The sequence below is a fragment of the Schistocerca nitens genome, chromosome 8 (genome assembly GCF_023898315.1).
Source record: "Schistocerca nitens isolate TAMUIC-IGC-003100 chromosome 8, iqSchNite1.1, whole genome shotgun sequence".
In the NCBI taxonomy this organism is placed as follows: domain Eukaryota; kingdom Metazoa; phylum Arthropoda; class Insecta; order Orthoptera; family Acrididae; genus Schistocerca; species Schistocerca nitens.
Genome location: NC_064621.1, coordinates 326,402,679 through 326,474,767, shown reverse-complemented (window position 1 = coordinate 326,474,767; position 72,089 = coordinate 326,402,679).

The window sequence follows — 72,089 nt, the reverse complement described above, 5'->3', positions numbered from 1 at the left end:
AGAGGAATACAGAGATGGAATATGTCCAGCAAATAATTGACTAAGCAGGTAGCAACTGCTACTCTGGGAAGGGGAAAAAAGGTTGTACGACACGTATGTCAACTGGGCGCGGTTTGCCCGTCTGCGGCCAGAACAACGGTGTTTTTCTTCTTACACTATATGATCAAAAGTATCCCGAGACCTGGCGCCCTTCATCGGTAATACTGGAATTCAATATGGCGTTGGACCACCCTTAGCCTTGATGACAGCTTCCGCTCTCGCAGGCATACGTTCAAGTTTTCCTGGGGAATGGCAGCCCATTCTTCACGGAAGTCGGCGTTCCAAAAGATCTCAGAGGAGTTCTACACGATTCAGGCCAGGACTCTGTGCAGGCCAGTTCACTACAGGGACGTTATTGTCGTGTAACCACTCCGCCACAGGCCATGCATAATGACCTGGTGCTCGATTGTGTTGAAAGATGTAACAGCGAACCCCGAATTGCTTTTTAACAGGTGGAAGCTAGAAGTTTCTTAAAATATCAATGTAGGCCTATGCTGTGATAGTGCTAAGCAAAACAACAAGCCCCCTATATAAAAAACACGAGCACACCATATCACCATCGCTTCCGACCTTAATTGTTGGCACTACACACAGTAGCAGACGACTTTCACCGGTCATTCGACATACCCACACACTGCCATCGGATCGCCACATTCTGTACCGTGATTCGTCACTCCACACAAGTTTTTCCACTTTTCAATCGTCCAATGTTTACGCTCCTTGCACCAAACGAGGCGTCGTTTAGTATCTACCCGCGTGATGTGTGGCTTATGAGCAGCCGCTCGACCATGAACACCAAGTTTTCTTACCTACCGCCTAACTGTCATTGTACTTGCAGTGGATCCTGATGAATTTTGGATTTCCTGTGTGATGGTCTGGATAGATATTTGCCTATTAAACATTACGACCCTCATCAACTGCCTGCCGTCTCTGTAAGTAAAAGGACAAGGTCGGCCTGTACGCTTTTGTGCTGTACGTGTCCACGTTTCAACTTCACTACCAGATCGTAAACAATGGACCTAGGGATGTTTAGGAGTGAGTAAATCTAGCTTACAGACGTATGACACAAGTTACACCCGTCCCCTGACCACGTTCGAAGTCGGAGTTCCACGGTGCACCCCATTCTGCTCTCTCACTAGATCTAATGACTACTGAGGTCGCTGATATGGAGTAGCTGGCAGTAGGTGACAGCACAATGCACTAATATGAAAAAATGATGTTTTTGGGGGTGTCCGGGTACTTTTGATCAAATAGTGTATTTCAGAAACATTAAAAGTTTTCATTAGACTTCACACTATCTTATTCTACATCAGGCGTATTCGCCGATCTGTTTGTGTGAGCTGGCTTGCGTTCTCATCTTGCATTCAGTACTCGAGCTGCGCCGGCGAGTAACGATGGGCTAAGGAGAGGAAGGGAGGAGAGGGGGATATGAACAAGACGAGTTGGCACGAGAAACTGTTCTCAGAGAGTCTGCCATATGGCAGCTAATGTTAGTTGTATGAAGATTTCATTGATGAGGCGTAGAACTTGCGGCAAATATATAACATGATATTTCTTACGACTGATGCAGCCTTAACTTGAATGTGATTTTCGGGCGCTGTTTAAATCGACGTTAACATATATTTCGTAACTACTTTATTCACCAGATAAATACAGAACAGTGCACGACGATAAACACTACTTATTTTGCAATTCAGTAAAACATCAGTGTTTGGTACCACTTTCTGAGTGCTAGTAATTCGAAGACAAGCTTTTTAATTGAAGTCTTTCGTGAGCTTCTCTGAACGGATTTCTTTCCCATCATTGCAGATGTGAAATTAGTACGCCTGGAAAGTCGTCGTTGATTTAATCCAATGACACTAAATGACACCTGCGGGATAGTGGATGTACTGATAATATTTCCGACGTCGTGTGCAATCTACGTAGTGGAATAGCTGCCAGAGAGCTATATACGTCTATCCTTTAATAGGGAATACTCCAGCCACAATACTCAGAGTTCTACAAACGTATGAAACCAGCAGGCAACCATGCCACGGAAACACAATCACCTTTCGTACAGTCAAATTACTGAGTTTGAAAGGGGTCAAATTGTGGCCCGCCGAGAGGCGGGAAATTGCTTTCGTATAACTGCCTCAAAAGTTGTATGTGCTGCGTCAGTTGTGCACTGATGCTGGTATCAGTTGTCCCGTGAACATTTTCACACCCATAGACGACGTTCTGGACGTCCATGCAGCACAGCCGCCCGTGAGGATCGTCGTACTGTAAGGGCATCAGTCGCAGATCATACAGCTACCATAGCACAGATAAGAGGGCTCGTGAGGCCAGGCGTGTCAACACGAACTGCTGCAAACCTGTTACTAGCAGTCGGACTATGGGCACGCCCGTCTTTCACTCACGCCACATCTCCGACGTGCACGGCTCGACTGCTGTCATAAGAGTATCACGAGGAAGGTGGAATGGTGCGCCATGGTCTTTAGCCATGAAACCGGATTCTGCATACACGGAAGCGATGGTCGTCTTTGCGTACGGCATACGCCTGGTGAGCGCAGTGTCGTAGAATGCGTTCGTCCAAGACACATTCACCTCACTGACCTTACTGTCTGGGGAGCAATATGCTATAACTCTCGTTCACATTTGCTGTTTCTGGAGGGGACGCTAACCAAAGCTCTGTACGTTTCAGCTACAATAATATAGCCTTCTACAGAAGTCCTAAAAATGATCGAAATAACATCTAGACCAGTGATACAATCTACAAATAAACTTCAAAATTACGTAAGTGATATCATATTACTTAATACACGCTAATAAATAAAAAATGTCTTAGCCCAGCGACTGCGCCAAGACCAATAAAATAACTTCAAGAGACATAAGCCTGTTTGGAACATAAGTAAAATTACATATGGCACCGTATGTCCTCCGCCACTTGTTGAGAGACCCGTTCTTTTGCAGTTCTTGCAACAGTAAGGTGATGTGTTGATCCAAGAGGATATTGCTCGACCACACACTGCCACACTGCCAATGAAACTCAGTGGGTGTGCAAGACGGGCAGCAATTTCCATTAGACCTCGTGTGAAATACGGTGGGACGGGAAGTGACTCGTGCCACTCGGCAGCCAACACAGTATTCATTCGATTGGATACCACAGTGAGCACCTGCATTGCCGTCCATGGAGGCTACACCATGTGCTAATTCGAGTGATTCACCGTGGGTCGATTCCTGGAATATCAGAATCTCTGGTGCTATTGAACTGTAAATGTAATAATATCAGTACTCCACATGAAATCTTAATACGAGGGTTGGAACTTTATTAGTGGCAACTATTTATTTACAGCTCCTACAAAATAGATACACGTTTGAAAGTTTTACTGACCTTCAAAGTAGTCACCAGCATTGTGTATAACCCGTTGCCATTGATGTTGAAGTCGTAGATACTCTTAGCAGTGCCATTGGCGTTGACAGTTCGAGCGGCGCGGTCTATTGCAGTTCTGAAGCGAGTGCTGTTAAGTTTTTCCTTCAGTTTAGAAATCGAGCTGAACTCACGAGGACTTAAGTCAGGGGTGTGCAGTGGGTGGTATAGCACTTAGTGGCCCCATCAGTCAAACAAATCAGTAACAGCTTGCACTGTACGTGCTTGAGCATTGTCCTGCAAAATGGTGGTCAGGTCCTGCAGAAAGTGTCATCACTTCTCTCCCTATGCTGTTCATTTATGGAACACAGCCTACGACCAGCTTACCTTACACGCTCTTATTGCTTATAGGGCTAATTCTACCAGTCGTTGTACATAGCTTCACTACCAATGATTGACATTAGCTCTACGACTAGCACCCTAGTGCATGAGTGCGGTAACATGGTACAAGATAACAAAGCGCACATTAACATATCTGGCTTAACACAAACCACTGTTCACATAAAAGAAGTTCATGAGTCTTTATGACAAATTCAACGGCTACTGTGTCCGAGCGGTTGTTAGCGCTTTAGTCCTGGACAGCACGACAGCTACGGTCGCAGATTCGAATCCTGCCTCGGGCATGGATGTGTGTGATATCATTGGGTTAACTACTTTTAAGTAGTTCTAAGTTCTAGGGAACTGATGACATCAGATGTTAAGTCCCGTAGTGCCCAGAGCCATTTGAACCATTTTTTTATGACGAATTCCTACCGAAGCATTGTCGCAAAACATTATTTTATCTCAAAAGGTAATCATACAATCATATGGCACTAACTACTAGTGCCTATCTGCTACGCCAATACGGGCTGAAAACTTTCAAGCAAGCAGGAAATTTTCAAATAACACTGATCATTCAGTAAATTCCTATTGTCAAACTATTTGTGCTTGTACACTCCTGGAAATGGAAAAAAGAACACATTGACACCGGTGTGTCAGACCCACCATACTTGCTCCGGACACTGCGAGAGGGCTGTACAAGCAATGATCACACGCACGGCACAGCGGACACACCAGGAACCGCGGTGTTGGCCGTCGAATGGCGCTAGCTGCGCAGCATTTGTGCACCGCCGCCGCCAGTTTGCCGTGGCATACGGAGCTCCATCGCAGTTTTTAACACTGGTAGCATGCCGCGACAGCGTGGACGTGAACCGTATGTGCAGTTGACGGACTTTGAGCGAGGGCGTATAGTGGGCATGCGGGAGGCCGGGTGGACGTACCGCCGAATTGCTCAACACGTGGGGCGTGAGGTCTCCACAGTACATCGATGTTGTCGCCAGCGGTCGGCGGAAGGTGCACGTGCCCGTCGACCTGGGACCGGACCGCAGCGACGCACGGATGCACGCCAAGACCGTAGGATCCTACGCAGTGCCGTAGGGGACCGCACCGCCACTTCCCAGCAAATTAGGGACACTGTTGCTCCTGGGGTATCGGCGAGGACCATTCGCAACCGTCTCCATGAAGCTGGGCTACGGTCCCGCACACCGTTAGGCCGTCTTCCGCTCACGCCCCAACATCGTGCAGCCCGCCTCCAGTGGTGTCGCGACAGGCGTGAATGGAGGGACGAAGGAGACGTGTCGTCTTCAGCGATGAGAGTCGCTTCTGCCTTGGTGCCAATGATGGTCGTATGCGTGTTTGGCGCCGTGCAGGTGAGCGCCACAATCAGGACTGCATACGACCGAGGCACACAGGGCCAACACCCGGCATCATGGTGTGGGGAGCGATCTCCTACACTGGCCGTACACCACTGGTGATCGTCGAGGGGACACTGAATAGTGCACGGTACATCCAAACCGTCATCGAACCCATCGTTCTACCATTCCTAGACCGGCAAGGGAACTTGCTGTTCCAACAGGACAATGCACGTCCGCATGTATCCCGTGCCACCCAACGTGCTCTAGAAGGTGTAAGTCAACTACCATGGCCAGCAAGATCTCCGGATCTGTCCCCCATTGAGCATGTTTGGGACTGGATGAAGCGTCGTCTTACGCGGTCTGCACGTCCAGCAGGAACGCTGGTCCAACTGAGGCGCCAGGTGGAAATGGCATGGCAAGCCGTTCCACAGGACTACATCCAGCATCTCTACGATCGTCTCCATGGGAGAATAGCAGCCTGCATTGCTGCGAAAGGTGGATATACACTGTACTAGTGCCGACATTGTGCATGCTCTGTTGCCTGTGTCTATGTGCCTGTGGTTCTGTCAGTGTGATCATGTGATGTATCTGACCCCAGGAATGTGTCAATAAAGTTTCCCCTTCCTGGGAAAATGAATTCACGGTGTTCTTATTTCAATTTCCAGGAGTGTATATCTGCACCTCCTCCAATAAATAAAATTTCATACCCTTTTGCTTCTTTAAACAATAGTTATGTGTCGTTAACATGTTTTACGACAATGCTTCAGTATGAATTCGTCATAAAGAGTCATGAGCTATTTTTATGTTAACATTGGTTTGTGATGAGACAGATATGTCAATGTGCCCTTTGTTATTGTGTACCATGTTACCGCACTCACGCACTAGTGTGCCACTCGTAGAACTAATGTCAATCATTGGTAGTGTGGCTATGTACAATGACTACGGTCGGCTGGTAGAATTACCCGTATAAGCTATTAGAGCGTATAGTGTAATCTTGAGTTATATTTGCATATGATAGTCTCGTTTCTGAATCATGCATCAAATATTGATACGACAAACTTTGTTATATGAAATTGTTACTGTTCTACTACTATAATGATCGTATGCAATAGTATTTCATCTGTTGGACATTCGTATTAATAAGTTTATGGTCCTTCATTTGCACATGTAGGCTTGTTAGTAATGTATTGTCGTATATATTGACTAGTTGCCTAACAAACGATGCGATGCAGCTCACTGCGCTGCACGGGATGCAGCACGTTTGACGACCTTGCGCCCATTATAACAGAGGTAGTGGCGGAGGACATACGGTGCCATATGTAATTTTACTTATGTTCCAAACAGGCTTATGTCTCTTGAAGTTATTTTATTGCTCTTGACGCAGTCGGTGGGCTAAGACATTTTTCATTTATTATTATGCATTAAGTAATATGTTATCACTTACGTAATTTTGAAGTTTATCTGTAGGTTGTATCGCTGGTCTAGATGTTATTTTGATCAGTTTTTAGGACTTCTGAAGAAAGCTATATTATTGTAGCTGAAACCATGGTCAAGGTTCAAAATAAATATAATTTAGTGAAACTGTGGGCTGTTGTTTATTCTAGATAATTCCTCTCTAGCTCTGTCTGGATGAATATTGTTCTTTGACGGTTGTCATAGTTTGGGGTAATCGATCGACAATTGCGTAATTGGTAAACAAAGGTCTCTCTACTTACTTATTATTAACATATTTGTTTAGGTTCAGGTTTCATTACTATTCCTTTCCCCAAGCTGTTCTTCTCTGTATACGCTCGTGCATTTCAGTTCTGTTTTCTGAGGTTGCGACTACTGCATCATCAACTCCATATAATGTCCATCAAGACACTTGCACATGTCTTGAACAATAACGGCCCTTCTGGTAAATCTTGCATCGAAACAGATAACTGAACGTGTAGTATCATTGCCACAGATACAACTACAACGCCGCCGCGCCAACACAAGATTGGCAGCCCGTCGCCTGCCGAGCACAGCGCACTCTAGCGGGCTGTGCAGCTCGACGGAACTGGAGTGTGCCTCGTTCACTTCTTAGCTAGATTTCAACCTAGCCAGACGCACTTTCATAATCGGCCCTCAGCCAGTTCTGTAATGTTTGCATTGATTCTCTGAGGAGGGCCCATCAGAATTAGTCCCTGAGAATATGTTGTATTAGTTCATGGTATTCCGTTTCGAGATTTAGTTGATAGCCGCAGCTGCAGTTCTACAAACTACTGAAGATAACTAATTTCATTGTAGTGTGTGTTTCTCGAATAATAATCCTTCTCTCTAACACTGTGCCGTACCGCATATGTTGCAACCTGGACTCCTTCAGCTCCTATCAACTCGGCCTCCTACTTATTTGCATTTAGTAACGAGCTGAAAACACCCACGCGTTTTGTGCCTCTAAACAGGGAGACACAATAGAACCGATATTCGGTATCCCCACTTTTCTTCCACCACGGGACAGTAAAGAGCTGTACGAAATCCTTCAGGAAGTGCAGGGAGTTGGGCATCGAACTGAGAGACGTTTCCTACAATTCTCTACATTGAACACATGAAATGAGCGACCTAAATTTCCCAATAACACTGTTTGTCGAATGTTTTTTCATCCTTTCATAAATTTTGACTCTTCTACACGGATAACTCGAACTTTGTGTAAAAATGTCGTTGGCCGTTTAGCGATATATTCTCAGTATTCTGGTATAAGAGGCCTGACGTGTCTGGTGGGCCGTTACCCAGGAATTGCTTTTCGTATGATACGTTACACATATATTTGTCTTAGTGTTTTGAGATTAACTACACAGTACTGCAAATGCAACCCTGTTCCATCCTCTCACGGTATTTGCTATTAATAACAATAATGCCTAAAAAAAGGCCCTTAACAGTGATACACAGTACACAGCCATATGGATAGATTTGCTGAAGAAGAGTCAGCCGATATGTACTTCATGTATAGTTTCACTGAATGCAATATAAGGAACGACAATGATACTATTATAACCTGTTTCCACAGCGACGGCAAAACGCACAGTACTTTTACAATACTCAAAAGAATCTGTGGAGAATTTTAAAAATTTTGTCGATGATCTCCGGCGCACCATGTATATTAAGTAAGGATAAAACATGTTCCACAATTCTACGACAGACTGGCGTCAGCTGAATGACAACCGTTGTTGAAAAAGACATCCAGCTGCCTCTTTTACCAATCACTTTGTGATCCTAGCGATCCTCAGTTAACAGGAAGATAGTTCTTTTACGAAGTCTACGTCAAACAGCACCGGTAATCTATCAGCATCTGCCATGTTTTCCCCAAATTTGCCGAGTTAGTTGATATATTCCGCATCCCTTTTCTGGGTATCTTTGCTACTGGAATTCGTCCTCTAGCTGAAGTTTTAACCGTATTATGATTTCTGTCACTGAAACTAATACGGAACACCGATATCAGTATTTATACAGTTCCTGTATCGTCCACTATTTCAGTACGAATATGATGACTTAGCGATTGGTTTGATGACTTAGCCATTGTTTTGATGACTTTGATCAGTTCACAGACGCTATTTACATTCATTGGTTGAAGTAATGGCGTTTCTAATTACAGAGAGCGACAAAGAAATCTAGCTAGTGACGACCCTCGTAATAATAGCAGTACAACAGGAAAGGAAGGAAAGGTGCGGTAGTAGAACCAAACGTCCTGTCCACGTGGATAGAGCGCCGGCTCTGATAACGTTACGCAAAGTGGTGGACCTTTTTTGAATCAAATGTCCTACTGATGCTAAATAGTAAAACCTAAAATTTAATCGGTATGAAAAGATTATATTTGATAGTCTGTGTTGTCTGAGAAGTCTTAGAATATTTCATAAGATTGCCGATAGTAGTTTCATATTTGTGTTATAATAGCAAATTTACTGAAATGTTATTTGGGAAATGTAATTCCTACCAGTGTCCTCAGTTTAATCTATGTGACTATCTGCCTTTGTAGTTCTACTTTTACCACCTAAATCAATTCTTTCCATTATAACTAGTACTGCTTTCTACTATTTATGTAGTAGTTACTTCGAGGTATTGAATCACAAACGAAATTTAAGTCTTATCGTTGAGTGAACATAAAATATATGATTTTTGAGGGCTAACGGTCCAGTAGCACCTTACTTTTCAGCGTAAATAAGTATTATTACGCCTCCGGAACTTCATCCATTTAGTATCACTATTAATTGTGATACCTATATTTCTTCGCATTTGCCTATTCTGCCTCCGTATTGGAGATTTCTTGAGCATTAACGCATCTGATACTATCTCAGTTTCATTTGACATTAAAAGAGTGGAAAGAATGCATGTGAAGGCGATGTGAAATATTCAGTCACTCTCTCTTTAGCTAGAGGTGAAACGCCTGCGTATGAATTCGTGTAAAGGTTATCGTAGAATTTCGAAGATACAAGTAAGATGCGAGTTAAGTTAGCTCTTCAGACATTGTCTGTTATCTAAAATGAAACATTTAAAACTTTAGCCTGTTTCACGGGGTCCAGATTTGCAGCACAGCAACACGGCTCTAGTAGGTGTGCCTCAAGAAACCTGCGAAGTCATAAGAAAAGGTAAAATTCATTTAATCAGCGACTTGGTCACCCACGAGAGTAATGGAGTATTTACCACTTGAAGTGAATTCTTACTAACACATCGCAACAATTTTAGATTATTCTCTAGCAGTTTGCAGTTGGTTTAGTCTTACGAGTACTGTTTATGTATTCAGAGATATCAGCCAGTCTTAAGACTGCTTGGCTTATGCATTTTTGAAGAAGATATGCTGCTAATCGTCGGGATTATCAAAAACGTTTTATGAATGTCTATTTAGATCTAAAACAAGTATTTTAAGGAAATATTATGCCTTAAATGATACTTGTTTATTTCATTTTAGAACTGCAATACGATTTAGCAGGAAACTTACGAGATAATGGAACCTAGAATGAGAATTTCCCGAAGGGAGACACCGATTGAAACTTCAGCCCTGAGGACAGAATGAAGGACGTTCATTATTATTCAACTGTGCCCACGCCTCTTTACAGTCCTTTCCAATACTTAATAATAGCTATGATTGATAATAGTCTCTTCATTTGTATACAGGTTCCCTACAAGCGTTCTACCGACCTCGCTACAGCTGTTTGCAGATTAGATGCCAAGTTTCCCATGCATAGCGCGGTTTTTATAGTCCTTATTACGCTGCTTAAATCCATTTACATTTTTGTTTATGCCTTACGACTACTGTAGTTGATTTGTTTTATTATTTTATCGTAGCTTGCTGTATGCATTGTTTGCGGGTGTCAGTAATAAGATGCATACAGCAAGTTATAGAACACGTCAATGAAATGATGTTGAGATGTAAATAGGTGAAAGCAGGAAATATGCCCCCCCAAACAGCGTGCGAGATGCATCGAGGGGCGAGAAGCAATAACTGGAGTAAATGAAGAAACAATTCCTAGTCATTAAAACGAAGACTCAAAATTACAACAGCAGAAAGGAAACGGAGGCATCGTTCTATACTCTTGAGACAGCGGCGTAACTTGTTCAGAAATGTACACAAATACCTAAATACCGTCCGCGAAATCAAAACAACTGGCGACATTCAAATAAGATTTATGAAAACTGCAATAGGTTTGACTACGTGACCGTGAATGGATAAAATTGCTTTATAGACATAAACATTACTCGTGACTGTGGAGTAAAGCATCTGTAACTTTAAGAATAGATTGTCTGTAGTTCATAGTTGACATAGAGCTAACCAACGGCCGCTGAATGAATCGCCATCTGTACTTTGTAGACGGTTTAGTATCTGCAATAATAAATAGTTAACCACCTGGAAATGTGCCGTAAGTGGCTAACCACGTAGGACTGCAAATGCTTCACTACTTACAACTATATATGCCTAATAACCTGTAGTTATAGATGAGTAAAACGACTAACTACATTCAGTGTAAAAAAGTTGATAAAATAACTAAATGTAACAAATGTACTAATCGCAAAAATTTCGACTAATTTTAGCTGTGACCAGCTGCATAAATGTGACAGAATATTGCTGACAAACGCATCTAAATACAACAGTGTTAGGACAAGCTGTAGTGTGTAAAAGACTTAAAAATGTACTAGTTATACAGGGTGTTACAAAAGGGTACGGCAAAGCTTTAGGGAAACATTCCTCACACACAAAGAAAGAAAATATGTTATGTGGACATGTGTCCGGAAACGAATACTTTCCATGTTAGAGCTCATTTTATTACTTCTCTTCAAATCACATAAATCATGGAATGGAAACACACAGCAACAGAACGTACCAGCTTGACTTCAAACACTTTATTACAGGAAGTGTTCAAAATGTCCTCCGTTAGCGAGGATACATGCGTCCACCCTCCGTCGCATGGAATCCCTGATGCGCTGATGCAGCTCTGGAGAATGGCGTATTGTATCCACCATGCATGAACCACACGTTGTGTCGTACTTGTAAAGGCACATGTTCTAGCAGCACAGGTAGAGTATCCCATATGTAATCATGATAACGTGCTCCATTGAGCGTATGTGGAAGAACATGGTGCCCAATCAAGACATCACCAACAATGCCTGCCCAAAAGTTCACAGAAAATCTGTGTTGATGACGTGATTGCACAATTGCGTGCGGATTCTCGTCAGCCCACACATGTTGATTGTGAAAATTTACAATTTGATCACGTTGGAATGAAGCCTCATCCGTAAAGAGAACATTTGTACTGAAATGAGGATTGACACATTGTTGGATGAACCATTCGCAGAAGTGTACCCGTGGAGGCCAATCAGCTGCTGATAGTGCCTGCACACGCTGTACATGGTACGGAAACAACTGGTCCTCCCGCAGCATTCTCCATGCAGTGACGTGGTCAACGTTACCTTGTACAGCAGCAACTTCTCTGACGCTGACGTTAGGGTTATCGTCAACTGCACGAAGAATTGCCTCGTCCATTGCAGGTGTCCTCGTCGTTCTAGGTCTTCCCCAGTCGCGAGTCATAGGCTGGAATGTTCCGTGCTCCCTAAGACGTCGATCAATTGCTTCGAACGTCTTCCTGTCGGGACACCTTCGTTCTGTAAATCTGTCTCGATACAAACGTACCGCACCACGGCTATTGCCCCGTGCTAATTCATACATCAAATGGGCATCTGACAACTCCGCATTTGTAAACATTGCACTGGCTGCAAAACCACGTTCGTGATAAACACTAACCTGTTGATGCTACGTACTAGTGTGCTTGATGCTAGTACTGTAGAGCAGTGAGTCGCATGTCAACACAAGCACCGAAGTCAGTATTACCTTCCTTCAATTGGGCCAATTGGCGGTGAATCGAGGAAGTACAGTACATACTGACGAAACTAAAATGAGCTCTAACATGCAAATTAAGCGTTTCCGGACACATGTCCACATAACATCTTTTCTTTATTTGTGTGTGAGGAATGTTGCCTGAAGGTCTGGCCGTAGCTTTTTGTAACAACCTGTATATAGAAAATTAGTGAGCTGTTCCATATAGTCGCTGCTACAAATTATCATACTAGCATACTGATAGCAACCTACTGACTACAACTTGGTGAACATAATTACAAACAAGTAGTTGTGGTAGCGACTGCTGTTTACCTAACGACAAAATTCTATATATGAAAATTAATAGGCTCTTGCAATTAACTATCTGCACCTATGGACTCCAATTGTATACAGATTCTGATTGTACGGCACTGTATTCATAATCCACCAATAACAATAAAAATGTGAGGGGGGAAGAGTTGGGTCATTTTGATGGCTAGGATGTGGGAATTGTGTGGAAGGGGGAAATAATTTCAAATATGCAGAATTTGGGGAAGGAAGAGCGAAGATACAGTATGTATGCAAAACTGTTGAGCAAACGTAACATGTGTGTGTGTGTGTGTATGTGTGTGTGTGTGTGTGTGTGTGTGTGTGTGTGTTTGTGATTGTCAGGGCGTACTGGTGAAGGGAGAGTCGTGACGAGGTGATAAAACATATAGGAAATGGTTGGTGGAGTGGTATGGTGGGGGTGGGAGGGACAGATGGGGGGCATGTGATCTACAGGAATAAAATGGATTTATCACAGCTAAATTCTTAAAACTGATTAGGTGTAGCACTCATGATAATTAACTGCTGCATGACTGCACCAATGTTCTGCAAACTACTGAAAATAACATAGTAATGGTATCTTATAGTGTGTAATCCACTGATTACAACTGTGAGGGAATGAGGGTAGCACTAATTGTAGCTTACTAAGTAATGACATTCTACCTATGTGGTTTGATACGTTCCTATAACTGATTAATTTATTAATTATATATAGGAGAGGAGCTAATTGTATACCAGATTAGGAACTTATGGACTGCAGCAGTTAAGGCAGACCAATTATGGGAAGAAACACAAGGAAGAAAAGACACAAAATTAACAGGTGAAACTGTGTGAGCAAACTGTGACACTTGGACTGCGTGGTTTTTCGCCGCTGGGTGGTAACCTGCGGGGATTGGGAGTTGCTGGAATGGTGGTGGCAGAAGGGAGAGAAGAGGAAGAAGTGATAAATAAGAAGAAATGAAAGGAATTATCTTCTACCAGATATATTTTTATGACTGATAAGGTGGTAGCTAGCAGGCTAACTGATTTCTATCTAACTATACCAACTTTCAGCATGCTGTTGAAGTTGACGTGCTAATGACAAAACAATGAGTACACCCTACTAAGTGTAACTGTAGTAGCACTAATTGTGGCCCAATAACTGATAATATTGTACTCAGAAAGGTAAATGGCACTTATAAATAATTATCTGTGTCTTAGGAAGATAATTAATTATATTTCACAGACAGATTATGAAGGACAGCAATCACAGTAAACAATTGACGCCGGTCGGAGTGGACGAGCGGTTCTAGGCGCTACAGTCTGGAACCGCGCGACCGCTATGTTCGCAGGTTCGAATCCTGCCTCGGGCATGGATGTTTGTGATGTCCTTAGGTTAGTTAGGTTTAAGTAGTTCTACGTTCTAGGGGACTGATGGGCTCAGAAGTTAAATCCCATAGTGCTCAGAGCCATTTGAACCAAAACAATTGAAAAACATTGTGGAGGGAGCAGTTTGGGTAGTTTATCAATTGTTCCACTCTGCCTACAGTGATTCATAACTTGTCTTTGATATTCAATCAGCTCTCTTCGTAAAACAGACATAATTATTTATAATCACCATTTATCTTTGATGAGTTCAATGTTATCATTCAGTAGGCCACAATTTTTGCTACTGCATTTACACTTAGTACAGAGTACCCAGTATTTTGCAGGTACTATGTTATCTTCAATAGAGTGTTGAAAATCGCTATAATTAGGTAGCAATCCATTAGCACGACAGCTACCACCGCATCAACGCTAAGAATCTATCTTTTACAAGCTAATTCTTTTTACTCGTTCTTATTTGTCACTTCTCCCCCTTCTCCCTCCTCTGCTCAACCATTTCAACAATTTCTGCCCCCAGTTTACCACATTATATCTCTCCCCTCTCTTCCCCTCCAGCCCACCGCCGCCGACCCCCACATCTCTACATGTCATAGTTTGCTCACACAGTTTGACCTGTTAATTTTGAATGTCTTCTTCCCTCTCTTTTGTTCCATAATTGGTCCAGTTTAATTGCAACAGTTTCTTATCAATTCGTGATAAACAATCGCTCTTCTTCTGCATACAATTAATTACATAACCTATAAATTATCATAGGTGGAATGTAATTTCTTATTAAGCTGCAATTAGTGCCACACTCATTCCATTATAGCTATAACTAGTAGGTTACCCACTATCAGTTACCATTACTATGTTATTTTTGGTAGTTTTCAGAATGTTAGTACGGTCATGAAGCCATTCATTATCACGATTCCTACACCTTATCAGTTTAATTATGTAGTTCTGAAAAATAAATTTTGGTCCTATTCATCACATTCCCCCATCTGTCCATCTCAACCCTCCCCCCATCTGACTCCACCAACCATATCTCATATTTTTATCGACTTGGCACACCTCTCCCTTCACCAATACCCCCATCCCTCCCCACCTCTCACATGTTATATTTACTAGCAGGGTTTTGCATATATATCTTCTCTCTTCCGCCGGCCTGGTTGGCCCAGCGGTTCTAGGCGCTACAGTCTGGAACCTCGTGAGCGCTACGGTCGCAGGTTCGAATCCTTCCTCGGGCATGGATGTGTGTGGTGTTCTTAGGTTAGTTAGGTTTCATTTGCACTCAATAGGTTGCTACCAATAGGCTTGTTTGATAATTTGCAGCAGTGAATAGATGCAGACGGTTACTAGTTTACCATTTATAGCCTCTAAATTTATAGTAGCATTTTACACACCATAACTTGGCTATACTCTATTGCATGTAGTTGACATTAGTCAGCTACATTCAGTCACATTTAAACAGCCGCTCCCAGCTACGATTAGTCCACCTTTTACTATTGATACATTTTTTACACTTAGTTTTCAACTATCTTACACAGATTTTTAGTGATTTGATCATCTATAGCTACAGGTTATTAGGCATCTACAGTTATACGCAGTGACGCATTTCCAGTGCTACGTGGTTATCAACATACACTGCCCAAGAGTTAACAATTTATTGTTGGAGGTATTAAACCACCTACAACCTACAGGTGGCGATCTATTCTGCTGCTATTTGATCTGCTCTATGTATCATATGAGCTATAGAAAATCTATTTTAAAAGTTACAGATATTCTACTCGACAGTTACATTAATGTTTAGTTATTGAGCAATTTTATCCAATCACTGTTACGTAGCCATACTTAGTGCACTTTTCATACAACTTATGGGAATATTGCTAGTTATACTAATTTTACGAAACTTATTTAGGAATTTGTATACATTTCTGAACTAGTTGCGCCGCTCTGTCAGAAGTATAGAACAGTTCCCACGTCCCCTTTCGGTTGTGATAATTTTGAGTCCTCGTCGTAGCTACTGACTAGGTATTGTTCCTCCATTTACTCTAGTTATTGCTTCTCAATCCTTGATGCATCTCGCCCCCAGTTTTTGGAGTTTATTTCCTGCTGAAATGCCATTGACATCTCTACATCATTTCAGCGACGTGTTCTAAAATTTACAGAACCAAGAAACTGGTATAAAAGCAGGTAGAAACAATTCTTTCAACAAACGGTCATAGAGACCTGCATAATATATTCCAGAACTATTTGCCTCATTATTATATAACTTTGCAAAGCTTCTTTTCCTGTACAGTACTTTCCAACATTTAATATTAGTCAATAATTGAGAATAGTCCCTCCGCTTACTCCAGTCACAAGCTCCAGCCCTTGATGCGCTTCGCACTTTGGTTTTGTTGTCAGGTTCCCTACAAGCATTCTGCCGAACTCGCTACAGCTGTTTGGAGATTTTTTGCCTAGTTTCCCATCCATAGCACGGTATTTGTAGTACTTACTACGGTTCTTAACCTTTTTGCGCTTTATTTTAGTATTCTTGTCTGACTTTTACTTCTTTGTGGTGTATCTTCCTTGTACAGCCATCTGAAAGAAGTTAAATTTCTCTTATGGATTTCATTGCTTCTTATTTCCTTAAGCTGTTTAGAAACTTCTTAGTAGGTCAAAACTGTTTGCCTAACCGTGACCCAACCTCTGATCCTGGCCTTTGAGGAGGTGCTTTTACCTACCAAGCTTCGCTGTTGCTAGTACCTCTGTTGTATTTTCCTAACAACAGAACTGTCCTCCTATAACCCTTGTTGGAAGGGGGGGGGGGGAGGACAGAAATTCCATATCCATGAGTCGTGCCTGGTAGGCTCAGTTGGTAGGAAGACAAATTTCATGGTTCGTTAACAAACACTGTTAGTTATTTACGCGTGTTAGTACAACTGCAATAGACGATTTATCGTAAACTACTACTGCACATGACGGTGCCTGTCACATGTCTGTGGCATCTTTGATATCATCGTGCGCTGTTTAGTTGGTCGGTATTTTCAACTAACTTGTATATGATTCCGAAATGTTATTGGTATACAAAATCGCGTAAGGCTACCTGTGGAAGGGAGGGCAGGGCAAGGAAAGATTGAAGATAATTCGTGTCGTGAACTTTGTCTTTATTTTAACGGCACACAGTAAATTAGGTTTATTAAACACCTATTAGAGAAACACCTCCAGCAGTACTGACCACAGAATAATTTATAATCGTAAAATTGCACGAAATTGATTCATAGCAGAAAAATTAAATACAATAATAGAAATGGTAGCGGTACAATAAAAGAGCTAAAAGTACTTTCTCGAAAGAAACTTTAAGACAAAATTGATGTTAAAAATTGAGCACTGAATAGTACAAATAGTCAGCGAGAACCTTCGTGACATTAACAGACCTTAAATCACCTAGTGTTTGGCCAGTTCAGAAACCAACAGTGCATATAAGGAGTAATGTTAATACCATTTAGTTGGCAGAACCACATTTGCATTAATACAGTTAAGTAAACAAATCTAGCAACTACTTACTCAATTGGCTAATTATACAGTCAAAGTTCAACAATTTACATGAACTGGAAATAAAAAAGCTTAAAAGAAGAGATGCAGTACGCTCGCAATAATTAAGACACAAATACATACATCCATGTGCTAGAGAACACTGTCTTGGTAGGGCGTAATGGCCTCCTAAAGACTAACTGGTGCAGGATCACCTGCACCCGGCTGACCATTCGGTAGAGCTCGGACTTGGCTCAACTTTCGGACGCTGTGCCTGCTCTACCAACCAGGCAGATTTCATGCAAGACCCAATAAAGTAAACGGAAGTGGTGGCCCAATTAACGGAGGAATACAGAATTTGGTACAGAGATTGGACCATGTTTCTATTATAGACGAAACGCCGCAGCACGACAGTAAAAATTACAGCAAAAAGAAAAACAAGTAAATAAATTTTCAATGGATTGACGGAATCAGATTAATGAAACATATGAGGTGATCAAAATCTAAAAACAGGTACAAGGACTGAAACTTCCCGGTTGATTAAAACTGATTGCCGGATAGAGACTCGAACTCGGGACCTTTGCCTTTCGTGGGCAAGTGCTCTACAATCTGAGCTACCCAAGCACGACTCACGCCCCCTCCTCACAGCTGTACTTCTGGCAGTACCTCGTCTCCTACCTTCCAAACTTTACAGAAGCTCTCCTGCTTAAGATAAAGAAGCCCCACAATAACACAGTCGAACTTGATAGTATAAACTCGCAATAACACAGTAAATGAAATTGTGCCCTCCAGTAATAGTACATGCAGGGCGTGCACATGAAATGAACCCACTCAATATATAAGTGCACTTCGCCAAAAATCCGACACCTTACAGCAGCCTGCAAGGAAGCTGAGGCCGAACTTCGTAAACAACACTCAGACTGGAGTATTAAATAAAGAAACAAATTCAGTATTTTTATACGAGTGCACAAGCAACTTTCCTGCCTAGAGACGGAAGCGTGATCAATAGCGAGAAGTCAGATATGGAAGCGAACGTAAACCTTGAACAAACAACCAGAGAACTAAGGAACTAAACAGTCGCAGTACTGGTACATGAAATGACACTTATAGCTGTGGTTACTGCCGACGCTCAGCTCACCTGCATCAGATAAACCAAACAGGAAGCTCACGAGACACATCCGAACAACGATCCACGAAGGAAAATTTGAAGCCGACACACAAATTCAGCACAGTGGCAGTCCGCCGCCAGCCTGTAGGGCCGGTCGGTCGCTGAAACACACAACACGCTCCTTCCCTCGGTACACACCGACAAGTCCAAAGCTTATCAGCCGGCGGCAACCGAGGTAATAATGGTTCGCAATCCAGGAACTCGCCTGTGTTTCTCTTCCTGGTATCGCTTCTATGCTCACAAGGGAGACTCCGGAACGTACCACCCTCAGATTTAGTGGTCAGAGGGTCTAGTGGAGAGATAGTCAAAAACTGAACACACATTAAGCATGAAAACAGGAATAAGGCGTAATGGACTGTGAAATAAAAGCAAAATAGAAATAGGGAAAGGTCCAAGAAGACCAAGTAAAATACAGACCAATCTCAAAGAAAAATGGCGTCTCGATGTAGCGACTACGGTTCTGGACTGCTATGTGTGCGATCCGTGTCCTAATCTCCCGTATGTCAATTTTTTTTTCCGCTGCTCGCGTTTTCACATTTGTGTCTGTGTCATGGTGTAACGTCCGTTTAAAGCACCGAGGTGGAAGTTAGAGACCTATCAAGACTGTTGATTCTGCACAGCTACACTACTTGCAACCGAAAGAATGTGAATTTCAAATGGGAACCATAAACGTTAGATGACAAGGCGACAAGTCAACCGAATCCTCCACCAGAAAACACGTCTGGTATGTCACACATGGCATTAGTGACAGTACGTGTGTAGTATATGATAGGAATTGTAACCTCCCCACAAAATAAAAATAATATAATACATATAAATAATATTCACATTTAGTGTAACCTCAAAACAGAAAAATTGCTAAACCTCTCAACAGAAAAAATATAATTATGTCGTTCACATTCAGTGTAACGTCGCAACAAAAAATAAATTCAGTAACCTGGTGATAATACAATGTAACTAACATCTGAATTAAATTGTCGCTCGCTTACAATTTTTCAATAACTGACTGTGAATTTAACCTGGTAAATTTTGGACGTCAGCAGTGCTGCGTCATGGCCCTAAAAGATCATTCTGAATAAAAAATGAAAAATTCTTACCTCAATGAAGTCGCCGGATAACGCATATATATCTGCTCTTACAATAAATTTTTCTCGCACACACCTGTGCAATGCTGGGCGATAGATTTGTCATTTATGAAAGGAAACAACTGATTTTCCTTTTGCAATAATCGGGATGATCATGGATTGGAGAAATTTGTAAATTCTTTAAATTGAAATGAATGGTTGTTAAATGTTATTTTTTTATGAGAAAGATTATTATTAGGACATTTTTAAAACATTTACATGGGACTTGAGATAACAATACTACTTATGCGGGATGCTGCTTTCTTACCTTATACAATAATGCTCAGGCTCCGGCATCGCTGCACCACGACCGGCCCAGGCAACACGATACACCAGACCAGACAGCTCGCTAGCAACAACTTACTGCTATAGCTACACAGTTCCTACTGCAGTCAACTCTGCTCTCTGGTCTGAGATTCTCTTATACCTTACATATCGCAGGCAGCGCGTGAGCAATACATCGAAATTACATCTGCTCGGACCTCTTACATAATCCTCCACTGGGGAGGGGGGGGGGGAGGGGGGTCAAAAATTTGGCAGCGATGATGAGTCAATTGGACTTGCCATGAGCAACAAATTTTTCTATTATCTATTTAGTTACTATGTCTACAATCACAGAGTATATACATTATTGATAAGTGCAGAACATATTAAGTAATGAAATAGAGTGCACACGCACTGAGTACAGAATATATCAAGAAATGACAAAAAGTATACGCAATGAGTACAAAAGATATTAACAAATGCCAAAGTGCACACGCACTGTGTAAGTCTTTAGCATTTTTACATAACATATCATGAAGTGAAATAAAGTGCACATGCACTGAATACAAAATATATTAACAAATGACATAAAGTGCACACGCACTGTATAAGTCTTTAGTATATTTAGGACAACTAATCTTATTAACAAATGAAATAAAGTGCACACGCACTGTAAAAATCTTTAGCATTTTACAAGAACTGATTACCCTAAAAATGAAATAAAGTACACACGTACTGTATATGTCTGCAGCATATTTACAACATATCACGGAGTGAAATAAAGTGCACACGCACTGTAGAAGTCTTTAGCATATTTAGGACGACTGATCATATTAACAAATGAAATGAAGTGCACACGCACTGTAAAAGTCTTTAGCATATTTACACAACATATCATGGAGTGAAATAAAGTGCACATGCACTGTAGAAGTCTTTAGCATTTTTACATAACATATCATGAAGTGAAATAAAGTGCACACGCACTGAATACAAAATATATTAACAAATGACATAAAGTGCACACGCACTGTAAAAATCTTTAGCATTTTACAAGAACTGATTACCCAAAAAAATTAAATAAAGTGCACATACACTGTATATGTCTGTATCATTTTACAAGAATTTAAACGCACTGTATAAGTCTTTACCATTTTACAAGAACCAGGAAATGAATGGGAAGGATTGCATCATGGTTGTAGCACAGTAGGTTGCACGTAGCTGCACTGAAAGTCCATATCTTTCTACAGAAACACAACACCAAGTGAGACAATCTGAAGTTCTCTTCTCTGAAGTATTTATCAGTGTAGCCAAGACACTGGAATGTTGTATTAATATTGTATGTTATCATTTTGGTAGTACATTAGGTACACCAAACAGTAGGACCATAATGACATCTCCATCGTTCAAGGTGGTGGACAGCTTGATATGTCAACACCACATTCTTGTAGAATCCATACTCTCACATCAAGGTAGAATTATTGCAAAAACCAAATATAGTGCTCCATGATCATGAGGATGGACAGGACAATCGGATATTGCAGTAATTTCTGGTAATTAGGTCAGAAGGTGAAGGACATTAAGTCTTATGCTAGTTATCATTGAGAATTACACTAGTCTATCAACCGATTTGAGTAATTTGATATAATCCATTATGGAGTCGAGGTAGCAGTTGTCGTTATACTGGTTGTCACTGTTAGCATTCAACCGCGATTCTTATACATATTTTAACAACGCGTTTCAAGAGACAATGCTCTCACCATCAGGTTGTAAAATCTATGTCATGAAATTAAACGGACTAAAAGACAAAATACCATCACCAATAGTTGGGAAGTCCATAGAGTAAAACAGAATTAAAAGTATATTGGACTGTGGGTCCTCGTCTTACATTGAGGTTGTTGTGTCAACAACTCCAATGTAAAACGAGGACCCACAGTCCAATATATTTTTAATTCTGTTTTACTCTATGGACTTCCCAACTATTGGTGATGGTATTTTGTCTTTTAGTCCGTTTAATTTCATGACATAGATTTTACAACCTGATGATGAGAGCATTGTCTCTTGAAACGCGTTGTTAAAATATGTATAAGAATCGCAGTTGAATGCTAACAGTGATAACCATAACCCGATTTGAGTAATTATTGCCATTCATTGGCTATTTACACAGCATTTAAGTAGTATGTATGGAGTATTACAGAACATTATTCACACGTCATCTCAATATAGTAATAATTGGCACTCATGGGCCAGTTACTAAACATGTAGCAAGTATTGAATATTACAAAACACTATTCATAACTCATCTGATTGCAGTAATTATTGGCACTCATTAGCCAGTTACAAAGTATTCATATAGTTCTACAAAACATTATTCACTATTATTCAGAAGTCATCATTCAAAACAAGAGTTAATTATTGGCATAGCATTTATAGAGTATAAAAAAAAATATTATTTATAGAAATTATTGGCATAGCATTTATGCATTATTACAAAACATCATTCAGTATTACTCAGAACTCATCATTCAAGTGACATAGGACATATTTAAAATGTAACACACTGGAACTATTACTCAAGGTCGGTAGTCGACTAATACATAGACATAATGGAATCAATACATCAGAAAAATTTGTCTTATATTTAGGACTAGAAATATATCTTCAACTGGTAGCATTATTTGGTTGTATACCGGTAATAGCTGGGACTGGTAATAATTTTTTTTTTTGCTAGCAATGCATTGCGTTGGGGTCGATAATTAATTGCTGGGGCATGAAAATATTTGCTTTTGACTTATTGCTGGAAATAAGGATGAATAACATCATTCGTCATGAGTCAGCTGTAGCAAGGTTATGAAACAAAAGCAGTATCAGTGATCACATTCATAAATGATAGACACAACTGTGTAAAAGAAAATGTAAGTACTGGAACAGATTTAATAATTAAGTGTTTATAGCATATTAGTATCATGAAAAGCTTCTCCTGGAAAAAAATATAAAGTGGATTATTGACCTGAAAGAAAAAAATGTATATTATGCTGAAAAGTAGTTAGCTTCGAATTAACAGGTAATGAAACGTGTACTCAATATGTGTGTACTGTAGCTGTTCTTTCCAAAACATTCAGTCATTATACCATGCGACATAAGACATACTGTCAAAACGAACTGCAACAAATACTTAAATAACTACATAGCATCTCTTAACTAATAGTAAATATATAAACGTCATCATTGTCATCATCTGCAAAGAAAAACTTCATTATTCATATTACCATAACTTTATCATTATCATCACCTGTAAAGGAAATCTTCGTTATTCATATTACCATATTCTTCATATAACTATTCATCATCATTTATTATCATCTGCAAAAAATAGACACTTCATTATTCATATTAATATTACCATTTACTTCATACAACTATTCATACTATAGAGTTTCTTATTTCTAGCATATTTCATCACTAAAATTAACATCTGTAGTTCTGTCTGACAGCTTGCATAAATCGTCTCGTATTCTGAAAGAAAAATAATTAGTCAAGACTGCTATCATACGATGTGTATAGTATATTCTGGTTAATGCTTGTTAATTCTGATCCATTTACTCTTCATTACAAGATATTGCATTTTCTTTCTTTCATTCCGAAGGTGAAATTCCCATTACATAGTAATCCACTGTGGTTTGTTTAATTTATTTCTTGTACACGTTATTGCTTTCTGAAAATGATGAATAAGGATTAATATCTTGCATTCAAATCATATACTCATTAGATAAAAACTTGTTTCTAGTGATACAACTAAGCATACAGCATAGCATGACAAAAAACGTATTAGGTCAAAAGCATAGACAGTTTTCAAGTGCAAAAAATGTACACACAGTATCATAATGTAGTGGCAAAAAGTGTAGAATAGTCAAGATATTGAGATATCATAAGAAAAAATGTCAAAGTCAACTGGTGTTTGTTATATCTTAAAGATTACATAGTGCATATAGACAAAAACTCTACTTTCGATAGGAAAACAATTATACATACCCAAAAAATGGAAAATGTGCACGGTCTGATATATAACGACAAGAAAAGCGACCTGCTAACCTTACCTTGCCGGGCACTTGCCAAGAAAAAATATGATAATCATCAGTAAGTAGTCACATAGGTAGAATTGCATAAGTGGTCATAAAATAGGTAAGTTTATCTGGAAAAATGTGCACGGTCTAATGTGTAACGACATGAAAAGCGACCTGCTAACCATACCTTGCCGGGCACTTGCCAGGAAAAAAATATGATAATCATCAGTAAGTGTTCATATAAATATCTGCAAATGGCATTACAGTGCGACAAATCATAAAGTATGTTCATTCAATAAAGGGTTTAATATTGAAAATATGGTGATTGCCTTTGCTTTTTCTGGTTCTCAAAGTTTCGACGTGCACTACATTGGGGTGAGGAATGCTGCGAATTCGATATGGACCTGCGTATAGAAGCTCAAATTTACTGCATCTCCTCTTTCCTCTGTTGGATAAATAATGTGTGCGTACTAATATCTTCTGTCCAATGTGAAAGTCACAGCTTGTACAAACCTGTTTTTGCCGTCTCCTCCGGCGCTCTGCGGCACGTTTGATGTTGTTCAGCGCAATGTCAATTATTTCATGGTGACGTAGTCGACGAGATGTAGGAAAAGATACTAATTCTTTAATTTTGTTAGGTGGTTCAACATTTTTCAATATAACAGTCGGAGATAGCATAGTAGATTCATTTGGTATGGAGTTCATTACATCCTGGAATGAGAGTATGTGTGTGTCCCAATCAATATGTTTTTTTGTGGCAGTATATTCTACATAGTTTACCAATTTCTTTCATTTGACGTTCACAAGGGTTCAAAGAAGCGTGATACTTGGATATATAGATCGGAGAAATGTTTCTAGCTCGTAACATACGTGTCCATATCGCAGATCGAAATTGTGGTCCATTGTCGGAAATTAATTTCAATACATGCCCTACATGAAATAAAAAAATGTTTCTAGGAATCGGACCAAAAATGTCTACAGCGGCCATGTGTCTCAATTTAACGGGTACAATGGGATGTAACGGAGGAATATGTGAAGTCGTGTGTGATTTAGCTTTCTGGCAGATTTTACATGACGCTAAAACTCGTCGCATACGTTTCTCCAGGTTCGCAAAATAACAGCTCTGTCTCAGTATAAGAAAACATTTTCTGGCTCCATAATGTGCGTAACTTAAATGAGTATACCAAATTAATTTGTTAACAAGTTCGTCAGGAATGCATAGTAACCAATTGTTGCCGTCAGGGTGAGAGGGGCGAAACAGAATGTTATTGCATACAGTGTAATGGTTTCTGATGGTAACATTATTCTTATCTTGCCAAAGGCATTAAATTTCTTTCCATACGTTGTCTTTGTTCTGTTCTTGTGCTATGTCTCGCAATGATGACGAAATAAAATTTTCTAATGCAACTTGTTGAATATACATGACGCTAAAATTTGCTTTGCAGAAGTTGGTTGCGATGTCTTGCTGATTGTTGCTGAGAGAACGGGATAGTGCGTCTGCTACAATATTTTATGTACCGGGAATGTGAACAACTGTAAAATTAAATTCCTGTAAATAAAGTTTCCATCTGCGTAATCTGTCGTGTGTAAATTTGGCTGAAAGTAAAAACTGGATAGCTCTATGGTCTGTGTAAGCGGTAGTATGACTTCCACAAAGAAAATGCCTAAATCTCGTAAATGCCCATACAACACATAATGTTTCAAGTTCTGTAACAGAATAATTGCGTTCAGCAGGTGACAGAATGCGACTCGCAGAGGCGATGTTTTTAATTACTGTAGTACCGTCTTCTTCAATTTCCTGAAAAATGTGTGCGCCTAAAGCGGTGTTAGAACTGTCGGTGGCAATGGAAAAATTTCTAGAAAGATCTGGGTGTGATAAAAGTGGTGCATTCAACAAAGCTTGTTTCAGATTGACAAATTCAGACTGTGCTTGGCTATCCTAGGACCAAATAGTGTTTTTACCCGCCAACTGGCATAATCTGGGGGTGTCTAAAGCAGCGTAATGAATAAATTTACGGAAAAAGTTAATTAAACCCAAAAACCTGCGTAGTTGTTTCTTCGTCGTAGGAACAGTAATGTCACGTAAAACTTGAAGTTTTTCCGGGTCAGGCGCAATGCCTTCTTCTGAAATTACATGTCCAAGAAATTTTCGATTTGCTAAGATAAACTGTGAGTCCTTGTGCACGAAAAGTTTGTAACAGTTGTTTAAGAATCAAATTGAGTTCAGACCAGTTAGCTTCTGCAATAAGAATGTCGTCTACATACGTTGTGATTCTGTCTTTAAGTTCTGTCGGAAGTATACTATTCAAACCGCGAATAAATGCTGCTGAAGAAATAGTTAAACCGAACGGTAATTTGCAAAATTGATAAGTGACCAAAACAGAGAAACGCTGTGTACTTTCTGCAGTTCGGATGGAGCTGAATTTGCCAAAATCCCGATTTCAAATCTAATGTGGAATAAATAGCAGTACCATGAAATTTCTGTAGAAGTTCTTCTAGTGTTTGAGGGCGTTCTGTTTCATTAATAATAATGTGGTTGACATGACGCGAATCAAGTACGAGCCGAAGTGAGCCATCTTTTTTCTTAACAATATGGAGCGGGTTTATGTACGGACTAACTGCCGGTTCAATAATACCTTGGTCAAGCATAGCTTGCAATTCTTTCTTAACTTGTTCTCTGTGAATATGTGGAATGGGATAATGTTTGGCTTTAAACGTGTCGTGCTGTTTAACTTGAAATTCATACATAAAACCGGACATAGTACCAGGGATGTTGTCAAAAACTGGAGCTTGCTGTAAAAGAATATTGCGTAGTTGAGTACGTTCGTCGTCAGTATTTGCGCTACTTTGTTTTACTTTGTAAGAAATCATTTGCATAACGTCATGGTCGGCTTCGTCTGGTGTATTATAATTGTGTAATCTAGTCAAATTCTTTCTGACGTGCTGTTATTTGCGGGAGGATGCTGTGGCATTTCAACTATTTGTACTGTTCTGTTATTTCTTCCTGACGTATTAGGTTCGGGATGGTACTGACTGTCTGGTTCATTCATAATAATCTGTTGTGGATGATTCTGCTGCTGGTTATAACGACTGCTACGCTGAAAACTGTGCTCATTACTTTTACGTCTGTCATGATAGTCATTACTATACGGCGCGTTGCGATAGGAGTTAAAATGATGTGTCTTCTGTACGTAGTGATTTCCTTGTTGGTGTGCATGGCTATTTGTGGGAGCCGACGCTATAGGTGTAGGCGGCGAAACATTAAAGCTTGGTTGACCTTGCAGACTACATTGTTGGTTAGGTATGCTAGCTGACTGGTTTTGTTGATGTTGTGGAGAAAAGCCTCTATTGTTGCCAAATGTGTTTGCTGTTGCTGATAATTATGAGGGAACTGCTGATTAAAATTTTGTCTGTTATTGAAATGCTGGTGATTGTCATTCCTGGAGCGTCTAATGAAAACTGTCACTTTCAGGTAAAACTTGTATCAGGTTTTCTTTACTCATACGTAATCCTAGATTGATCGATAGTTGAAGAGCGGTTTTGATAGATATAAAGGATAGTAAAAGAGAAGGCAGCAGTGCAGAAAATTAAAGATGAAATAGCACTACTACGGCTCGGGGCCCTGTGCACGCTACGGCACATATTCATTGAAGTATAATGAATCCCCTGAGGTCTCTTACGCGCTGCAAATAAATTTTAGTTTCTGCGTTACTGGCAATGCCGGTGAAAATTCAAAAACAAATTGTTTTATCCAGGCCAAAGGGTGAATCTGTGTTCTGTCATTATTAAATACCTTTAATTTTCTCACGGATAGAAAGTGCTTATAATCACAATTATCATCTCTGAATGTCTCAACTGATTCAGGATTGCATGAGAATCTGTTTGTCTGTGTCTCTTCGGATTCTAAGTCACGTACACTCTGTAAATTACCTAAATTACACTGGCTGTGTGAGTGTGACAAATGTTCGGAATGTGGCGTATGCTGTGACGTGTTAGTGACTGAAACATTTTTCATTTCTGTCACTTTAAAACGTTCGTCAATTTAGCTGTTCTGTTGTTCAAATTTTTATCGACTTCCGCATGCAGAGTGCTTGGAAGTTCTGCTGACATTAATTTAAACTCGTCGCGTAACTGTGTTGCTTTTTCAGAACATTGTTCAGTGACTGCACTACTTTCATCTCTAAGTGATTTTGTTGTGGGTGCATGTCTACTACGTAACTCTTCACTATTATTCCTAGCACAAGCCTTAATTTCCTCACGTAATTGTTCTTTAGTATCATGTCGTTGCACGGCAACGGCTGTACTCTGTTCACTAAGTTGTTTGTCCTGTTCATTGAGGTTGTCGTGTTTTTCATTCGATTGTTTGAAACTTTCATTAAGTTGTTTGTTCGATTCATTAAGTTGTTTATAATTGTTGTCTAGTTTTTCATTAAGTTGTTTGAAATTGTTGTTTAGTTTTTCATTCCACTGTTTGAGATTGTCATTACGTTGTTAGTACGATTCATTAAGTTGTTTGAAATGGTTATCTAGTATTTCATTCCGCTGTTTAAGAGTTTCGTTAATTTGTTTGAAATAGTTGTCGTGTTTTTCATTGAGTAGAAGTGCTAATGCGATAACTTGATCCCAGCCAAAATTAGCGACTGTGTTTTCTGTGCTGTGTGATGATGTATCTGCATGTGTCACGTTTTGTGTAACCATTTCGTCATTGTCTGATTCACCAAAAGGTTTGCTAATCGGATGTGCACTGTGGGTCACTACATCGCAATCAAATAAATCCTACGTATTCTGACTACATTGTTCATCTTAGTGAGAAAAATTTATCTGTTCACAATGCAAATTTTGCAAATCAGGTGTGTCAAACTGGGCAGCGTTCATTGTATCGGAACGTACCGAGTCATCAATTGTTACATTTACGGTGGACATAATTAAATTTGTTTGCTCATCATTAGGATCAATATCATTACTAGTGATCGGCACACACTGATTATCTGTAATTAGGGGATTATCACTATTACACTGAGTGTCGCAAGTATTATCGGTGAAATTATTCGAGTCGGCAATTTCACTCATTGCACAACGCGAAGTACTGTTAACAGTTTTTCGCGGCATTTTTCACAAATTAAAATTAAGCACAAAATGAAACAAAGACGAAGCAAAAATGGAACAAACACAATTACAACAAAGAGCAATAAATTGCCGATGATCTGTGAAAGAAAGAGCGACAAATTATTGAATGTGTTGCGCCAGATGCAAACTACATTTAAGTAAATGAGAGCAGATATATAATTAACTACTTCTCAGAAATTCACAAAGAACATACGATCCTGGCCGGTTGTCGCCAAGTGTAACCTCCCCACAAAATAAAAATAATATAATACATATAAATAATATTCACATTTAGTGTGACCTCAAAACAGAAAAATTGCTAAACCTCTCAACAGAAAAAATATAATTATGTCGTTCACATTCAATGTAACGTCGCAACAAAAAATAAATTCAGTAACCAGGTGATAATACAATGTAACTAACATCTCAATTAAATTGTTGCTTACTTATAACTTTTCAATAATTTACTGTGAATTTAACCTGGTAAATTTTGGACGTCAGCAGTACTGCGTCATGGCCCTGAAAGATCATTCTGAATAAAAAATGAAAAATTCTTACCTCAATGAAGTCGCCGGATAACGCATATATATCTGCTCTTACAATAAATTTTTCTCGCACATACCTGTGCAATGCTGGGCGATGGATTTGTCATTTATGAAAGGAAACAACTGATTTTCCTTTTGCAATAATCGGGATGATCATGGATTGGAGAAATTAGTAAATTCTTTAAATTGAAATGAATGGTTGTTAAATGTTATTTTTTTATGAGAAAGATTATTATTAGGACATTTTTAAAACATTTACATGGGACTTGAGATAACAATACTACTTATGCGGGAGGCTGCTTTCTTACCTTATACAATAATGCTCAGGCTCCGGCATCGCTGCACCAAGACCGGCCCAGGCAACACGATACACCAGACCAGACAGCTCGCTAGCAACAACTTACTGCTATAGCTACACAGTTCCTACTGCAGTCAACACTGCTCTCTGGTCTGAGATTCTCTTATACCTTACATATCGCAGGCAGCGCGTGAGCAATACATCGAAATTACATCTGCTCGGACCTCTTACAGAATCTCTTATCGACACACTTAATTTGTGTGCCTGTTGCATGAATGAAATATGCCTCCTTGCCCGATATCGATCTTCTTATGAATGTTAAAGTGATCACTACCAAGGAAATGAAGAAAAAATAATATTTTGTCACAAACGTGCAACAATCAATGCAACACTTTCACAATCACACAGTTTCTCTGCGCTCTATCGAAACATGTTTTCATCGTTTTTAAAGTTCCGTTCCGTTCTGGAAGTCTTGACTCTTGAGTTCCTTTTTTTATAACATAGTTCACACCCCTACATTTGTTGTTTATATTAGTGTGAGACGTCTATGTGGTATCTCCGCTGCTCTCACTATTCATCACATTCACTTGCGAGCGTAACGTATTCTTAACATGACTCAAGTCTGTAACCAATGTGTCGTATGCTAACTGCTAAGACTGCAGAAAGAGAACAAACAATTCAGTGACCGGACGGACAGTTCTTAATGTTGTGGGGAAAAAAAGCAAATGGCAGAAGCAAGTTTTCAACACGGTTCGTCCGCTTGGCAGTCCAACACTATGACCACTTACCCACAACCTATATGGTGTTTCAAGAGGCTCTTTATTGCACTTCTTGTATTTCAAGCGTTCGCTCTGTCTCTTTCGCTTTTTTTCTCAGTTCAGTATGTATTATTTCTGTTTTCATGCTTTATCTGAATTCAGTTTTTTACTGGCTGTCCACTGGGCTATCTCGCCACTAAATCTGAGGGGATTGCGATTGGGAGTTTCCCTTGTCAGAGCCGGTGACTGTTGACTGCCAAACTTGTATTAAGCATCAACAGCCAGCACACTACTCGCATCGTCGACAGGCTCCAAATCGGGCGCCTCACTCCGACCGAACTGATTCACCTTCCGGTCCCATTGTCCCTGCCCTCACGCCTCCGACTCCGATCTCCGCACGAACCACGCTCTGCTAAGTCAAAGATTTTCTACCAGAGACCGTAGCACGACAAATCGATCGCACAACGGCTTAGTGATTCGAACCCTCTTACCTCGCAAAAACGAAAGCCTGCGGGTGTGGGGGAGATGGAGGGAACGGAAGAGATAGCAAAGACTTAACCCACACTACCCCGCTTACCTTGGCTCAGATGGACACGGAACACCCTCTCATATTCCTCAAAACTAAGCCTGAGCGTGACTGAAGTGGGAGCCTTTATCAACCAAAAGCAACTCACAAAACAATTTGCCGCAAGCTTCACCTCAAGGGCCCCAACCCCCGAAGTTCCTAACGAAGACAACATCTCTGTCCTACACATTCCCCAAACTGCGGCCCCGTTTCCTTGACGCCACTTCCCTTCTTTGGGCGCTTCGGATTCTGGCTTTGGCCCTGTGCCAATTATCTTTGATTACCTGAGGAGTAATCTCATTATGGTGCAGGTCATGAATGGACCATATATTTGCCAAAGGGGAATTGAGGGTATAAGTCAACATCAGACAGGCAGGAGTAGCTCGGCGTTGCTGGCAATGTTAAAAGCCAGGTTCACCTAAGGTAAGGTAAGGACCCACTTGGTTGGTTGCCTCAGGGTGGAAGGCGATTGAGAAGGATCTTAAGCTTCGATTGACTCGTTCCGCAAATGAAGGCAAAGGCTAATACGTGGTGGTGGTGGTGCATGTATAACCCCAGAACGGAAGCAAAAGTTCGGAGGTATCCTAGAAATGAAGCAAGGAGCTTTGTCGCGGACTCTAGAAGTCTGATTAGGTGCGTAATACTTTTCCCCGCCAATAATTCCACTACCGGACAACAGCCAGCTGAACCTGGTAAATCCATCAACGGTGTCACACATAAAATGATGATCACCTTGGTTGCGAGGAAGGGGACCGACATAATCTATAAAAACATGCTCCATGGGCGCTTACGGCCAGACAGATTGGAGCAACCCCTCTCCAGTCCGAACTGGGCTTGGCCATCTAACTGTAAACAGCCGAAATTGTACTAGCCATCAATGCCAGCACACTACTCGCTTCACCATCGGGGTTCCCATTCGGTCAAGTCACTCCGAGAAAACTGCTTCACCTTCCCAGTCACACAGTCCCTGTCTTCGCGCCTCCAATCTCCGAGCGAACAACGCCGCCCTAAGACGGATAAGTTCTACTAGAGACCATGGCGTGACCTATCGATCGCGCAATGGTACAGTCATATTTAATAATTAATATTCTACAAAACTGCAGATTTTTAGAGTAACTAATTTGAAAGAAGTGCTTTAATGATATTTTCACATTTAACCCATTACGTAAGAAATATGAGCAGTTTTTGTTCTTTTCTGCTAGCTGGAACCTGTTGTCACTACTAATTAAGTTGAGATATCATACATCAGGAAGTAATTAATTAAAGTGTCACGGAGTGACGCATTTTGCCCTCGTTAGCTCGTTTTTCACCTAGCGCCAAGGGCTTGTACATTACTTTGATGAATGTCTAGAAAGTAGGCTAAAGCCCGATATTCGTAAACTACATTTAGCTTGTCCACATTTCAGCCGTAAGAATTGAAAAAGATTGTCATACTCGCTACGTTGCTAGGAGTGGAGACAGAATGGCAGATAAATTATGTAAGAAATATAAAGCAGTTTTTGTTCTATTCTTCTAGCAGGGAGCTCTTGTCACAAGTAATTAAGCTAAGAGATCATTCAGCGGCGGGTCTGCTCTTCGTTATCCCGTTCTCATTTTTCGTCCACGGTTTCAAGAACTTGTAGATTAATCTGATGAATAATCAGAAAGTAGCCTAAAGCGCGATATTCATTACCTACATTCAACTTCTCTACATTTCAGCTCTCAAAGTCTGGAAAAGACATTTCGAAGAGTAAGTACACAATGGCTCTTAAATCACAAAGATTAATGCTTTGAATAATCGTGTGTATTCAGAAAGTCTATAGATTCAGTCGCACAGATATTTTTATAACTTACATCAGTTTGTAAAACGATATTTTGCACACGACACAATTCAGAGCCTAAATCTCCTCAAAATTCCAGCGGGCATAAATAACTATTTCGAAAATTACTGCTTGCTTAACTGTTTGGTGCTAGGTTGAAAGCGGTAAATTTCGGTACTCCACTCGCCCTCGAAGTTTGTACCGCAATGGGAAGCCCATAAATTCTATTAAACCGAAACGAAGAGTCTTTTCAAATATTGCAATTAAAGCGAAACTCGACTTTCATTTGAGTCATCTGTTTTAAGACTGGTCTGCTGCCCCTCGCCACTGTTTCCTCTCCAGTGCCAACCTCTTCAGCTTGAAGCAGCATTCGCAAATTACGTCCATAATTTCTTGATGGATATATTGCAATCACTACCTTCCTCTGCCGTTTGGACCTTATACAGCTCCCGCTAGTACAGTGGAAGTTATTCTGTGATGTCTTTAACAGATGTCCTACCGTCCTGTCCCTTCTTCTTGTCAGCGTTTTGTGTATATTCATTCCCTCACCGATTCTCTGGCGAACCTCCTCATGCCTTACCTTATAAGTCCACCTACGTCTCAACTTTCTTCTGTAACATCGTCTCTCAACCGCTTCGATTATCTTCTATTCCTGTTTAGCCATAATCCATGATACACTGCTGTGCTCCAAAACTCTCAGAAATTTCTGCCTCACGTTAAGGCCTGTGTTTGATACTACTAGATTGCTGTTGGCCAGGAATGCCCTTTTTGCCATTGCTAGTCTCCTTTTTATGTCCTTTCCGCTCCACCAGTCATGGGTTATTTTACTGCCTAGGTAGCAGAATCCCTTAACTTGTTCGTGATCACCAGTTCTGATGTTAAGTTTCTCGCTGTTCTCATTTCTGCCACTTCTCCCTACTTCCTTCTTTCTTCGATTTACTCTCAATCGTTCTTTACTCATTAGACTGTTTATTCAGTTCAACAGATCCTGTAGATCTTCCTCACTTTCACTGAGGATAGCAATTTCATCATCGAATCTTATCGTTGAATTTTAATTCTACTCTTGAATCGTTCTTTTATTTCGTTCTTTGCTTCTTTGATGTCTAGATTGAACAGTACGGGCAAAATGCTACATCCTTGCCTTACACCGTTTCCAATCCTAACACTTCGTTCTTGTCTTCCACTATTATTGTTGCCCCTTGGCTCTTGTACATATTATATATTACCCTTCTTTCCCTACAGCTTACACCTTTTCTCTCGGAATTTCGAATACCTTGTGCCATTTCACACCGTAGTACGATTTTTCCTGGTCGACAGATCATTTGAAAGTGTTTTAAGTTTTCGTTAGTCATGCTTCCATTAGCGACCACAACGCCAGTACTGCCCATCTAGTGCCTTTACCTCTACTGAGGAAAAACTGATCGCTATCGTCATCAGTTTTCTCTTCCATTCTTCTATATATTATTCTTGTCAGCAACGTGGACGCTTGAGCTATTAAGCTGATTGTGAGGTGATTCTTGCACTAGGCGCTCTTGCGGTCTTCAGAGTTTTGGGGATGATGATTTTCCGAAAGTCAGATGGTACATCGCCAGATTCATACATTCTACGCACCAACGACAAGAGTCATTTTGTTGTTACTTTCCACAACGATTTTAGAAATTCTGATGGAAAGTTATTTATCCTTTCTGCCTTTCTTGATGTTACATCCTCCAAAGCTAAATTCTGATCGTAATGCCGTATCCGTCACCTGCTATAGCTGTATTGTTTCCTGTTCTGTCCTCTAACACTTCATCAGACACTCTTCCCCCTCATACAAGCCTTCAAAGTACTCTCTCCGCCTATCCGCTGTCCCCTCTGCATTTAACAGTGGAATTGCCATTGGCCCTTCATCTTACCACCCTGGATTTTAATTTCACCAAAATTATTTTGACTCTCTACACACTGAGTCAGTCCTTCCGGCAACCTTTCTATGTCGAGTTCTTCACATTTTTTATGCAGCGATTTCGCCTTAGCTTTCCTGCAGTTCCTGTTTATACCGCTCCTAAGTGACTTGTATTTCTGAATTCGTGAATTTCTCTAACCATTTTTGTTCTTGCTTTCTTCATCGACCAACTGAATTACTTCGTCTGTTACCCACGGTTCCTTTGCAGTTATATTCTTTGGTTTTTTTCCAGCTCCTGGGAGTTTTTACAGATGTCCATTAGTGTTTAGCTGAACTGCTTACTGAGCTATCTCTTACCACTGTATCTACACCTACAGAGAACTTGAAGCGTATCTCATCATTCCATAGTAAAACCGCATCCAACTTATTTGTGCTCTGGTTCTTCCTGACTAGCCTCAAGCATCAGTCTCCTCTAAATCATTACTAGATTGTGATCTGAGTCTATATCTGCGCCTGGGTACGCTATACAATCCAGTATTTCATTTCGGAATCTCTGCCTGACCGTGATGTAATCTACCTGAATTCTTACCGTATCTCCCGGCCTTTTCTAAGTATACCTCCTCCTCTTGAGATTCTTGAATAGAGTATTTGCTATTACTAGCTTAAATTTGTTGCAGCCCATTTTCTGACGTAACCTATCATCTACTCATTCCTCTACACCCGGATTCCAGTCTCCCATGACTGCTAAACTGTCATCTCCCTTTGGGAAAGAATTACCTGTGCAGTATTCTCATACTTTTATCTCCTCATCTTCAGCTTGCAACGTCGGTGTGTATACCTGAACTACCGTTGTCGATGTTGGTTTATTGTCGATTCTGATGACTGTCCACAGTAGCTCACTCTCTGGCCTACCTTGCTACTCACAACGAGCCCCACTTCCCTTATACCATTTTTTTGCTGCTGTGGATGTTGCCTTGTACTCATCTGACAAAAAGATGCTTGTCTTGTTTCCATTACAGTTCACTGACTCCCACTGTATCTATATTGACCCTTAGAATTTTCGGTTTCAGAGCTTCTAGCTTCCCAACCACGTTCAAACTTCTGACGTTCCACACCAGGTCTCGTAGAACGTGATCCTTACGGATTCATGACACTTTATAAATGATGGAAAAATCGAAATTGTTTGATGACATATTCTATACAGGGTGGTCCATTGATACTGACCGGGCCAAATATCTCACGAAATAAACATGAAACGAAGAAACTACAAAGAACGAAACTCGTCTAGCTTGAAGGGGGAAACCAGGTGGCGCTATCGTTGGCCCGCTAGATGGTGCTGTCATAGGTCAAACGGATATCAACAGCGTTTTTTAAAATAGGAACCCCCATTTTTTAATACATATTCGTGTAGTACGAAGTGTCTATAAATGATTATCTTTGCTAGTATTAACTTTTGTTTGCTGAAGAAGTTTTTCACGTATTACTGAATGTTTCTTGCCCAAGTGCTACATATATTTGTGGAAGTACATATCCTTTAGTGTGCAATAACCTCGAATTATGCCACGCATGATATTCAGTAAAAGGAAATTCCGTGGTAACCAGTTCACAAACAAAGCAAGCGATACCGTTAAAAGTAACCTATCTATCAGTTCTTCAAGGAAGAGACTCCTACATGGCACGACTCCTGGTGATTCAAATTTTTTATTTAACAATGACGCTGTTTGCAGTGGATTTGTTTTTGTTGTTGTGGGCATCTTATCTTCTTTGATAAAGGAAGTGGCGAAATGTAAACAATGTGATGCTGTAGGCTATCTGGAAATAACTGAATAATAAAGTAGCAGGAAGGGCTTAGCGTCGAAATTAGTTGTTCTGTGTAGATCCTGCAAAAAATCTACTTCGAAAATGACTTCGAACATTGTGCGTAATTCTTATGATGTGAATTTGAAGTTAGTGTATGCAATGCGTGCAATCGGATAATGAAGAAAGGCTGCTCAAACGTTTTGTGGTTTGATGGACCCTCCTCCTCTCAGAATGTTCAGCAAGTACATAAAAATGCTTCTAGGTGCCTTGACAGTTGTGTCTAAAGAATCTATGAAACGTGCAGTAGAAGAAACTGCAAATATTAGTGTAACCAGGGACATTGCTGTTGCACTTCATGGGACATGGCAACATCGATGACATCGTTCATTGACTGGTGTAAGTGCTACTTCTCTGGAGAATGGAAACGTTGTTGATGTTGAGTGCTTATCTAAGTACTGCCACATATGCCATAGTAACACTGTAGGGCATATTGAACATGAGTGTTCCAAGAATTATGATGGTTACAGTGGACGTATGGTTTGTGATGAGGCTCTAAAAATATTTAAGAGGTCGGTCCCCGTTTATAGCGTTAGATATACAACGTACCTAGGCGATGGGGGCTCTAAAGCTTTCAATACGCAAAAGAGGATGGGTGCTAGATTGAGGAAGCTACGAAGAGAAATGAAAGGAAAGTTGCTGTCTAATGGAAAATCTGTCTGGCCGAGGCAGATTGACAGAAACTGAAATAGACCCTCATCAGGGTTATTATGGACTGGCCATGTTACAGCTATGAGAAAAGCTGTATGGGCCACCTACTTGCGTAAGTTGTCCACAGATGACCACCCTGTTCACGGACATTTCCCTAAAGGAGCAGATTCTTGGTGTGGTTACCAAAGAGCAAAGGAAAGTGGTCAAATATACCAGATGAAAGTTTCTACCGTTGCGTATGGGAAAGATTACCCAATAATGCTTTTGTAGGACTAAATACATTAAAAGTTTTTGTATTAGATGCAGTGATATGTTTCAATGGTGGAGTAATAGGAAGGTTGGAAGTCCTGAGAAATTTAGGCATAAAATGTTGCTTTTATATGGAAGATCAATTGCTTGCGTGTGACAGACCACAGGTGCATGAAGCCGAAAGATTCTCTCTTCAAGTTACCAAAGAAGCAACAAGTGCTAAAAGGCATGCCAAGAGGAAGGTAGAAGATGAAGAAATGCTCCAGGATGAAGAAAATTCAGGAATGTTCTCAGGCACAATTTAATTGGAGTCATATCTTCATTCGCAATTTCCAGCGAGTTGTATTTTTCAGAATTCAGGTACAAATAGTTCCTAAAGTTTAAAAACCATTGCTGTAATTTTTTTCTGAAATTTGCAGTAATCCATGTTTATGTATTTACCTACGTTTTATTGCAGAATAAACTAAATTATAGAAAAAAATGACATTTTATTAGGAAAAAAATTATTCAAATTGCAGAGTAAGCTGTGATATTCTTTATCCGTGTAATACATATAATAGGTGAAATTAAATAGGTCTAGTACCACAGCCATCATGTCATGCATATCTGGAAAAATTTGGTCTCCTTCAGTTGTATAACATTGGATTAAAAGGTACCTTAATCTGAGGAAGCATTTTGGGAAAAAAAAGTTCATGAATTTCTTTGCAGTTTTTTAATAACCCTAGGCAGGTTCAAAAATATTCAAAATACTTCTAATTTGTTCAGCAAGTGTGATGCAATACCTGATATAAAAAAATCTGTAAAACATATACATTATATACAGTGTCTGAAAGAAACAGGTGTTGATCTTTACATAATATTGAACCGGAAAAGCACCCTGTATCCTTAAATTGGTTATTCAATCTTTTTCTCATCGTCACCTCTCCTATGGCAGTCCCCTCCAGGAGATGTGTGGAGACTGGTCCGAAAGCTTATATCAATGGGGAGATCATCATCACACTTTTCCATTTACAGGACACATGTTATGTGGATAAAAATTTTGTGTCTTTAATGGAGTGGTTTCCATCGCCTTCCCCAAGGGCGAGTGCGCGCGCTGAACCTCTATCCACTCTCCACTCAGTTTGACTGGGCCCTTGACAGAATGGGGGTCACTTCCTCCTCCTGAAATCTTCGGACGCCATTACTTTTACCAGTTCTATAAATGCGCCATCTTAAAGATTCTGAACATAACTCAATGTATGCGTACGCAGACGCCTCGCGTTCCCGATTGCATGCTACGTCACCACGCACTTCGTCATGGAGATCTTCACTGACGCCGACACACGATGAGGCGGAAGACTTTGAGCAAACGAAGCACGAAGAAGCCTCTGGATGTTTCCTCGATATCACTCGAACTTATCTGCGAGATGGAAATCTCACTGTTGAAACGCTGGCGTATCTGCCTCAGGCCTCATAGAGCTCCATCAGTACATTTTGCATCATTAATAACTTCTTCTATTGATAGCGTATTGCCTCTGTAATTGTTATTGCTGTAAATCTACGTTAGAAGAACATCTCATCTTAATTTCACTTTTGAATCTTATTAAATATAACTTTTACGATTTTCTCCACTTAATCTTAAGACGGCTGTAGCCTCTGAACTGTTGTTCGTTTATTGCTGTATCTTTGAAAAATTCCTTAACAGGACTGTAATTTGGTACGTCATTAACTATCATAACTAATATATCGGAAGATTTTCTTCTTTCAGTTTCATATCTAATTACATGACATTCTACTACATTTTTCTGTTTTTTAGGTCAAAATTTACATTTATATCAAAATGTCAAAGGACATTAAAGAAAATTTCACCAAATCCCCTAAATCAAATTTTTGTGTAAAAGTAAATATATTTCCCAAATTTCACGTTTTTATCGCCTTTTCCTGCGCCAGTAAAAGTTATGAAATCCATCGACTTTTTTGGACATTATACATTCAATTTTTATTAGTATTTCTTAAGTCTTCATTGTTCTACACTATTCACTGAAGAAATTATTAATTCTAACAACGTTTAATTTCTGTGCTATATAGTTGTGTAATGCTTTGTCTATCACAAGTTAACGCTGACGGTGCGCTTGTTATGATCTTGAACCTGGGTATACAGAATAGGAGAACTGTCTCTCTCTCTCTCTCTCTCTCTCTCTCTCTCTCTCTCTCCCTCCCTCCCTCATTTTCTCCCCCTGTAGCTCGTCACTGGTGTTATATGGCCAAAATCGCTTGCTTCCCAACACTGTTTCATATGTACATTTTCTGAAGCATAGGGATGGAAATTTCATTAGCAGGTAATTTTATTAACCAATGAAGTATTGGAGCTGGTCAACGAGTTTTTGTGCTTGGAAGTTGGGATGGATGGAAAAAATTACTTACACGAGGAAATCGGTCTGGAATGAAAACTAAACATAAATTTAAAATCAAATATCGTAATGTAGATTAAATAGGAAGTTCACAATGAGCGTGCATTAGCAGTTTTCAGTTATGCCCCTGAAACATAAAATATCAAAGCGAAAACCATTCAAAAAATGAGAACTACAATCAAATAGAGCTAAGGAGAGATGCGTTATATGAATAAATATTTAAATTAAACAACGGATTTTCATAATAAAATGGAAAATTGAACTAGGAAAAAAAAAGAAAAACATCAAAGAAGTAAAGAAATATATTATACAACTTTACGAATTTTTGCGCATAAAATGGACAAATAAAGTTTCTGAACAGAACACAGGGAAATTTACTACAGCAGATACATTTCTCAGCCCTCTGTTATGAAACAGTTATGTAGTTGCCAAAACATCTAGTGGTTTACGTTGGAAGTCCCATATTGGACGCTAATTACATATTGAACTTCATTTTTCATTTTTAATAAATACTGGAGACGACTGCTGTAGATAGACCGACAACAATAAAACAAATAGTCTTAGGAACAGATTACGCGATGGAAAAATAGGTAATAGGAGCCAAATATATTGCGGCTTTATTTTGTAGCCAACAGATCAAATCTGTCTTTACAATTTAAGGTTTTCAGTTAAAAGAATTAATTAAACCGCATTCGATTTATAATTTAAAATAATTCGCTTACACTGGTAACAAAGATAAACAGGAGCTAATTTGTCTTCAGCTTATATAATGGAGTGTGATTCAGCTGAACTATTCACGTCGAATATTTCAGGGACCGTTGATGAGAAGATGAATTGTGAAAAGGTCTTCACTAAAAGACGTATAATCCATTTCCACGGCAATATTAGTTACAGAAATATCGTTATAATCTTTTGTTTCCCAATGAAGCTATAGTACTTCCTACTGCTAGTATCGTATTTCTACAGGGTGTTACAAAAAGGTACGGCCAAACTTTCAGGAAATATTCCTCACACACAAAGAAAGAAAATATGTTATGTGGACATGTGTCCGGATACGCTTCCTCGCTTACTTTCCATGTTAGAGAGCTCATTTTATTACTTCTCTTCAAATAACATTATTCATGGAATGGAAACACACAGCAACAGAACGTACCAGCGTGACTTCAAACACTTTGTTACAGGAAGTGTTCAAAATGCCCTCCGTTAGCGAGGATACATGCATCCACCCTCCGTCGCATGGAATCCCTGATGCGCTGATGCAGTCCTGGAGAATGGCGTATTGTATCACAGCCGTCCACAATACGAGCACGAAGAGTCTCTACATTTGGTACCGGGGTTGCGTAGACAAGAGCTTTCAAATGCCCCCATAAATGAAAGTCAAGAGGGTTGACGTCAGGAGAGCGTGGAGGCCATGGAATTGGTCCGCCTCTACCAATCCATCGGTCACCGGATATGTTGTTGAGAAGCGCACGAAGACTTCGACTGAAATGTGCAGGAGCTCCATCGTGCATGAACCACATGTTGTGTCGTACTTGTAAAGGCAAATGTTCCAGCTGCACAGATAGAGTATCCCGTATGAAATCATGATAACGTGTTCCATTGAGCGTAGGTGGAAGAACATGGGGTCCAATCAAGACATCACCAACAATGCCTGCCCAAACGTTCACAGAAAATCTGTGTTGGTGACGTGATTGCACAATTGCGTGCGGATTCTCGTCAGCCCACATATGTTGATTGTGAAAATTTACAATTTGATCACGTTGGAATGAAGCCTCATCCGTAAACAGAACATTTACACTGAATTGAGGATTGACACATTGTTGGATGAACCATTCGCAGAAGTGTACCGGTGGAGGGCAATCAGCTGCTGATAGTGCCTGCACAAGCTGTACATGGTACGCAAACAACTGGTTCTCCCGTAGCACTCTCCATACAGTGACGTGGTCAACGTTACCTTGTACAGCAGCAACTTCTCTGACGCTGACATTAGGGTTATCGCCAGCTGCACGAAGAATTGCCTCGTCCATTGCAGGTGTCCTCGTCGTTCTAGGTCTTCCCCAGTCGCGAGTCATAGGCTGGTTCAAATGGTTCAAATGGCTCTGAGCACTATGGGACTCAACTTCTGAGGTCATTAGTCCCCTAGAACTTAGAACTAGTTAAACCTAACTAACCTAAGGACATCACACACATCCATGCCCGAGGCAGGATTCGAACCTGCGACCGTAGCGGTCTTGCGGTTCCAGACTGCAGCGCCTTTAACCGCACGGCCACTTCGGCCGGCAGTCATAGGCTGGAATGTTCCGTGCTCGCTAATACGCCGATCAATTGTTTCGAACGTCTTCCTGTCGGGACACCTTCGTTCTGTAAATCTGTCTCGATACAAACGTACCGCGCCACGGCTATTGCCCCGTGCTAATCCATACATCAAATGGGCATCTGCCAACTCCGCATTTGTAAACATTGCACTGACTGCAAAACCACGTTCGTGATGAACACTAACCTGTTGATGCTACGTACTGATGTGTTTGATGCTAGTACTGTAGAGCAATGAGTCGCATGTCAACACAAGCACCGAAGTCAACATTGCCTTCCTTCAATTGGGCCAACTAGCGGTGAATCGAGAAAGCACAGTACATACTGACATAACTAATATGAGCTCTAACATGCAAATTAAGCGTTTCCGGACACAAGTGCACATAACATCTTTTCTTTATTTGTGTGTGAGGAGTGTTTCTTGAATGTTTGGCCGTACCTTTTTGTAACACCCTGTTTAAAATACGAATACAACGGAGTTTCGCTCTACAAAATCCGATAACTGCTTTCGGAGAAATAACACTGATAATTACGTATAATTTATTGACTTTGAGCATCAACCGACAGCTGTCTCATGCGGAAATTCGTGCTTTCATATCCAAATAAGGAAACAGGTCACAATGGGTAAGATGAAAACAGTGTGATGCACCGCCACGGTACTCGAATAAAAGGGCACGGAGAAAAAGCTTTCTGTCTTTGTGAATCACATGAATAAAATGCTGGTTAGTTTGAGGAAATAAATGACCTTTTCAAACCAAGAAGAACTACACAGGCTATTCCTTTATAGAGAATGCAGGACGAACACAAGGAGAACGAATCGTATGCAGAAGACAACCACACAGACGGTGCAGGCGGCGTCCACCAAGAACGGCAATTATTCGAATAAGCGGAAAACTGTCACTATAAGAGTACTATAACACTGCGCGAAGAGAAATGAGTAAACATGCAAAGAGGGGAGTGAAAGACATACTTGTTGTAACAGCCGTTGCACTTAATCCTTAAGTTAACCCCAGAGAAATTGCAAGTGGCTGTAGTATAAGGGTGATGATGTTAGCCGTTGCACTTAATCCTTAAGTTAACCCCAGAGAAATTGCAAGTGGCTGTAGTATAAGGGTGATGATGTTAGCATTTCCTCGCACACAGTTTCCATCTGTTATCGTGCGTTACGTCGCAAGCAGATTAACCAGCTGGTTGCCGAATACACGTGGAATTCAGTCGCTCGGTTCTGGTGCGACATTAGGTCAATACGTTCTTCAAAGAATATTGATCACCCATGAAGATACTTACCGAATCATAGAAAGCTGGATTTAGGAAATAAGCATTACCGGGACATTGGGAGAACGAAGTTGCTGGAGCGGGTTCATCAGAGGCTGCGGAGTGCTAAACGTTTGATGCGGGATTATTGGAGACTAAGTAACTGGCACTTCCTTTGTTGAAGAAACCTTAAAGGGTGAAAGACACACAAATACTCTCTAACCGAAATGTTCCCAGCTCCCTAGAGAAAGTAGTACCTGAATTACGTGGACCTATGTGGTGGGGTGGAAAAGTACTTACTAGCAACATAGTAATTACCAGATCGAGCTATCCAAGGAATTCAGTATCAGAACAGGTGTGAGACAAGGTTATGACATTTCACCATTGCATATTAGAGAAAATCATTTGGGAAAAGAAAAGATAATGAAAAGGGGTGAATCTGAGTGGAAGAACACAGCTACTGGGACATGAAGGCAACATTGTGCCTATAGCAAAGTCAGAGTAAGAAATGGCACACACCGTGGTGGACTTCGCTCAGATTTCCAGTAAGTATTTTCTCGTCCCTCAGCAGCTGCAGCTGCATTAATCGATATAATCAACAACTGAAACGTCCCCTTAGAAAAATTATACATGAGTGCGCTTAAACTGACACACAATATTTTTAGCGCAACGCAATTTGACTTTCAAAAATCCCTACAAAAAATGGCCCTGACTAACATTAACCTATACGTTTCACATATCGCTTACCTCACAAAAATCTTGGTTACTCGAACTACTGCAATACAGCGAGCGCCACTACTGCCAGCTAAATAAAAGATTCAAACTACGGAAGGCACTAACTACTGATAGGCATAGTTAGCAAATGAAAGATTTTAATAGAGAACAAACAATGTATTTACCTTAATATCATGAAAAGTCATAATGCATATAGCAGTTCACGACAGCCAGTCTTACAAATTTCAAAACTTCGCCATTTCTTTCCCCACATCCACCACTGCTGGCGGCTCACCTCCAACTGCGCAACGCTACGCACTGTTCACAGCCAACTGCCCAACACTACAATGGCGAATATTACAACAATGCAAACCAGCCACAGACTGCACACAGCACAGCCAGAGATTTTCATACAGAGCGCTACGTGGCGTTACCAATATAGAAACCTAAACAGTCTACTTACGTAGCCCCCATGCTCCCCACAAAAAAATATACAAATTATTTTGGGCAGTGGCCAATACAAATTTGAAAAAAATTTTCGTAATTACAATAACAAAGATATCAAATGTACACACTTACTGATACAATGTAGGTCAAAAGCTACAATTTTCTCACAGTCCATAAAGACAGTCCTGATCATTCATCACAGTAAAATTGCAGAGTTTTTCTCAAAGTCTGAGCAGTAAAAGAAAATGCACGTGGAAGAAGTGGATTTCCATGCAGTCTTGAAGAAGTAGTGTTGTCCTTCCAACGGAAAGACAGTGCTGACTCTCGACGTGCAGACAGGTAATGGGCCACAACAGAGGAAACCCACAGCAGAGTCATTCGACGTTTTGAAGAATATTGGTAGGTAGGTCATCACAGAGCAGACCCACTGTAGTCCTGGTAGAGATTACGGTATTGGTGGGCCACCAGAGGTGCAGATCCACTGCAGTCCTTGTAGAAATAATGATACTGGTGAGTCAGCAAAGATGGAGACCCACTGTAGTCCTTGTAGAAATAATGGTATTGGTGGGACATCAAACGTGCAGACCCACTGTAGTCCTTGTAGAAACAATGGTACTGGTGGGCCATCAAAGATGCAGACCCACTGTAGCCCATGTAGAGAGGGCCAGCAGCCATCTGTTGCGACTGTGCAGGTGCACAATCACCATTGAAGAGACTTGCGGATAATATAGCAAGTCCATAACCACCACTTGTGCACTCACAAAGTTTTTGGAATTGTCCTTAGAACCAGCAATGCTGTTATCCAGTCCCTTGCTGAATTATTAACACACTTGCAAACACTAACAGTCCTCACATATTGTCCATATACTATGACCAACAGAAACGTGTGCAGTGAAATGTAACTTACAAGTTAATAATATGATGAACTGGTATCAATTAAAATTTTATAACATAAGAATACAATAACAACGGTACAAAATACATCATTAAAAACATAATAATACAGATAACATTTGTAGTAATAGGGGTTTACAAAAGAATATAAATAAACATATACATCAGTGTTACAGGAATTATGACATAAGTAAATACATAAAAGATCAGAATAAGTTTTGAAACATCAACTTCACACATGAGCATTAAAACAAAACAGAACAAATAATGTCTAAACATCTTTACAAAGTAAATAACATATTATTAATACAAATTATATTTGAGGATAACAGTATTCCTCGTCATAGTTCATGTAGCTGAGTACTAGAAAAATTCTACAACATAAGTCTTATCAGATAAACATATAAATACAGGAAGAACATAAATACACAAGGGTACACAAACACATAGTGGGATAACACAAGGCAAGGACAGGGTTTGTTTTACTGCAGTATTCTGCAAACAAAACTTTCTTTACTTCTTGGAGATCTCCCTTCATTCTTCATTATTTCCAAAAAGTCCTATCTATACCTGATTTCTTTACTTTTCTCGTATAGCCTCTCAGTGCATTTCTTCAAATTCATCGCAACTCATTCTCTTATAGGCTACCCCCTCTTAAGCTAACTTAAATCTACTGAGCTCAGATGCTAAACTAAGGAACGAGGCAATGCAGCAGTACAAAACAATTAACACAAACAGAAATGACAAAATATTCAAATTGACCAAGCAAGCAGCAATATTACAACTAATATAACGCAATGAGCAGCAAACAAGAAAAATAAATCAGTAGTAAAACTGGCTTAACAGAGTAATGTGAAATGAAATTTAGTAGCACTATGCCTGGCAAACAGCAGCAGCAAATGCAATAAATTATATCTAAACATGACAAAGCTCAAGCAGAAAAAATATTAAACTAAAGACAACAATGCAGGCAAGGGAAATGTATATTCACATCTTAATGTCTATGTAATTAAAGTGGTGCACCACAAAAACTAATTCTACAAAAAATTACCAAGTACTTGAAAAGAAAATTATGAATGCAGTTCCTGTGAAGGTAAATGTCTTTTTGTGCTCCCTCATTTTTTTTGAAAAAAATTATTATTTACTCGATCTGTAAACAGAAAATATTTATATTAGTACATCTATAAATTTTATTTTAACCAATGCTGCAGTGCAGCTAGAAACTAGATATTAAACAAATTGAGTAAATAAATACATAAAGCGAGCCATATGGCATTTCTATCAACTAGCAAGACAATAGCCGTGAAATGTTTCTCATCGTTTCATTAGGCATTTTAGTAAATATCATAAATTAAGAGCTCCACAGTATAATCATATGTTTTCAAGTTTGAGCGTGTCGTATTTGCGATGCTTTCGACAAAAAAATGTCAATAGCGAGGATAATGGCCTCCTTTTTCCTCCACCTGTGCCTCTGAAAGGCACACACTAATGACTTGTTTCCAGGTGACTGTCGCCCATCTGGGTGCACACGACGCATTACATGAAGGTCACTTAACTTTCTTACTGAAATATTTACGACACCAGTTTGCACTACAGTGACAGTCTCATATAAAAAATTTGACAGGTCGAGAATTTGCGTTACAAATGTGTAGAAACAAAATCTTATAAATATAACAGTGTCCAAAAAATTTTCGCTGGCATTGTGATACATTCACGCGTTTACACACATTTCATAAATCTTAAAGTACGATTCTTGGTTTCCAACATCCTTTTTCACAAGTCAGAGTCCCTAACCACTATTCATTACTCCTTACCTTATTACACATATATATATTCGTCGACACGTCAATCTTGCGACGACACTTCAATATTTCATCATAATAAATACATAGCATAATCAAATTCCTCATATAGCATCAGCTTATTGATCATAAACATACCTCAACAGCATAATACACATCGTCGTCGTAAAAATAACATCATAACACCTCAGACAAATCTCAAAAACGTCGTAGATTTCTGCAATAATGTCAAAACCTAACAAAAGTTCTCTGCTCATTTCAAGAGTGTCATCTACCTCAAACGTACTTTAAAATCATGTTCCCTTACCAAATACATCATTCAAAGCTCTCATAGTATCACAATGGTTCCGAAAAAATATGAACAGTTTGCAAAGTACAGACAAAATACAGTTTCATAAGTGTGAAGTTATCCAACTGTGTAATTGCGTAAAAATCTGTCACTGACATAGAAAAAAAAAAATGTTTGTCTCTCTCAGTTAAATGATCAGATAGCTGTGCATTTTATGTGTTAGAGAAATATGGTACCGATGTGTAATGTTGTATAAGCAAATACCATATTAGCTAGGGCTCCTTGTGCTTGCCAAACACATGGTACACAAAGTAAGCGTGTACCCCCCTGAGGATTAATGTAATTATACCCTCAGGTGTTACAGATTACAGCAATGGAATGAAATGTATCACGGAAAACCTTTGTAATTCAAAAATCTTGAAAAATAAATGGTTCAAGTACAAAATTAATCACTCAAATGCGTGTCCTGTAGCGCTAAATGTGCGTCTTGTTGTAAGATAATTCTGTGGAAGTGTAGTTATCGCCCTCTGTAAGCAAAGTTCTGCCGAAGTCAATGTACTTACCTTGTAATAAACGAAGTGAATTGCTTTGCATATAGATATCTTAGTTATTACGCTTATTGCCGTGATGAAGGAAGTACTGTGCTGCAACATATTGTTGTGCTACGGAAAAGGCTGTCTCATTGTAGCTATACCAAAAAAGTTACTACTAAGACATGTTTTACTTTCCAGAATAATTCAGAAAAACTGTGCAGATATAAAACAGATACACCGCAAAAGCGACATTGTAAATTGTCACTCATTAGTAGCGTCATGATAAAATCGTGTAGCTGTCACATAAACTAACCACTGTATCATCTGGTATCTCACAGAAGGTACTTTACATTCAGAATGTATTTTCAAGTAAACCAAAGTGTTGCATTAAAATCTCATTAGCAGTACCAGTATATGTCCTAAGTATGTAAGCCTGATAGTCGTTATGTAATCGTGCTACTAACAAGCAAGAATGTACAAATACAACACTGTGTCGTCGGTTCACTATAACAATGCATTTGTAATTTCTGTTTAAAAATGTTCCCTAGGTTCTAGACTGGATATTTAACTTCAAACATTGTTGCATATTAACAGATTCTAAGTCTGACAAAGCATACTAGTTAAGTAAAGTGAAAAAGTTTATAGCAAAGACTAAGTTAAAAAAAAAAAAAACCAGATTATCTTTCAATAAACGGTTTTACATGTGAAATGTGGTGCAATCTTTTACTCTTCCTAGTACGCAGAGTTTCAGTTTCAACGCAATTATCATGTGGTTACGTCGGTAAGGAACACTGGAGTGTTTCTCAAGGTTAGCTTATGTTATTTTTCTCTGAGACAGCCGGCGCACGCGGCTGCCTGTGGTGCGATTCATTGTCTGTCTCTTTGTTGGCGAGCGTCGTTATTGGGATTAGGAGACCTAACTTCTACAAATTCACCTTGCTGAGAAGGCCCTGCCCTGTTTGAAGCTCGCCATTTCTGATGGAATTCAGGTCTGTCGTTTTGTCGGTAGTTTACATAGTTTCTTGTTTGTCGGTCATGTGGTGGAGAAATTCTCCCGGAATCGAAACTGCCCAGTGGTCCGTAGTGTCTGAAGTTATTCTGTCTCCCTTGATAATCATTGTTTTTGTTCCCATATTGTTTGTTTCTATGGTAATCTCTGTCATATTCATTACTACGGAAATGCGATCTTTCTCTGTAACTATTATTACTCTGCCAGTGGTAGTCATATGGGTGGTGTCTGTTTTGGTCACGATTTGCGTTGTAAGAATAGACTTGTCGTGTCCAGTCATTGTTTCTGTCGTCACCGAATTGTGACGGATGTGACCTGTAGTGATTGTTTTCCCGTTTTCGCATCCCGCGACTGTCTGTGTCAATTTCTAATTCTTGTAAGAGTCCCTGAAAAGCTTCAATGTCGTCTTTACAACGTCCTGCCAAAATAATATTTCATAAATGTTGAGGCAATTTCATTAAGCAAATGCGGATGAGTTTTGAAGGGCTGTATGTGTTTGAAAGATATTGATTCTTATGCAACATGTCTTCAAAATATTTGACAAGACTGGAAAATTCAGATTGTTCAAAGTGTTTCATCATCATGATGCTATGTTTTACTCGGTCTTGTGTGGCTTGAGACCAATATTCTGAGCGGAAGGCATGGTAAAACTCTCCTTCACTGTGGCAATCGTGAATGACCGATCGCATTCTTACAGCTGGTTCATTCTCTAAGTAGCCACACATAAATTCTAATCTGTGTTCTAATGACCCGTTGGGCGGAAAACAATGAGAGAATTGATGAAGCCACGCTTGTGGATGAATGTCGTTGCCAGAATCCTTAAATGTTTTGAATTTACATGTAGTAATGAAAAGCTTATAGTCAAAATCATCATGTCGGCGAGTCGCATGTCGGTCATTGTTACGTCGTTTCGGCGGTTCCATCTCAAAATTCGGTGTACCTTGCCAATTTCTTTCATAATTTCCGAAGTGCCCTGTGTTGTTATTTTGTGGCTGTTCCGTATTTCTATGTCCCTCTTCCCGTATTGGAGCGCGAGTGTCCTCTGAAATACGTAATTCTTGTATTACCTGTGTCAGCCTATCTTATACTTCCCGGATTTCTCTTTGGTGTTGCGTATTAATTTGATTCTGATTTTGTCTGAATTTCCTAATTTGTTCACAATCTCCTGTGTCATTAAAGACTACCGGTTTTGTGTCATTCAGATTATCATGTACCTTTGTAGATAAATTATTTAGCTGATCCGAAAGTTCAACTACTTTCTCTGATAATGAACTAATTTCCTCCATGTGTCTTTCTGAACCAATTTTCAGAGTATCTACTGTGTCCTTTAAGTTTTCTTGAGTTTTTGCAAGTTGCGTAACCGAATCAGTAGATGCAACTGAGTCAATTTTAGCTTGCAAGGTCTCATGATTTTGATGAACATTAGTTTGCAGTTCTTTTATGGCTGCTTCGTGATTCTGTAATGATTTTCGTGCCGCGAAAAAAATAGGTTGAAAATGCTCACAAATCTGTGTTTTTAAGTCATTACAGACTTTTTGACATTTCGATTCAATGTTATGTAACTCAGTAGTTAAATCTTCACGTGTTTGTTCAAGTTTGGTGTCTAACTTTTGAAGCTTTTGCTGTGTTTGCTTCTGATTTTGTTCCATTGTGTCGAACTGTTGCTGTGTTTATCTCTGATTTTGTTCCATTGTGTCTAACTTTTGAAGATTTCGTTCCATTGTGTCTAAATTTTGAAGATTTTGTTCCATTGTGTCTAACTTTTGAAGCTTTTTCTGTGTTTGTCTCTGATTTTGTTCCATTGTGTCTAACTTTTGAAACTTTTGTCCCATATGTTGCATTAATTGTAATAACAATGCACTGGTGTCTGATTCATGTTCCTCAGTGCTATTCGGCAATGCATTTGAACCGGCAATATTCGCGGTTTGAAAAGCAGAAAATGTGTCTTGACTTATTTGAGAAAACGGTGAGGACGCAAAACCTGAATCTACAGTATTTGCAAGATTGTGTCCTGTCATTTCGGATTCCTGAGGCAAGCTGTTGCCGACCGATCGATCGATAATGCTTCCCTGTTCACTAATTGTTTCACTGTCTACACCATTGTTTGCAGCCCGCTGCATTTCCCTATGTACAATTACCAAATTACTACTTTGAACATTAGTTAATTCATTACTCGGTGGCGCTAACACACTGCTTTCCCCTTCACTGTCAGTTCTCAGTTTACTTTGGAGCCTAGTATTACATTTTTCACACGCCATTACTGTCACAATATTTCACACGATAACACAGAAAAGCACAATTTGAAGAGCAAAAATAAGAGAACACATTAACGTAGCATTGAAAATAATATCTCGTTAATTGCAAGCGCAGCTGCGAAATACTTGCTGCAAATCTATGTACATGCCACAACTGTTTTACTGTACAACAATGAAAAACTACAACTACAAAGGAAATTCTCTCTACAATTACGCGCTAGCAATAAACAAAAGCTACACTAATTACACAAACTACAAGAAAAAATCAGAAGATTCCAGTGAGGTATCCTCGGCTAAGGGTCGACATATGAAACGTCCCCTTAGAAAAATTATACATGACTGTGCTTAAACTGACACACAATATTTTTAGCGCAACGCAATCTGACTTTCAAAGATCCCTACAAAAAATGGCCCTGACTAACATTAACCTATACGTTTCACAAATCGCTTACCTCACAAAAATCTTGGTTACTCGAACTACTGCAATACAGCGAGCGCCACTACTGCCAGCTAAATAAAAGATTCAAACTACGGAAGGCACTAATTACTGATAGGGATAGTCAGCAAATGAAAGATTTTAATTGAGAACAAACAATGTAATTACCTTAATATCATCAAAAGTCATAATGCATATAGCAGTTCATGACAGCCAGTCTTACAAATTTCAAAACTCCGCCATTTCTTTCCCCACATCCACCACTGCTGGCGGCTCACCTCCAACTGCGCAACGCTACGCGCTGTTCACAGCCAACTGCCCAACACTACAATGGCGAATATTGCAACAATGCAAACCAGCCACAGACTGCACACAGCACAGCCAGTGACTTTCATACAGAGCGCTACGTGGCGTTACCAATATAGAAACCTAAACAGTCTACTTACACAACCAGTTGCCTAAAATTAATTTTTGACCGGTTTCTGGCACTTGATGCCCTTATACCATTCTTGTACAGGCACTATGAACCACATGGCCACGTCATTTTCCTGTATACGTTTTATTGCTGACATTCACAAATAACGCAGTAGGTATAAACTTCTGAAGAAGGGCACTTACGTGCCCGAAACCGGTTAAGAAAATATATTTCTTTAACGCAACTGGTTGCTGATTATTTCGGTTGATACCAGTAAGACTTGACTGAGGGTTAATACAGAGAAGGCATAAAAAGATAGTATGAAGAGAAATCGCTAATAGTACCCAATTTCATGTAGGAATAAGGAACATAGGAAGAATGGAAAATTTTAAATATCTTGCCACTTGGTTCAACAGAGACAGATAACGCAAAAGAAGAGATAAATCAACGTACTGTCAGTGGGTCTAAAACTTATTTTACTCTGAAGCAGATAATGTAATGAAAAAAAAACTGTCAGTTAAGACAAAAACTTAAAGTTTATAATGCAGTGATAGTAACAGTGTGGTTATATCGGACAGAATACTGAAGCATCAAAGAAAAGAAAAAGAAGAAATTGATGAGAAGCTATTGATCTTTGAATGTAAAGTCGCCAGAATTATCTTTCGGCCAATCTCCGAAGAGAACACCTGGAAAAATTGGAAAATCCAGCGCACGAGAAAGGAAAACACGGAGAGTGAATGGGAATGTTGCCATGAGGCCAGGCATTTGCCAGGCCAAAGTTATGTTCCAGATGGAAGTGTTCCAGATGGAAGACCAACGAAGCGATGGGAGAGTAAACTGCAGGAGGAGCTTCAGCAGGTGGATATCCATGAGAGTCGGATCCAGTCACGAATATCTTCAGATAGTGAAACTTCTGGCAGGTTAAAACTGTATACCAGACCAAGACTCACTTTGCAGAGGTGCCGAGTTCGAGTCTTGCACGCGGCTCTCCCCGTCGGATGTTCGAGTCCTCCTTCGGGCGTGGGTGTGTGTGTTGCCCTAGCGTAAGTTAGTTTATGTTATATTAAGTAGAGCGTAAGCTTAGGGACCGATAACCTCCGCACTTGGGTCCCATAAGACCTTACCACAAATTTCCATTTTTTTTCGAGTCTCGCTAAGGCACATAGTTTTAATCTGCCCGGATGTTTCACATCAGCGCACACTCCGCTGCAGAGTAAAATTCATTCCGGAAATCTTCAGGCAGACGTGAATAATGTGCCACAAATCATGATTTTCTAAGCAAGAATGTCAGCGTATCCGGCTGAATTTAGCGCATAGCGTTGGAGGCTCTACAGTTTGGATAAATTAAAATGTTTGTCTTCCAGTTTTGTGACATTTTAGGTTTATAATTCTGTCTTTCTCGGCTACTTTTTTCGATTTTATTAATATAAATCTAGCACATAAGTTAATGAACATATGAAAATGATCATTATTGTTTGAAACTAGCACCGAGAAAAGATATAAAAGATATTTGCGATCCAAGACCGATACTGCATTCTGAGCGTATCATGCTTTGTCATGAGTAGAGTGTTCTATCACCGCTTTGTCACAGGGCCTGTAGCTGCCTTGCTGTAAGCAGGCATCACACACAAAGAAAGCGTCACATTACGTATGCGTTAAACAGAAACATGGAACTATGCTTGTTGATTCATGAAAGCGAATAATATCCAAAGTGATACGAATACCATGGTAAAAATGAAGACAGATGAAAAATTAAAAGAAAAGTAATTATTCATCTATAGGCACTGTAGCCCTAGTAGTTCAGAAATAAAAATAATCATTACAGCATTATACGGCGCAAGCCCCCTTCATAAAAAACACGACCACACCATAACACCACCGCCTCCGAATTTTAATGTTGGCACTACACACGCTGGCAGATGACGTTCACCGAGCATTCGCCATACCCACACCCTGCCATCGGGTCGCCACGTTGTGTACCGTTATTCGTCACTCCACAAGAGGTTTTTCCACTGATCAACCATCCAATGCTTACGCTCCTTACACCAAGCGAGGCGTCGTTTGGTATTTAACTACGTCATGTGTGGCTTATGAGCAGCCGCTTGACCATGACATCCATGTTTCCTCACTTCGCTATCACATCGTAAATAGTGTACCTAGGGATGTTAAGGAGTGTGGAAATCTCGCGTGCAGAAGTATGACACAAGTGACACACAGTCACCTGAGGACTTCGAAGCTCGTGAGTTCCGCGGAGCTCCCATTCTGCTGTCTCACGATGTCTAATCACTACTGAGGTAGCTGATATGGAGTGCCTGGCAGTAGGCGGCAGCACAATGCACCTAACATGAAAAACGTATGTTCTTGGGGGTGTCCGGATACTTTTGATCACATAGTGTATTTACAAATGCTAGGTGTACAGATGTGCTACGTCCGTACGGTTTTTATTCGACGCTGCATGTAGGGAATACGGTAGACAATTTTGATAAACGTTTAATACTAGATTAAAGAGGTTTAACTGGTTCTCCCAACAACCTGTGTGAGTCTAATGCTGTCCTCAGGAGTCATACGTTGCATGAATGGTGTAAATGAACAGAGTACTCCTATCAACACTGTTTACTGATGAAAACACTTCTACTCGGAAGGGAATCAAGATCACTCGTAACTCACATGGTTGTGCGACGAAGACCCACAGGTCCATGTGGGGACACTTTTCTAAAAATTCTTCTCTGTAAATGTGTGGTATAGTATGGAAGCCGCAAACAGTTGATTGTGGCTTTTGTGTTACCACATCATCTTACAAGACTTCGTTATGTACACTTGCTTAAAAAAACAGTCTTTGAGCGTTATTGGGAGATGTTATTTTTTCTACAAGGATGGATTTGTTCTTCCAGAATAATGGTGCCCCTCCACATTCTAGTCACAAGGTGGACATTCTAGTCACAAGGTGGCGTAAAATCTGTACCTGATATTTCCCGGAAGATGGATCGCAAGACATTGTCACGTTTCTTGGGCTATAAGATCACCGGACATTACGCCTTACATCGTTTTGAACATAAACTATGCTGCCATCATAAAAGAAAGCCATGACGACCACAGAAGAGTTACACGTGGTATTCTCAAAAGAACTCGGAAGTGCAATGAATTTGCAGATGAAATATATAATAATAAACTTTGAACTTAATCACTTGTCTACGCTCTGTAACAAAAATGTAGTATTACAAGGAATGGTTGGTTGGTGTGAGGAGAGGACCAAACAGTGAGGTCATTGGTCCCATCGGATTAAGGAAGGATGCGGAAGGAAATCAGCCGTCTGCTTTCGAAGGGACCATCATGATGTTCGCTGAAGCGATTGAGGGAAACCACAGAAAACGTACAAGGAAAGTTTTGTGCAGTTAGTTTTTACTATCAGTAAAATATTTAATATCTTCGTGAAACCCGATGTTTATCCTAAAACTTGCAATTTAGTTGTTACACATACAATTTGAGGCCCGAATAAGAAATTGAAAAGTCAAGGAAAGCTCCCTACTTAGTAGGTCAAATGAGATCAAATTAAACGCTAAGGAAACATAAGCCAGGAATATTATTTGCTGTTTAAATAGTTTTATTTGTATATTAGAAATTGTCTGATGCTTCTATAAACGTGAATACTCATAAGTACATTCATTTTCAGAAAAAACAGAGCACATTGAACGACTAGAGATAGTACGGTCATATTAATAGGATATGTACATTAATATGTTCTGCAGAAATGATTAGCAATTGAACCATGTTTGTCCGAGGGTTCAAGGTCAGCATCGATATCCAGGCACAGTGCCACCTACCGGTAAAATCTACCTGTCGTTATAAACCGAAGGTGACGGGTCAGTGTGACCTGAGGAGACTTGCACGATGCCTCGCAGGCTTATGCGCGAACTTACCGTCAAATCAGTGAGTTTGAAAGAGAGCAAATTATTGGCATGAGAGAATGTGTTGCATCCATCCGGGAAATTGCTGCTATTGTGAGACGAAGTGTTTCGCCGTGCAAAGGGTGTGTGCGGAATAGTTGACGCAAGGCTATAGAACACGACGAGATGGATCAGGTTGCACCATGCAGATCACCCGCCACCTCGGAACCGCCTTCCGATGAGATCGGCACCTCATCCGAATGGAATCGTAGGGTGGATCTGCGTCCGCATCGGCTCTGGCGTGACAGTGGAACAGTGCTACACCTCGTACTCTATCAGGAGTAACACTCCGCCGCCATTTATTACGGCACTGATTACGTGCGCTTCGTCCACTTCTCTGCCTACCTTTGTCGAATGTGCAGAAACATGATAGACGGCAATAGTATACGGAACGATGTCACTGGGAGCCGGAATGGCATCAGATAGGGTGTTCGGACGAATTAAGATTCTTTTTGTTCGAAAATGATGGCTGCATTTTAGTTCGCTGCAGACTGGGGGAGGGGCATCAGAGTGACTGCGTTTGCACAAGACATACAGCGACAACTCAATGCATTATGGCGTGGGGTGCTATTGAGCACAACCACAAATCAGAGTTGGCGCGTGTCCCGGGCACTGTGACTACAGTGACCTGCGTGAATGACATCCTGCGACCCGTAGCCACACCCTTTCTGCACAACAACGCAGATGTTTTTCTTCAGAAAGACAATGCATGACAACATATCGCTGCGTGCTTTCTTGGTGTCTGGTGTCACAAGATGTCAGCTGTTTGCCCTGGCCCGCCATGTCATCAGACCTGTCGCCAATGGAGAACGTGTGTGATATGGGGAAACGACAGGTGCAGTGCTGTGACACAATGCCAACCATCACAGACGAACGTTGGAAACAAGTGAATGCAGCATGGAAGGCTAAACCACTTGACGCCAGTCTTACCTTATGCATGTCGATACCATCACCCGCATGGAACAAGTTTTCTGGGCCCATGGCGGGTCCTGTGCGTACTAAGCAAAAGGACACATGCTGAACTGAGGTGGCTGAAATGCTAATCATTTCTGCAGGACATACTATGAATATGAACATCCTATCTCTAGTCGTTCCAGGTGTTCTGTTTCTTTCTTCTTTTTTGTGGATTTAGGTGTATGGCCTTAATTATGACACAACAATTTATTTATGTCCATATTTTAAATTATGTCAATATCGTGAGTCAAATAAATGTTCAACACTGGACAACGTCATTTGTCTATTTCTGCGAATATTATTTACGCTTTTTCGTTGTTGGTGATCCTGTGTCGTATTTTATAATTTTTATTTTTACTTCATGAAATAATACCTATGTGGATAAAACCACGACTGTCCAGACCCGTTAATAGATTGTGTTCTTGGTCTGTCTACACCTAACGCCACGATGTGATGCAGTCCCCAGAGATTTGGTGACTGCTAGTTTGTGACGAGTGAAATGTCTTCGAGTTTCTCGACAGCAGACATGGCGATTTCGTTCTAACTTGTCGACAATAGAAAAGAACACACATAGAAAACATTTTGGTCTTTTTGAGGTAGGACAAAGTAGCTACTGTAATTAAAACAGAAAAGGGTTGACTGTCTCCAGTGCAGGCACTACCTTCACCTCGCATGTGAGAAACATTCAAACTAGTCACGCGACTGTTCCACGCTACCGAGCGACATGGAACAGTGCACATCAAACTGGTCTCGTATTCGGCAGGACGACGCTTCAGATTTAGATTTACCCTGATTTCTGTAAATCACTCCAAAAAAAATGCTGGGATGGTTCCTTTGAAAAGAGCACTGTCGATTTCTTTACCCATACTCCCGTAGTCCGAGCTTGTGTTCCATGTTAAATGACCCCACTGTCGACGGTTTGTTAAACTGTAACCTTCTCTTCCTTCTTCGATCCTCAGCAAACAGTTCTTTTGTCTTTTATATCAGCTTTAATTTCTCAGTATTCATTTTGCTCCACAGTGCCAACATTGGCGAAATAAATGCATAAATGAATGTTTCAAAACACCCTAGTTTTGCATGAAGTGTACAATAAATCAGAATCTCTCTAACTGCTACATATTTTCACCAGCTTTATAATACTCTCGTGATGGATTTAGCTGAGCTAGTCGAAAAGGTCGGTCCTTTAGGCTCTGGCTCTAATTCAACGCAGCTGTGATGTCGATGGATTAGAGTCTCCTAAAATTTCTCTTGGTGTTTGCGGAGTTGCTCCGCAGAAGCCAGGAGACGCTGGATGGAATTCAACTAATTGAGTTTTGACAAGCAGAGTCAGACAATTTGCAGTTCTGGATGCAGATCACAAAGGGCAAGCCGAAATGTATTTATTTATTTATTTATTTATTTATTTATTTTTTAGAAATCTTCTCAGTATGAATGTACTCCTATTTCGGTCGTATACAGAAATAGTCTACTTGTACTGCAATCTTGCTGACTGAAGATTTTACGAAATACCTCCACGTGGAAGTTTTATTTAATGGTACACAGTAAATATTGAAAGACGGCTGGTCCTTTCGATTCGCCTTTCTTCCAGCCGAACAATAACATACTCTACGGTCAATGAGATTATCAGACAGGCTTGACTGGTTGTAATGCTAAATTCGATATTATTTAGATGTTTGCGGTTACTTGAGGTGGAGCAGAGAAGCACTTGTTTTTTGTCTGGCAGCCACGGTTGCGGCTGGTGAGGCTTATCGCAGTCATTCATATTAATCACAGACTGATCACGTTATCCGTATAAAGACACAATTAATGTTCGAGTCACTACCTTTGGTTCAGCTTTGTCAATTGCCAATCAGATTATTTTACGAATACGAGATAGAGGACAGTGTATTATGTTAACCCATATTCCATTTAACTCGTGTTTTTTGAATAAATCTGCCATGATCTTTACTTGTATCTATCTTTCACGTTCGCAGAATCCCGTCATCACCTTTAGTTATTTTACTTATTTATGAGGGAGATAATAGGAGTAGTCTTGCAGGAACAAATACAGTCTGTCGTCTTTATCTTCACTACATTGGGTCACATTTTATAGTCGCTTGTGTTAAATATGGTTGTGCTTAATTTTCATAGTATCGTCACTGAAGTGGTGGCTTTATGTCTAAGATATATGAGAAACCGAGGTTCGATAGAGGCACCCATATTCCTGCCCACTTGAGAGAGATGTTACTCTAATAATTTGCATTTTAATTAATTTTCGTAATGAAAGAGTAGAAAGGTGTACTATATTGTGTTTTTCCATACGAATAATTGTACCTCGCTGTAAAATTTTAACTATCATAGTAGTAAATGTAAATGTCACACGTATTGAAATGTTCCCGACCATTAAGCAGCGAGCAAATGAGTTTCTTGTAGAAACTCAATGTTGTGTCCACACCTGAGGAGGTCATCTTGAAGGGTGGGGTGTTGTTTCTGGAGGGTCCGACTCACACCCTGGGTCACATTGACTGAAAGAAAACTTTGTTTCTGCATTCTCCAGTGCTGTGACATATGTTGTCGAAACCCGAGCACGGTTTGTCGTTATCAGCTGTTGTCGTCCCCTGTTGCTGTCGTCCCAGAGTGGAAGGCTGGTACACACCTTTTGCAGCACCAAAATCCAGTTGTTTCTAGCCTTTCTTCTGCCAGTGAAAATTATCCTGGTTTGGTCCCTTTTGCAATCATCATATTCAATTTGATAAGACTGTTCACAAACGGCATATGCAAGTACCACCGTAGACTGTGCAGAGACATGTTTGAGGTTAATAAACACGACAGCAACTTTTATGAGAAGATGGAAAGTTAATAGTACGAGTTCCAAGGACTATGTTGACGAGGATGTATACCGTCTTCTAGCATGGGGCGATGGCTAACTTCGACGCAAAGTCTTCGCGCGGAAGCACGCGAAGACGAAATTTTACTTCAGTCAGTGATGAACGTCTGTGTACATTGAACGTTCACAGACATTACAGTATTCCTCGGAGGTGTCATTGGCATATGGGGTGACCGTTGTGTTTCTCCAAGAAATTTATACAACGGCCTAATAGCCTGCATGTGTGATTATTCCTGTTTATCATGTGTATCTTCCTTCAAAATAGCGCAGTAGGTTGCTCGACCGCAGTTTAGTAGCAAATACCTCAGTGCTGGATTTCTGACGTGTACAGTAGCGACTAGTGGGGTCTACGTCTCAGGACGTACAAGTGAACAGCAGTCGCCCACGAGGCTGTTTACTACGTCAGTGTGCCTCCTTGTTGTCACTCCACAAGCACCCGCTGTTTGACGGTCTCGTCGTCAATACCGCCCGGAAACAGACCGGTCAACAACAGGGGGCCTGGTAACAAACAACGCTACGCTTATCGTATTGGTTTGGGGCAAGCACATAGCCAGCGACCCAGCGATCGAATGTGTCAGCTGTGCTAAACATTTCGGAGCAGGCACTATCCGCTGTTCTCATAGGCAGGAACAATTACATGTATAGAAAACGTACTGTTACACTGCTTCATTATCGCAGAAATAGTAGGAGACTATCCACACCTTGGAGAGACGCCTTGGTTGTAATGACTGCGAATTGTCTAGCGTGCAGTGAGATTATATTTGTATTCCATGTACCATTTCATTGCATTAGTTATCGTGCAAGGTTACTACGTATCTTCAACTTTTGTAGTCCTGTCTTCCTCAGTTGCGTGTAATATTACGGTACATTGATAATTTTTACTTTATGGACCGTCTGAGAACAACTGAATAAAACACAATTTTAGTGGCATACGTGTTTCGCCTTTATTTTCTGAAAAGCATCTTCAGTGGCCTGGAATATGTACGTATGTTTGCTATTTACTTTACATTTTGGTCACTGTTCCTATAGGTGATAAACAGTTCTGGTGGTTGGTATTTCCTATTAAGTAGTATTATTTTGAACTGTTCTTACAGTTTACGTCGACGATTTCCCACATAATACGCTCCTGTTGCATTTTTTGTGTTGTTCTTCTTCTTCTAAATGCCAATTTGCGGTTTCTTTCCCCACATTTCACAGCACTATAAACTTGACACTTGTTTCGATGCTATGTTTTGGTTTGTGTTGCCGACTGTCAGATGTTATTGCCAAAGATCGAATGTAATTGGCGAACTTTCGAGTGTAATTATTGCAGTATCTGTGATCTGTTTGTGTCTGCATTTGTGTGTGAATGCGCGCGTGTGTGTGTGTGTGTGTGTGTGCGTGTGTGTTTTGGTGTGATTTTTTGTGGGCTGTGTGTGTCTGTGTGTGTGTGTGTGTGTGTTTGGTTGTGTGTCCAGAAGGCGAAGTGGTGAAGAGTTTTTTTTACACTTAATAAAAGAAATGATAAGACGCCTTGTGGACACACACACACAAATCGTCGACGCAACCTGTAAGTACAGTTCAAAATATTACAACTTAATAGGAAATACCAAACACCATTACTGTTTATCTCCTACAGGAACAGTGACCAAAATGTAAATTAAATACCAAATATACGTACATATTCCTGGCCCTGGATGACGCCTTGCAGTAAATAAAGGCGAAACGCGTACGGCACTAAAACTGTGTTTTATTCAGTTGCTGACATACGGCCCAAAAAGTAAAAATTATCAATATACCATAATGTTACTACGTATCTTTGATAGGTGTCAGCAAGTGCAAAACTACTACTTCTCTTAAGAAAACATTAATTAAAATCAGGCCTAGTTTAAGACACTTAAACCTGGGGGACTGACCACAGCTGTGCAAAGATATTAATTCAAGGTCCCACATGTCATAGACTTTGATACGTAGCAGGAAGGTGTCGAAATGCCAACCAGTGTGCATCGTCGGCCATCTGGTATGTTTTTCATATTGTATGGAGGCTCAAATATTAAATTGCGCAACAGTTAGAACTCGGAAATACGGTTCGGCAGCAAGGTGAACAAATGTACTTCACAGATACAACTGTTGTGCATAAGTCTGACTAGGAATTGACCTGACGTCTACCAATAGGGGAATATTTAAAGAGAGTGTAAGTACGTGGGGAAGGGAATCATTTCAATAGCAACATTGATTAAGAATGGAAATGTATGAGAGTGGTTGATAACCCACATGGACTATGTGACCTGGCATTACATTAACAATAAAATGTATATATTCTATCATTTGTAAAAATCAGGCTAAGTGAAGTAACTAAGGGAGCACCAGTACAGATGGTTTCAAAGGTAACGACGTTTGAGATGGAAATCGCGCAAAAAAGCATAATAATCCTGCATTAATATTAAATCTACACATGCGTCACAAAAACAGAAACCGCTATTGAATCACACCGGGACTTGTTGTTGTGCTACAGAGGGACTTAAAGCCAAAGGCTTCTCCACACATTTCATACATCCGTAATTTCACTGACGTCTGATAATCGTTATAAACCTTCCAGATACATTAATGGGACTATTTCACAAAAGCCTGAACAAGAATCTATTGCAGCGAGAACCCCTGCGGGAAGTGCAGGAAAAGAGTGAAAGAAGTTTTGGAAGGTACAGACAGGGATGTCGACCCACTTCGACCCAAGCGATTATGGCCATCATCGCGGGGTCTCTCGGTTCTGGCTCCAAGGCGCGAACCCCGCCATAGAGGTTGATCTACAGACCATCGAATTTGTTTAAATGCCCAGAGTCTGGTAACCGGGAAAGTACGGTAAACTCATTCTGGTGCTCTTCGGACCACGCACGCACTCAGCGAGCTGTGTGACATGTTGCATTGTCCTGGTGATGGATGCTATATGGCCGAGAAATAACGAACTGCATGTAGGGGTGGATATGGTCTCGAAGGATAGATGCATACTCGTGTTGATTCATTGTGTCCCTCTGAACCTCGAGATAATCCAGGAAATGCCACGAAAATATTCTGTACACAACCTACGACAATTCTGGCAGGTTGTTTGGTTTCAGACTTTTCGCGCCGTACCTTCCCACAGTCATGTGTCTGATGGAGCATATAACGTGATTCGTCTGAAAAGGCCGGTTGTCGTCTCTCAGTGGACGCCCATTTGAGATAACGTCGTGCAAATTCCAGCCTTTGCCGCCGATTACGCAGCAGCTTTCGCTCAACGGTCATTGAGGAGACACCCCTAGTAGCCCCTTGGTTCATCTGGGCGGCCAGGTGTCCCCCTGTTTACCCGTACACGTCTCTGCAGGCATCGTTCACCCGTGTAATCTATTGCCCGTGGTGGAAAAGTTGCCTTGGCTCCTGTCGTGGATGGTGCCATTTTAACATTACGTTATAATTTAACCACGGCCACGCTCTTACACTTTAAAAACTTAGCTATTTCGTAAATGATTCCACCCTTGGACCGAAATCCAGTGATTGTGCCCTTTAGGACGTCAGAGAAATCACTGTACTTCCGCATTACGACAATGACAGCAATGTTTTCGCGACATTTATTTCCAAACCATATCTCACTGGTCGCAAGGGATTTTTATTGGATAAAACCTGAAGAGAACATGGAAAATTAACCATGGTGAGATCTTTACACACACACACACACACACACATACACAAAATTAAACTTCTAGAAATGCAAGTTGAGACGTTCTTTGTAAGTGTTTAGATGCACGACACCAAAGACTACAATAACTAAATTTTCTCAAATGCAAGAAAAGGAAACGCTTTATCCATTTATTTCAAAACATTTCAGAATATCCACAGTCTTAATGTAGAATATCAAAATAAGCTCTGCAGCCGGCCGGAATGGCCGAGCGGTTCTAGGCGCTTCAGTCTGGAACCACGTGACCGCTACAGTAGCAGGTTCGAATACTGCCTCGGGCATGGATGTGTGTGATGTCCTTAGGTTAGTTAGGTTTAAGTAGTTCTAAGTTCTAGGGGAGTGATGACCTCAGAAGATAAGTCCCGTAGTGCTCAGAGCCAATTTTTAAGCTCTGAAAATTTCCGTCATTTTATAATCGTGCAGGCATTCCTGGACAGATTCAGGTGGCATAACAGTCTTCTGAGTCTCATGATGAGAACGAATAATGGCAGAACCAAAATACTACGTGGAGACATATGTCGTAGCAAAGGGATTCCGCTATCTCCGTTGGCAGCCGGCATATTTATGATGGCCTTTGAAGAAATGACAGTTTATCTCTGCGCGCACGATGTTGGTTGAGATAAGTGTACGATACAGTTGGTATATGGACTCATGGTGAAACGGAGTTACACATGTTTCACGAATATCCGAATAAAATGCTCGGAAAGATCCAGTTCAAGCTTGCAGTAGAGAGAATAGCGCCATTTCTAGAAGTGAAAGTGTACAGGGCAACGGAGTTTACTTTAGCACACAGAGCATACGGGGAACCCACACTTAAGGACAGGTATTAACTTGTTCGATCAGAACACTACCCAGTGCGGATGAACTCTTCGGGTATCCGCCAGCAGAGTTTAGGTGATTTTCAGAACATAACACCTGATCTTAAATGGCTGCTCACAGCGTTCTTGGCTTACGCTTAAAACGATAAATCGATCCCAACAGTCGTGGTAACGAACGAAAGAAAGCAAAATTGGCAAGAAATCGTCAAACTGCAGCCAGCAGGGCGCTTACCAAAGGAGAAAAAGTCACTGAACGGGTTGATAGACACTGTTGCCGGTTGGTATCCAGTCTGCCTTCTACATTAGCGGAATAGTCCAGGATGTGCTAGGCTCCATCAAGGGCAAGGTAGACACTTTATACAATGTAAGTGTGTACAAGGTGAAATATTAGTATGGAGAAGGATATATCATTGAGACCGGCCAGCCAATAACAATGCACACCAGTGCTACATACGTCTAGGGCAACACAGCAAATCTGCAGTCGTTTTAGGTTAAGATGACTGTACGCAGAAAGCTTCCCTGTTACTCTACTCACTTACTTCAGAAGGACAAATAGGCACTTTGTGCACTAAATTTTGCGTATGAATGACACTATTAATTCACTTTTGCAACTACCTTCGTTAACCAAATAACTATATAGTATAGTGCATGGGTGTATACTGATACATATTCATTAATGAATACATGCATAAGAAATCAGAATCAGATGGTCGCCAATTTATATACAAAAGTCTCAATGAATCCATTGAGTTGGTCAAAAGGAATTTAATTTCACCCAAAGCCTAGCATTAACAATGTTTATTGAGCTTAGAGATGGAGTCAACGACGTGCTTTCATGGAATTATATTACGTTTAATAAGGGGTTATACAAATAAGTCGATGGGCTGGCGATTGGATGTTTTTTGGTAGGCACATTAAAAACATTTGTATGGACTATACTGAGGGAAAAATAGTTACTAGTGGATATGAAATAATAGAGAATGTGTTATATCAGAGAACATACTTGGATAACACAATAATTCCGTTTAATGATAATGACGATGAAATACAAGAACTTTTTGCACTGTTCACCAGTACACATACTAAACTAAAATTGAAGAGTGAAGATAATAGATAACTTGTCTTCTTTTTGGTTTCAGTGCATTATGCTTATGACCAGAAGCTTACGTACTGTAAACTTTGTATGAGGAGTTTTATACAATTGAAACTTTGGAATTCGTTTTAATGGAAATGGTTGTTATTCAACGCTTACTGTAGAAGGATAAAAGGGTTAAATATTTGGGGGTCATCAGTCTTCTGACTGGTACGATGCAGGCCGCCACGAATTCCTCTCCTGTGTCAGCTTCTTCAGTTCAGAGTAGCACTACGTCCTCAATTATTTGCTAGATGTACTCTAATCTCTGCCCTGTACAGCTCCTTTTAGTACCGTAGTACTCATTTCCTGATTTCTTAATAGATATCCTATCATCCTGTCTCTTCTCCTTAACAGTGTTTACCACATATTCTTTTCCTCTCCGATTCTGCAAAGAACCTCCTCTTTCCTGACCTCATCAATCCACCTAATTTTCAACATTCGTCTGTAGCATCACATCTCCAACGCTTCGATTCTCTTCTGTTTAGGTTTTCCGGCAGTCCATCTTTTACTACCATACAATGCTGTACTTGAGACGTACGTTCTCAGAAACTTCTTCCTCCAATTAATGCCTAGCTTTGATACTAGTAGACTTCTCTTAGCCAGGAATGCCCTTTTTTTCATCGCTAGTATGCTATTGATGTCCTCCTTGCTCAGTCCGTCATTGGTTGTGTTGTGTCTAGACCATACAGCCTAGACACAATGCTGTAGCCGATAGGGCACGCAATGCTAACGCAGACGGGCGTGAAGTCTGGAACATGAGACTTATAAATGAATAAGAAGAAAAGTACGAAGATGCTTGTTACTTAACTTTTAATTAGTCCTTGGAATACATCTCTCTTGAATATTAGTAAGCTATAGGCACTGATACAAATGGCGCCTTGCTAGGTGGTCGCCAGTTAACTTAGCAGAGGGCTATTCTACTGTCTATCTCTCGGCAAATGAGAGCAAGGCTTAGCACGTCCAACCGCTAGCTATGTTGTCCGTACAACTGGGGACGAGGTCTCCTCAGTCTCTCGAGACCTGCCTTGTGGTGGCGCTAGGTTTGCGATCCCACAGTGGCGACACGCGGGTCCGACATGTACTACAGGCCCGCGGCCGATTTAAGTTACCACCTAGCAAGTGTGGTGTCTAGCGGTGACACCACAGGTTGTTTTACTGATATCCATTCACTTTGAAATTTAATTCCAGTCATGAACTTTTCTTTAATTTCCATCATTGCTTCTTCGATCTACAGATTGAAGAGAAGGCGTCAAAGACTACATCCCTGTCTTACACTCTTTTTAGTCGAGCACTTCGTTCTTGATGGTCCATAGTTATTACACCCTCTTTGCTGTAATACGTATTGTACAATGCCCTACCTCCCCTATAGCTTCCCCATACTTTTCTCAGAATTTCGAATATCTTGCACCTTTTTACATTGTGGAACACTTTTTCCCAGTCGACAAATCGTATGAAAGTGTCTTGATTTTCCATTAGTCTTGCTTCCATTTTCAGCAGCAGCGTCAGAATTGCCTCTTTCGTGCCTTTACCTTTTCTATGATCCCTCCCCCCTTCCCCCACCACCCGCCCCCCCCCCATGAACCATGGACCTTGCCGTTGGTGGGGAGGCATGCGTGCCTCAACGATACAGATAGCCGTACCGTAGGTGCAACCACAATGGAGGAGCATCTGTTGAGAGGCCAGACAAACGTTTGGTTCCTGAAGAGGGGCAGCAGCCTTTTCAGTAGTTGCAGGGGCAACAGTCTGGATGATTGACTGACCTGGCCTTGTAACACTAACCAAAACGGCCTTGCTGTGCTGGTACTGCGAACGGCTGAAAGCAAGGGGAAACTACAGCCGCAATTTTTTCCCAGGGCACGCAGCTTTACTGTATGATTAAATGATGATGGCGTCCTCTTGGGTAAAATATTCCAGAGGTAAAATAGTCCCCCATTCGGATCTCCGGGCGGTGACTACTCAAGAGAACGTCGTTATCAGGAGGAAGAAAACTGGCGTTCTACGGATCGGAGCGTGGAATGTCAGATCACTTAATCGGACAGATGGGTTAGAAAATTTAAAAAGGAAAATGGATAGGTTAAAGTTAGATATAGGGGGAATTAGTGAAGTTCGGTGCCAGGAGGAACAAGACTTTTGGTCAGGTGAATACAGGGTTATAAATACAAAATCTGATAGGGGTAATGCAGGAGTAGGTTTAATAATAAATAAAAAATAGGAGTGCTGGTAATCTACTACAAACAGCATAGAGAACGCATTATTGTGGCCAAGATAGACACGAAGTGCACGCCTACTACAGTAGTACAAGTTCGTATGCCAACTAGCTCTGCAGATGATAAAGAAATTGATGAAATGTATGATGAGATAAAAGAAATTATTCAGGTAGTGAAGGGAGACGAAAATTTAATACTCATGGGTGACTGGAATTCGACAGTAGGAAAAGGAAGAGGAGGAACCGTAGTAGGCGAATATGGATTGGGGCTAAGAAATGCAAGAGGAAGCCGCCTGGTAGAATTTTGCAAGTAGCATAACTTAATCATAGCTAACACTTGGTTCAAGAATCATGAAAGAAGGTTGTATAAATGGAAGAACCCTGGAGATACTAGAAGGTTTAAGATAGATTTAGGAACCAGATTTTAAATTGCAAGACTTTCCAGAGGCAGATGTGGACTCTGACCACAATCTATTGGTTATGAACTGTAGATTAGAACTGAAGAAACTGCAAAAAGGTGGGAATTTAAGGAGATGGGACCTGGATAAACTGAAAGAACCAGAGGCTGTACAGAGTTTCAGGGAGAGCATAAGGGAACAATTGACAGGAATGGCGGAAATAAATACAGTAGAAGAAGAATGGGTAGCTTTGAGGAATGAAATAGTGAAGGCAGCAGAGGATCAAGTAGATGAAAAGACGAGGGCTGGTAGAAATCCTTGGGTAACAGAAGAGATACTGAATTTGATGAAAGCAGAAAATACAAAAATGCAGTAAGTGAAGCAGGCAAAAAGGAATACAAACGTCTCAAAAATTAGATCGACAGGAAGTGCAAACTGGCTAAGCAGGGAAAACTAGAGGACAAATGTAAGGATGTAGAGCCTTATCTCACGAGGGGTAAGATAGTTACTGCCTACAGGAAAACTAAAGAGACCTGTGGAGAAAAGTTCTTGGGGACAATATTATGGAAATGGAAGAGGAGGTGGATGAAGATGAAATGGGAGATACGATACTGCGTGAAGAGTTTGACAGAGCACTGAAAGACCTAAGTCGAAACAAGGCCGCGGGAGTAGACAACATTCCATTAGAACTACTGACAGCCTTGGGAGAGCCAGTCCTGACAAAACTCTACCATCTGGTGAGCAAGATGTATGAGACAGGCGAAATCCCCTCAGACTTCAAGAAGAATATAATAATTCCAATCCAAAAGAAAGCAGGTGTTGGCAGATGTGAAAATTACCGAACTATCAGTTTAATAAGTCACAGCTGCAAAATGATAACGCGAATTCTTTACAGACGAATGGAAAAACTGGTAGATGCCGACCACGGGGAAGAACAGTTTGGATTCCGTAGAAATGTTGGAACACGTGAGGCAATACTGACCCTACGACTTACCTTAGAAGAAAGATTGAGGAAAGGAAAACCTACGTTTCTAGCATTTGTAGACTTAGAGAAAGCTTTTGACAATGTTGAATGGAATACTCTCTTTCAAATTCTGAAGGTGGCAGGGGTAAAATACAGGGAGAAAAAGGCTATTTACAATTTGCACAGAAAGCAGATGGCAGTTATAAGAGTCGATGGACATGAAAGGGAAGCAGTGGCTGGAAAGGGAGTGACAAGGGTTTTAGCCTCTCCCCGATGTTATTCAATCTGTATATTGAGCAAGCAGTAAAGGAAACAAAAGAAAAGTTCGGTGTAGGTATTAAAATCCATGGAGAAGAAATAAAAACTTTGAGGTTCGCCAATGACATTGTAATTCTGTCAGAGACAGCAAAGGACTTGGAAGAGCAGTTGAACGGAATGGACAGTGTCTTGAAAGGAGGGTATAAGATGAACATCAACGAAAGCAAAACAAGGATAATGGAATGTAGTCGACTTATGTCGGGTGATGCTGAGGGAAGTAGATTAGGAAATGAGACACTTAAAGTATTAGAGGAGTTTTGCTATTTGGGGAGAAGTTGAGAGGATATAAAATGTAGACTGGCAATGGCATGAAAAGCGTTTCTGAAGAATATAAATTTGTTAACATCTTGTATAGATTTAAGTGTCAGGAAGTCGTTTCTGAAAGTATTTGTATGGAGTGTAGCCACGTATGGAAGTGAAACATGGACGAAAAATAGTTTAGAGAAGAAGAGAATAGAAGCTTTCGAAATGTGGTGCTACAGAAGAATGCTGAACATTAGATGGGTTGATCACATAACTAATGAGGAGGTACTGAACAGAATTGGGGAGGAGTTTGTGGCACAACTTGACCAGTAGAAGGGATTGGTTGGTAGGACATGTTCTGAGGCCTCAAGGGATCACCAATTTAGTACTGAAAGGCAGCGTGGAGGGTAAAAATCGTAGAGGGAGACCAAGAGACGAATACACTAAGCAGATTCAGAAGGATGTAGGTTGCAGTAGGTACTGGGAGATGAAGAAGCTTGCACAGGATAGAGTAGCATGGAGAGCTGCATCAAACCAGTCTCAGGACCAAAGACTACAACAACAACAACATGGTCAAACTGATCAGCACACCCACAATTTTCTTTTCCATTCTTCTGTATACTATTCATGTTATCAACTAGAATGCGTGAGCTGATAAGCTGATTGTGCGATAATTCTCGCACCTGTCAGCTCTTGCAGTCTTCGGAATTGTGTGGATGATATTTTTCCGAAAGTCAGGTATTATGTCGCCAGACTCACACATTCCTCACACCAATGTGAATAGTCATTTTGTTGCCACTTCCTCGCAATAGATTTTACAAATTCTGAAGGAATGTTATCCACTCCTTTTGCCTATTCTGATTGTAATACTGGATTCCCTACCCCTTTTAAATGGTGTCCTGTTTCTTCTTGTATCACAACAGAAAAATCTTCACCCTCATAGAGGCTCACAATGTATCATTTCTACCTATCCACTCTGAATGTTACCACTCTTGTTTGTAATGTCATCGAAGGTTGTTTTGACTTTTCTGTATGCTTAGTCTGTCCTTCCGACAATCATTTCTTTTTCCATTTCTTTGTTCTTTCATGCATCCTTTTCATCTTATCTTCCCTGCACTTCTTATTTGCATCATTCCTCATCGGCTTGTATTTCTGTATTCCCGAGTTTCCCGGAACATTTTTGTACTTCCTTCTTTCATCGATCAACTGAAGTATTTTTTCTGTTACCCATGTTTTTCTCGCAGTCACCTTCTTAAGACCTACGTTTTCCTTTCGAACATCTGTGACGGCCTGTTTTAGAGATGTCCTTTCCTCCTCAAATGTACTGACTACTGAGATATTCCTTAGTGCGGTATCTATAGCCTTAGAGAACATCGAGCATATCTTCTCATTACTTAGTACTTTCCTATCCAACTTCTTTGTGTATTGATTCTTCTTTTATAATGTCTCAAACTTCAGCCTACTCTTCATCACTACTATATTGTGATCTGAGTCTACATCTTCTCCTGCATATGCCTAATAATTCAGTATCTAATTTCGGAATCTCTGTCTGACCATAATGTAATATAACTGAAATCTTTCATTATCACCCGGCCTTTTCCAAGTGTACCGCCTTCTCTTGTGATTCTTGAACAGAGTATTCGCACTAGCTGAAATTTATTACAGAACTGAATTAGTCTTTATCCTCTCTCATTCCTTGTTCCAAGTCCACATTCTCCTTTAACCTTTTCTTCTACTCCCTACAACTGCATTCCAGTCCCTTATGAGTATTACATTTTCATCTCCCTTTCAATATCCTCTTATACTTTCTCTCTCTCTCTCTCTCTCTCTCTCTCTCCATCTTCAGCT